Below are 64,690 nucleotides of genomic sequence, written 5' to 3' on the forward strand. Positions count from 1 at the left end.
CCACCCACGTGCACCTCAAAATCACGTGAGACCCAGACCTGGCCGGCCCCACCCCCATCAAACCCCTCTGGTAGGAGGATGCAGCCTGAGGTTCCCCCATCAAGCACCACTGGATGGTGGCACGGCCTGAGGTCCCCTGTCAAGCCCCACCAGGCAGGGGGTGCGACCTGAGGTCCCCCGTAAAGCCCCGTCGGGTGGAGGCGCGGCCTGAGGTCCCCCATTAAACCCCACCGGGCAGCGGGGGGGCGCAGCCTCAGATCCCTGCTGATCGCTTGTTACTGCTCATTACAGGAACCCCCCTCGCTGTGGGTGCAGCTATCTTGTGATAGCGTGTAGGTTAATTTGCATATTACCTCTGTATTATATAGGATGCTGGTAGCCTGTTTTTGTCAATAGGATTTTTGGAATCAGGGTAAGGAGAATAAGGTTCTCTCAACTGCAATGCCAGATTCTTCTTTTATTTCAAATGTTTATAATTGGTTCATCATAGATATTTCATTAATTTTTATATTTTCCTAAAGTTCACTAAAGTTTTAGCCTGAATACAGAGTTGTTGATGCCACCTTAAATTTTGAGAGGCAACCATCTATAAAGGAAACCTGGTGCTGGGAATGACAAAAGTTTACCTTTGGAGGTTCCTGAGGAAATAATGTGAACTTAAAACAAGCATAAAATGTATATCTATATATTTCATTTTAGTCACAACTCCAATACTAAACATCTGTGTTTTTCTCCCTCAGAAGGGTCATTTCGAGACGCATTGGTGTGACTGAAGCTGAAGTGCAGGTCAGTAAACCTGAAAAAAGCCTTTGGGGGGAGCCATCCTAAAACCTGTTTCAGGACCTGGACACCTTTGTGGCAGATAATCTCACGTGGTGTGTTTTGTTGTCTGTTTTATGTTGGCAAATAAGTTTAGCCCTCGGGAATCTTTGTGGAGGGAAATGGGATATGTAAACTCCAGCTTACGGTTATTTCCCATTACCAGAGAGAACATGATTTCTTAGAGGAAAAGAAAAATTGAACTGTTTTTGCCAAGTCTGGTTAAAAAATTAAACATATATTGTTTACAAACATATAAATATTTATGTCTATTAATATATGTATATGTATATGCATATGAGTATCATTGGGGAGAGGGGACATTTCCCCCCTTCTGTCTTAGTTCTTCTGGTTGGCCTAATAAATGCAGTGATGCAAGACAGATTAACAGTAGAAAATTAAGAACCCTATATAATAAAAGCCTAATATGCTAAATCTCCAGTCGTCCGTTCAACCAATCAAAGAGTAATATGCTAATGATATGCTAAGCTGCTCAACTGCTCGCTTTGATGTGCACTGACCACCTGGGGACAGATGCTCCAACCAGTAGGTTAGCTTGCTGCTGGGGTCCAGCCAATCAGGACTCAAAGAGACAGTCTGGACACGCCCTAGAGCTCTCCCATGAGCCCTCCCCGCTGGCCAACCTCCCGTGTCCTTCCCTGGCCCTGATCATGCACCAGTGAGGTCCCTCAGCCTGGCCTGCACCCACTCACAATCCTGGCTGAGGGACTCCCCACCCCCCAAGTATATGAATTTCGTGCACAGGGCCTCTAGTTTAGTTTATAAAACAGTGATCTCACAAAAATGGGACATAAGGAAATGTCCCAAGTAGGCAGCTTTTATACTGCTTAGAGAAAGAAACTATATATTTGTGAGGAATGGACAAGACAAAGAGACTTAGCCTTGAATGCTTAATCAGTGAAAAATCTAAGCAGTTTGGTTTAGGGAGTAAATTAGTAAAGAATTAATGAGACTTGTTTTTATAGGCCACTGGGTCCTGAATTCCCTATCACTGGCAATGAGGATGTCTTTTTAGCTCCCGGTGCAAGGATTGTACCTTTCATAGGGGAGATTTATTCCCTGCTTTTAGGGGGACAGAAAAAGGAGTCAGAGTGTTCTTCTTGCACCAGCTCTTTCTCAGTAACTTTCAGTAAAAACAACCAGTATGCCACATCTACAGATTTGGGGGCGGCCTACCTGAAGCCCCATCAGTACATTCAATAAAGTGCAACTCCTAGCACAGGTGTTCTTTAAGGTGCACTTCTGTGTGGAGTCATGTTGGGGCTCAGTCTGACTTTAGAAGAATTCAGATTAATGTATAGAGGAGCAGCTTATAGGAGGGCCGAATGGCACTAAATTATTTAAATCCAAGCTTAAGTTCTTAGCTAAATCAATGCATTTATAAGTATTAGGGTGATGCAGTAACTTATCCAGAGAACACTCAATATCGGCAATGTTCAACCTGTGTGCTGTGGCAGGCACATTGGAGTGCTGCAGGAATTTTTAAAACATGCAATACCTAACTGTTTAGTCAGGGACGGTGACCTCTTTTCACTTACATTGTCATATACAAAACTGACAACAGTCAGCACAACAATAGCCATCCAGTGTAAATGAATCAAAATTATACCTTTTTTTCAGATGGGCAAAACATACAATTATATATTTTTTGATGTGCCACAGAGTGTTAGTAATTAGTTTATGTGCCATGAGATGAAAAAAACTGGAAAATCACAGCTCTGTATGAACCACTATGTTTAATTAAGCTGAGGCTGGTAGGGGAAGATAACTTACGTGTTCCATCACCTGGTTCTCCTCCTTTTGTTTTTAAGTGTTTGGTAAGGCTCTGTAAAGAGTGGCAGCCCCAAATTTCACTTTTCAGAGACCCTTTGCTGTATCAACCTGACATTGCTAGGATAATCTCATGGTGAGAATGAGGGAATTTTACTAGCTTTGGAAGTCCTACAGAATGAAACAAATGAGCTAAAAGTAATATGAATTGAGCTAAGAAGGGTGAAAAGGTTAGATAAGAGTTACATACAGTCAAAATAGGCCTTTCAGATCCTACACAAATTTAATGTTATGAATCTATGTAATGCATAAGTGAATATTCTCATGAGGAATTTCTATCATTTAAGGATTTTTTTGTTCCATTTTGATGTTACTGTTTTTAAGACTCCAGTTTTGTGGAATATGTTTGGTGGCAGAATGTACCCCCATTTCAGATAGAGCCATAGCTGTGTTAATTTCAAATACTTTTTTCAGTCTTGCAGGCTGAGATGACTAACTGGTAGGTCCTGGGATCAAAACTTGTATCAAAGTGATGTTTGCACAAGGAAAGTGAAGACAATCAGGATGGGTTCCTGAGCTTCGCTACACATGCATGTGTGAGTGCAGTGATGGAGATGGGCTGCAGCCCAAGCAGGCAGACCACTGAGACCTGGCTCCCTGACACCACAGACGGGGCTCACAGGCCTGGCTCAGGTTGGAAAGTTCGGGAGGAGCCTGGGAGCACTTTCTCAGGCTGGCCAGGCATGTGCAGAAGGAAGGAAAGAACTTGAGGCTCTGGGACCTGTTTTACCCCTTCCCTGGGCTTCCATCCTGCTCTCTCAATGGCACTGAGAAGGGAATAGGAGCCTCAAGAAACAAATCGGGGGAAACTTAGTGTTCTCATCCATTTCCAAACCCTACAGATGAATTTCCACAAGAAGTTTACTGCAGGGGTTTCCTCCTTTCCTTTGCTAATAGAACAGTTTTGTGAAACAAGTACTGGGCATACAGACCCACTGTGACCCCATGCCACAGCTACTGTGGGCTTTGTTCATGTTGATGGAAATGTGACCACTGGTATATTTGGATAACCCCAAAGCTTGTTTAGACTACATATTCATGCAGCAGGAAGACCACAAATCCTAAGAGAAGTGGGCAAAAACAAGGTCTCAGGCAGGAGAAATATCTCTTTGCGTCACTTAACATGTGCACTTTGGAAACATAAAAGGATTTAAATACAACGTCAACCCCATTACCTAGGACACTGAGGAGATAGTCTAGTCCAGTGGTCGGCAAACTGCGGCTTACCAGCCACATGCGGCTCTTTGGCCCCTTGAGTGTGGCTCTTCCACAAAATACCACGTGTGGGCGTGCACGTACAGTGCGATTGAAACTTTGTGGCCCATGCGCAGAAGTCGGTATTTTGTGGAAGAGCTACACTCAAGGGGCCAAAGAGCCGCATGTGGCTCGTGAGCCACAGTTTGCCAACCATTGGTCTAGTCTAAACAAAAGTTTTGTTTGTTTGAGGGAAAAGTTGGCAGACATTCAGGGAGGAAACTGTTTAGGATCACTCACCCTGGTCATTGATTATCTTACTGAAATGCCTGTTCCACCTGTGCCTTATGACTAAGGGATGGGATTGGGACTCCTGGTTGAACAGCAGCACCTATGACAACCAAAAATAGTGGAGAACAGCAGCTCTAGTGCAGGGTCCTGGAACTGTAGTCAGAGCAGAGTGAGTTGACCCGGTCCTTAGCATAGGAGGGTTTGTAGATGGACCAGGGTGGAGTGAATAATTAACAATGATTATGCACTCACTGGCTGGGTTTCTCAGTTGGTGGGATCACGTTACATGCACAAAAAGGATTGAGGCTTTGATTCCGGGTCAGGACTCCATTCTGGGTTCTATTTTGTACAGGAGGCAATGGATTGATGTTTCTCTCCCTCGTTGATGCTCTCTCTCTCCCCCTTTCTGAAAATCAACAAATATAGTCTCGTGTGAGGATTTAAGAAAAAATAATTGACAACGGTTAAAATTATATGCCTCTTTCCCATAAACTTTTGGTTGGCCAAGTATGTTTTTGAGTATGTTTAGTCATTTGGCGCTTTGGTAGATTTGAGCTCAACAGTGATAAAATGTCAAGGCAGTGACCAGGTATTTCAGCAATTCTCATGCCCCAGTAGACAAGCCACAAATTCCTTGAGATCCCGTGACTGGTCTTCCTTGCTGGAGCACCTTTTGAACTCGCAAGAGGTTTCAGAGGATTAATGACCCCTTAAACATCTCTGAAGGAAACCTTGGGTATAGAAAGCCAATGTGCTCCTTCCTAATAAATTATTTACTTCAGGTGGAAGATAGGATTTTAAAATAGGGAGCCTTTAGCCTCATTATGACTTTAAATAGGGCCCAGTATTTACCATGACTAAATTCTCACACACAATGTGACACTATCCCTAGGGAGGAGGGGGCAGAAGCTAGTTGAACGACTGAGAGTCACTGTCATGATACACACCTTTCATTATCCTGTTACCAAGCAATGGTGCAACTAAGACTAGACCTGCATCCAACACCTGGCAAAATATTAAAATTGGGAGCAATAAGCCTATTGCAGTCCTTGGAACATAACCGTTGCACACCAAGGTTGAGACGAAGGCTAAGGTGGTGTCAACTTTGCTGAGATACTTTAGCAATAAGTAAATAGCTTCTGATGCAGTTGTCTCAATGGCATATAATGTTGCATGTTGTGATTTTTTTCTACGATGACACTAATTTTCCTATATGCTAAACCAATTCTTTTTCCTTTGCCATTGTAGGATTGGTTTAAGAATAAGAGGGCCAAGGATTGGAGGAATGAGACATATCGGTGTTGAGGAATGCATCACCTGCTACCCTGAACCACCTATATTTACAGTGTTGGAGAATCCTAGAATGCCATCCTGTTCAGGATCCTGAGTGGATGTCAGTTTGTCTGGTGACACTGACCCTTATGGCACCCATGCCACGTATGCCGCCCTCACCTCCTCTGCAGTTGTGTTATTTTTTTTTTTGCAGTTGTGTTATTAATAAAAAGGTAAATTCTCAGCATGTGTTTGTTTGTGTGCCATATGGGACTAGTAGGGTATGTATGGAAATTGTGAAGGAAGTGTCATTTTAACTCAATGACAAGGAGCCCTCATTTCATGAGATGACCTTTCAGCATCACTGACAATGGGCCCTGCACATCACAGAAATGTCCCAAGTGTCCAGGGTGAGTTTGCACTGACCCATACCTTCTCCTCTATTCCCACCATCTTCCCATCCTCATCACTATCCTGCCCCTTTGGGACCACAAACATGAACAAGATTGGACGGGGTGTGTCCCCAGTGAGGGAGCAGTGTGTTTCCAGATAGGGTGAGCTCCATTCAAGCTGACAAGTTCAGGCTGAACACTGGACTCAAAGGGAATCAGCCTAGAAGGCTACTCACAGGACTTATGGGAAGGTGACCATTAAACCTCCATCCAGTGTGCTCCACACCCGTTCACCCCCCTTCCCTTCTGTGGAGGAGATTGGGGAAATATTCTGTCCCACAGGTTTTGCTGCTTCAAAAGAAATATGAGAAGAGATTCCATCAAGGTCACAAAGAGCCTCCTTTCCCTTTCATCCCTTCCCCCAGGAGCCGAGGAAAGCCTTTTATCATTCCTTGTCCCCTTGCACAACCTGGAGAGAATTCCATTTCTGCTGCAGAACACTAACGGGGATCTTTGGGTTTGATGCTGCTCGAGTCCAGTGTAAGGAGAGGGTCTCCTGAGCCATGTTGCAGAAGACTCACTCATTGGAAGGAAGCAGTTGTACCTTTGCTTTGCTCCCGCTGGCCTCCTTGAGTGAAACTGCCAAGGTAGGGGCAAATGAGGTTAGGAGAGTGAAGAGGCAAGGCCCACTTTTTAAAAAGCATAAACCTCATTGAACCTTTGTTTTGCAGGAATCTTTAGCAATGTGAGGCTCATTTAGTGGGGTTTTATGTTAAAAAGTGACTAATTGTGGACACCACAGTTGTCCTAGCAGGTGACTGCAATCATTGAAGAGAAGGTACCATGGTGTCATCAGACTTTCCTCTCTGCTGAGAGTTAACCAAAGTCAGTGTCTCGGTGCTTCCGCGTTCCCAGTGTGAAGGGCGGCTCCACTTTCTTGGGAAGGCATCACTCTTTGCCATGGTGCTCACTAATTTTTACTCTTTCTTCTGACCTTTTTTTTTCCTTTTTTCACTTGTGGGTGTCCAATGTCCCCAAAGTGGTTGTGTTCATGTGTGATTACAGGCTTCGCAGACAGAAAGATGATATTACTAGCCAGAGACCCCAGGCCTTGGTTGCAAGTGGGGGAAATCTGAGAAGGTCCCACGTATGCTCATTTCCATGTCCATTCGATGATTTTGAAGTCAAAATTTCTAACTTCCTAGTGCTGACCAACTTTCCTTCTCTTCTAAACATGAGGTTTCTCGATGCTTTAAGTACCCACCGAACTGCAGGGCCTGTACAAATATAAGCTCTAGGACACCGTCAGACCCAGTCCTGATTTCTCCTCTCTCTGACCACAGCTGAAAGGACCCCAGCCTGAGACCAAAAGAGGGGGATAGTCAGCACAAATCCCTCCGTGAGCCCTCACACCCACTCTGACGCACACTCACAAAGAACATTCTTCGGTCATGCTCAGGCTGCCCGAAAGAAAAGAAAACGTGAATCTATTTCCTGTACGTGGATGGTGTCTTTGTCACATACACTACTTTTTTTATTTGACTCTACTTCTTTCCTGTGCCAGACGTATTAAGGCGATATGGTACCATGAGGTGTAAACAATATGCAAAGCATTGCTACATATAATAATTAACCCTTACCGAGGTTTGCAAAGAGAAATGTTTTCTCAAATTAATCCCCCAAATTAACGAATGCCCCAAGGATACAGTAATTTATCTCAAAGTAAACTTCAAATATGGCAAAAGCGTAGATTAGAAATTCACTATGCTAATATGAGGAAATAACTTTGACTTGTAAAACATCTTTAGAATCTGGCTTCCTAAAAGTACGTTGACCCCAGCCAGGTTGTCCTTGTACATGTTGATTGTGGCTGAGGAGTTATAAGCACGATCTTGTAAGGAGTTCAGTAGATTCAGCATGGAATAGTTGTGTGATAGCTCTGGATGTAGTGTTTCACAATAAAGAACACCTGTCAGTGAACTTTCCAAATATTAAGGTGGGAGGTCGAATTAAGTAGGAAGAAGGTGTGAGCTAACTTGTTTTAAAAACTACATTTACAGCCTAACCGGTTTGGCTCAGTGGATAGAGCATCGGCCTGCGGACTCAAGGGTCCCAGGTTCGATTCCGGTCAAGGGCATGTACCTTGGTTGCGGGCACATCCCCAGTGGGGGGTTTGCAGGAGGCAGCTGATCGATCTCTCTCATCGATGTTTCTGGCTCTCTATCCCTCTCCCTTCTTCTCTGTAGAAAATCAATAAAATATTTTTTAAAAATAAAAAATAAAAACTACATTTACATAAGCTGGATCTAAATTCAGACAAATGTAATGTAATCAGAACCTTGGAGCTCTGCCTTGGAAGCGGCCTGAAAAGCAAAATTCCAAGCCACCATTTTATCTACAAGTACATAGAACAAAGGGCTGGGGAAAGAAAGGGCCCAGATACAATTCTTTATGGGGCGGTACAGGAGTGTGGTCCCTCCAAATAGATGTGAAAAGGGACTTTCTAAATGAAGAGGAGGGTTACTATGAATGTATACACAACAGGAGAGTGAAGTCCTGAGTTGTTTCAAACAGGAACAGATATACATTTGCCTGAATTCTCATCACGGGCTGTTGCAATGACCACGGGGCTTGCTCTGAGCACACATGGAACTACCGTGTTACCATGCAGTCATTCGGTGCTCATGGGACACCTCTAGGAAATGCTGTGGTTCTGGGAGTGAAATAATGGAGATAACATAGAGCCTTTCCCTGGATTTGCTTATTGAGAAGTTCATCTGGGTCTCATTTGACTTCCCGTAGCCCAGGGCCTGGACTGGGGTTCTCCAAACCTTGAGTGGACACCTCTGGGGTCAGTTGCTGTGATAACATAACCTTCATCCTAAGAATGCTGAATGCCGCCGAAACCGGTTTGGCTCAGTGGATAGAGCGTCGGCCTGCGGACTGAAAGATCCCAGGTTCGATTCCGGTCAAGGGCATGTACCTTGGTTGTGGGCACATCCCCAGTAGGAGATGTGCAGGAGGCAGCTGATCGATGTTTCTCTCTCATCGATGTTTCTAACTCTCTATATCTCTCCCTTCCTCTCTGTAAAAAATCAATAAAATATATTAAAAAAAAAAAAGAATGCTGAATGCCATAAGTTTTCTTTTTCACTGAAGGCTTGCCTTATGCCCCCTCCTCCCATTAAGCCAAGGTAGCAGGGTGTTCCCATGAGAAGGAATCCTTGCCTCAGCCACCTCCTCTTAGCAGACACATATTTGTTTTCTTTTGTGGAACTCTCACACAAGATCACCTTCATTTGGCACATGAGATAAATGGTGAGGGACCTGGCAGTAAAATGGTGGAAATGGTGGAGCAGTAGTGCAATCATCTTATGGGGCTCTTCCAAGCAAAGTACCTCTTTTTCTTCTGGGTGATGCCCAGGTTAAACGAAGAAACCACAATAGTCTGTCTGCACTGTGGTGACTTTTGCCAGTATCCTTTCCACCCACTTCACACTACAGGTGAGGAACACAAGGCCAAGGCAGTGCGTTGGCCTGTAAGAGAGAGCATGCAAGTTTCTTTCCAGAGAAGGCCAACCTCTAGGTCAGGGGTGGGGAACCGTTTTTCTGCCAAGGGCCAGTTGGATATTTATAACATCATTAGCAGGTCATACAAAATTATCAACTTAATGGGGATAAGGACACATAAGTAATAACTTAATAAAGAAATTTAAAAATAAATAAATGAAAGCAAAATTATCAACTTAAAGATTAGCCAGCTATAACCCAGCCAGCTGCCGGCATGGCTCAGTGGTTGAATGTCGACCTATGAACCAGGAGGTCACGGTTTGATTCCCTGTAAGGGCACATGTCTGGGTTGCAGGCTTGATCCCCAGTGTGGGACATGTAGGAGGCAGCTGATCAATGATTCTCTCTCATCGATGTTTCTATCTCTCTCTCCCTCTCCCTTCCTCTCTGAAATCAATAAAAATATATTAAAAATATAGCCTGCTATATTTGGTCAAGCATTTAATTAACTCATCCCTAGTGCCTTGGCAGGGCCAGACCAAATGATTTCATGGGCCTTATATAGCCCTTGGGCTGGACTTTCCCCACCCCTGAATTTTAAAGTCTCACTTGTATTATCTAAATTTCTTTCAGTATAAAAACTTGAGCCCAAACATAGACTATAATTATAAACCCTGGTTGGTGTGCTTCATATCTTGAAATCTTGCCCTAACCAGTTTGGCTTAGTGGATAGAGCATCTGCCTGCGGACTGAAGGGTCCCAGGTTCGATTCCGGTCAAGGGCATGTGCCTTGGTTGCGGGCACATCCTCAGGAGGGGGTGTGCAAAAGGCAGCGATTGATGTTTCTCTCTCATCGATGTTTCTAACCCTCTATCCCTCTCCCTTCCTCTCTGTAAAAATTCAATAAAATATATTTTTAAAAAAAGATCTTGAAATCTGGATATTAGATGCAAAAATATGTTTTCCACAGGGGCAAAATGTCACACATCACACAAGCCAAAACCATTTTTTCCAGAATGAAAAAAATACAAAAGAATTATTTACCTCATTCTAATTTTAATTCTTTTATTCCTGGAAGTTTTTATTCCCAGCATTCATCCAATTGTTAGATCTGACTGGGCAAAATATAAGTCCCAAAACTAGTTTTCACTGGAATTAGAGAAATGGAAGTGTGGGGGGTTGTTCCCTCCTCCCAGAAAATGTTCAGAAAGTTGCTCTTAATGCAAGTTCCAAAATAAACATCAAAGTGGAGAACAAAATGATGCACACTATGTTCCTGTATAGAATGCTGTGAAGTCAGTGATATCTTCCCTTTTTGCCCCAAGTCAAAGATGTGCAGTTTACTTATCTCAAGGTAAACAGTTTGCTAACTTGTCAGGTATTCACCCTCAGGGGGAGTTTTCACTCCCTCCTGTCTCTCTGCCTTTTGTTCTTTCTTTTTTCCTTTCCTCCACCTCTCTTCCTTACCCAGTCATAATATAAATATCAATAGTATTTGTCCATTGATTGAACATTGTGTTTGATTGTTTTTAACAGGTGAGTTTAAATGGCCCTGCCTATTTGACAACTGCAGGAGTGTTGGGAGCCCTGGGCTCTGTGCAATGGATGCATCCTCTCAGCTTCTGGAAAGAAGGCCTGGGTTGTTGTTAGTCCTGCTCTTAATAGGCATCTTCCTTCCCCTCCCAGGGGGCCTTAGGGGCTCCATTACCAAAAGTACACATTAAAGCCCTGGCATTAATAGGGCCTTAAACTGTGTGCTGGATCCCCAACTGTAGGGTGTTTGAGATGTTGACAAAGGTATCTTTGCTTTATCTCTTTGAGAATAAATAAATAGGCTTTAAAATAGCTAACACTTCTATGTTCAGAGCAGCACAATTTACAATAGCTAAAATTTGGAAACAGCCTAAGTGCCCATCAGCAGATGAGTGGATTAAAAAACAGTGGTTGCCGAAACCGGTTGCTGAAAGGACTCAGGTTCGAATCCGGTCAAGGGCATGTGCCTGGGTTGTGGGCACATTCCCAGTAGGAGATGTGCAGGAGGCAGCTGATCGATGTTTCTCTCTCATCGTTGTTTCTAACTCTCTATTCCTCTCCCTTCCTCTCTGTAAAAAATCAATAAAATATATTTTTAAAAAAACAGTGGTACATCTACACAATGGAATACTACACTGCTGTAAAAAATAAGGAATTCTTAGCATTTGCAACAGCATGGATGGACCTGGAGAACATTATGTTAAGAGAAAAAAGTCAGTCAGAGAAAGATAAATATCACATGATCTCACTCATTTGTGGAATATAATGAACATCATAAACTGATGAACAAAAACAGATCCAGAGACAGAGAAGCATCGATCAGACCGTCAAACCTCAGAGGGAAGGTAGGGGAGGGTGGGGGTAAGGGGGAGAGATCAACCAAAGGACTTGTATGCATGCATATAAGCATAACCAATGGACACAGACACTAGGGGGGTGAGGGCATGTGCAGGGATGGGGTGGGGGGCAATGGGGGGGAAGAATACATGTAATACCTTAGTAAAGAAAAATAAATAATCAATCAATAAATAAAACATATTTGGGGGGAAAAATAGCTAACACTTAAATAGCACTTGCCAAGTGCCAGGGCCTGTATTAGCCACTTTACAGATATTAACACATTTGATCCTCATAAATAAAGTAGGTACTATTATTTGTATTTTACAGTGAAGGAAACAGTACAGAAAGTTTTAGCCACTTGCTCAGGGCCAGGGGTCTGGAACATGGGCAGTCTGACTCCGGGGCTTATAGTTCTCAACCAGTTTACACTGTATCTTCCAGGACTGTACCCATCTCCTCAGGTTGTCTTGACTCTTCAACACAATAGTACACACAAAGAACCTAGCACCGTGCTTGGCATGAAGTGTTCTATAGTCATTCATGTCCTGTTTCTTTCCCCCTCTTTCCTGCACTAAGAAAAAGCAGTACTCAAATCACAAAAGTTCCTGGAATTCAAAAGTTGCTTCAGTAATCTAAGATCCATTCCTGTAAAAAGAGAGAGAAACGGTGCTTGCAAGTCCTTTTTCAAAGAGAAGATCAATGTCAAGGTCAGGGATGGGTAACATCAGGATCTGAACTGTACTCCCAGGTCAAATATATCACAATACCAATAAAGTAATTTTCTGTGAGACATGGCCACCATAACTGAGGTATACTACAGCTTTGGCTATGAATAAAATGTCACATCTGCCAACGTTACTGAATTGATATATACTTTTTTCATAATTTATTATTTTTTAATTAAACTCATTGAGGCAACATTGGTTACTAACATTATAAAATTTCAGGTGTACACCATAATTCAATATCTGTATACTCTATTGTGTGTTCACAGAAGTCTAGTTTCCTTCATTAACATATATTTGACATACTTTTTCTGTTTGTCTTTATTACTTCTTATAGTTCTGTGTTATGTTTGGTATAATTTCCCTTTAACCTTAGAGTTTGCTAAAAATGAATTATCTCACCTCTCCTATGTGAGAGTGTGTCAGAGGTAGAGAGAGAATTAATACATGTCTTTAGGCTACCATTTTTGTGATGAATTCTTTCAGTAAATATAAGATACTGAGTTGATCATTGTTTTCTTTAAGTATTTTAAAGATGCTGGTGCATTGTCTTCTGGATTCACTTGCTTTTCATGAGAAGTCATTCATTCTGAATATTGTTTCTCTATTTGTAATGCATCCTTTCCCCTCTGACTTCTTTTAAAATTTTGTTTTAATCAGTTTAACTATGACATGCCCAAATGCATTTGGTTTATTTTATTTCACTTTTATGTTCATCCTGCTTTGGGTTCTCTGAACTTCTTGGATCTTTGGTTTTATGCCTTCTCAGCTTCCAAAAACCTCAGCCATTATCTTTTTTCATATTTTTAAATTAGTAGACTTAATTTTTAGAAGTTTAGAATTACAGAAAACTGAGCAGATAGTACACAGAATTCCATATACCCTCCTCCAACACACACAGTTTGTCCTGTTATTAATAGTTTGCATTTGTGATGCATTTGTTACAATTAATGAACCTATATCAATACATTATTAACTGAAGCCCACAATTTGCATGAAATCTCACTCTGCATTGTACAGTTCTGTGAGTTTTGGCGAATGCAAAATATCATGCATTAGAGTATATATAAAATAGTTTCATTGTCCTAAAAAAAATCCCCTGTCCTTTACCTATTTATCCTTACTTTCCCCACCCCTGATATTTCAACTTTTTGGTTATTGTGAATAATATTGCTATAAACATTCACATACAAGTTTTTATGTAGACATAAGTTTTTAACTCATTTGGATAAATATTTAGGAGTGCTGTTGCTGGAATGTATGGTAAGAGTATGTTTAACTTTGTAAGAAACTTCCAAATAGTCTTCCAAAGTATCTCTACCATTTTGCATCCTATCAGCAATGAATGAGGGTTACTGCTGCTCCACATCCTCATCAGCTTTCTTAATTTTAATTATTTGAATGTATCTGTAGTGGTATCTCATGGTTGTTTAAATTTTCAATTCCATCATGGAAAATGATGTCAAGTATCTTTTCATATGCTACTTGCCATCTGTGTATCTTCTCTGATGAAGGCTTTTTTTCACCTGTTCCTGAATTGGGTTGTTTATTTTTTGTTGTTGTTGAGTTTTAAAAGATCTTTGTATATTTTAGATATAAGTCCTTTATCAGCTATGTGTTTTGCAACTATCTTAGTATCTGGCCATTATCTTTTTATTGTTTTTATTTATTATTTTATTTTTATTTTTTAAAACCTCACCCTATAGTATTTTCCCATTGATTTTTTATTTTAAAAACCTATAATTTTATTTATTATATCCAAGCACATGCCAAAAATAGTTTGAAATACAAAATAGAAATAGATTAAATTATCTGTAAGATTATGAAGGGTTACTAATTTATTAAAAGGTCAATCATATACTGTACACTTTATCTCCATGAGACAAAAACAGATAAAAAGTTAAGATTGCATTAAAATCTATTCTAATTATGGTATTTCAATAACTAAAAACAGGGATTACAAAGATGGTGTCAGGTTAAATATATGTCATAACAAATAATAAAAAAAAGTCAGGGGGAAAAAAGGAGACATATGTAATACCCTTTGTAATACTTTAAGCAATAAAATAAATAAATAAATAAATAAAAGTCAAAAGATGCCCTAGCTGGGTTGGCTCAGTGGATAGAGTGTCAGCCTGGGAACCGAAAAGTCCTGGGTTCAATTCCAGTCAAGGGCACATGCCAGTATTGTGGGCTCCATCCAAAGTAGACGGTGTGCAGGAGGCAGCCAATCAATAAATCTCTCTTGTCACCAATCTTTCTCTCTCTCTCTCTCCCCTCTCTCCCTTCCTCTCTGAAATAAATGAAAATATAATTTTTAAAAAGTCAGGACCTAGCTGGTTTGGCTCAGTGGATACAGCGCCAGCCTGCGGACCGAAGGGTCCCAGATTCTACTCCAGTCAAGGGCACATGCCCAAGCTGTGGGTCCCATCCCAGTAGGGGGTGTGCAAGAGGCAGCCAATCAATGGTGCTCTCCCATCATTGATGTTTCTATCTCTCTTCCTCTCCCCTCCTCTCTGAAATCAATAAAAATATATATTTTTTAAAGTCAGAATAGATTAATAAGTCTAAGATTAGAAATAAACTTTTTGGGGAAATCCTATATAATAAAAACCCTGGGTGTAACGTCACGACCGAGGCTCAACCAACCAGAAGGAAGTCAGTCCTGCAGGGGTTGTCTTGGAAATGACTGCGCCCTCCTCCAGCTGTTTCCCACGAGGGTGGCGAGGTTTCAGGCAGGAACCCACCCTCGGAGCGTGGCCACGCTAAGTCCTGGGTCCTCTTAGCTACAGCTGCGCCCTCCCTGAGCTGTTTCCAGTAAGGGTGAGGTTTGAGGCAGGAATCAGCTTTCGGAGTGTGGACGTACTGAGTCCTGGATCACGTTGCCAAGGGCTGCGCCCTTCCCGAGCTGTTTCTCATGAGGCCGAGGTTTGAGGCAGGAACCGGCCCCTGGACCATGGAGGCATATCTTTATAAAGTTTTAATACATTATATTAGAGGTTGTGGTAATACTGTTTTACCCATAGCATCTATAGGAATTGCTGCAAATTTACTTCTCAGTGGAAGCACCTTTCATCCCCAATATAAATTACCCATTCCACTAAATGAAACTTCAATTTCTAGACTTGATATAAACAGTGAAGTTGCTAAAACTATTAAAAAGGCCCAACTTCTCATTATTGATGAATGCACCATGGCATCCAGTCATGCTATAAAAGCCATAGACAGATTACTAAGAGAAATTTGAACGTTGTATTTGGTGGGAAAGTTCTCCTTCTTGGAGGGAATTTTCAACAATGTCTCAGCATTGTACTGCATGCTATGCGATCGGCCATAGTACAAACGAGTTTAAAGTACTGCAATGTTTGGGGATGTTTCAGAAAGTTGTCTCTTACAACAAATATGAGATCAGAGGATTCTGCTTATAGTTAATGGTTAGTAAAACTTGGAGATGGCAAACTTGATAGCAGTTTTCATTTAGGAATGGATATTACTGAAATCACCTGTGAAATGATTTGTAATGGATCTATTATTGAAGCTACCTTTGGAAATACTATATCTCTAGATAACATTAAAAATATATCTAAACATGCAATTCTTTGTCCAAAAAATGAGCATGTTCAAAAATTAAATGAAGAAATTTTGGATATCCTCGATGGGGATTTTCACACATATTTGAGTGATGATTCCATTGATTCCACAGATGATGCTGAAAAGGAAAATTTTCCCATCGAATTTCTTAATAGTATTACTCCTTTGGGAATGCCATGTCATAAATTAAAATTGAAAGCAGGTGCAATCATCATGCTATTGAGAAATCTTAATAGTAAATGGGGTCTTTGTAATGGTACCAGATTTATTATCAAAAGATTACAACCTAACATTATCGAAGCTGAAGTATTAACAGGATCTGCAGAGGGAGTGGTTGTTCTGATTCTAAGAATTGATTTGTCCCCATCTGACACTGGCCTCCCATTTAAATTGATTCAACGACAGTTTCCCATGATGCCAGCATTTGTGATAACTATTAATAAGTCACAAGGACAAACTCTAGACAGAGTAGCCATATTCCTACCTGAACCCGTTTTCGCACATGGTCAGTTATATGTTGCTTTCTCTTGAGTTCGAAGAGCATGTGACATTAAAGTTAAAGTTCTAAATATTTCAGCACAAGGGAAATTAGTCAAGCACTCTGAAAGTGTTTTCACTCTTAATGTGGTGTACAGGGAGATATTAGAATAAGTTTAATCACTTTATCAGTCATTGTTTGCATCACTGTTGTTTATATATCATGTTTTTGTTGTTTTCATATCATGTTTTTGTCATTTTTTATATCATGCCTCTGTTGTTATATCCTTTTGTTACTGTTTATTTATTAATAAATTTATATATTATTTTCATTTACATTTTACTATTTTCCTTTCATCTCTCACACTTTTATTATAGAGTAAGGGCAAATAGCAATATTAAAATATTTCCACTAATTAATTCCCTTTTAATGTGCACGAATTTTGTGCACTGGGCTACTAGTAAGATAATAATAAAATAGATTTGAAATTAGAAGAAAGTGATAAATCTGTGGAATTCTATAAAAACAGAATACACAATAATAAAATGAAAATGAGACATATAATAATCAGCATGAAATATATTTTATAATAAATATATATATTGCTAATAAATAGAGATATATTGATCAGTATGTCAAATTTATAAGAAACCTTATGTGAAATGTAAAATATTTTAAATGGCCTATAATGTAGAGGCAAACAGACCAAAAACAGAGAAAGAAATGGAAAAGTTACATAAAAAAGACTACTGAGCCTAACCATTTTTTAGGTAATTTTAGATTGCAAAGGACCAGGCCATTCATATGCAAAAGCCCCTGTGCACAGCTTGGGTGGGGCGGGGTCTCAGGGAATCAACAGGGTGGAGCAAACAGCTACGGTTGATTCTCAGCCCTGCCCTAAGAGGCCCCGGGTCTCAGTGTCCCAGTAATCGCTGCAAGCACCTCTGAGAGAAAGCTGCCCTCGAGTTCCGCCTGCTGCCAGACAGTCCAGTTTCTCCCCGTATGAGTCTGGGTCCCCAGAGACTCACCGGAACTGGAGTTCAGAGCAGTCGGGGGCTTGTGTCTCCTTCCAGATTGAAAAAGACAACCGCGTCCTCAGTTGCCAGCCCTTTCCGCGTGCAGCTCTGTACCTCTGCACTTTACTTCCATACCTCCTCTGAGTCTCAGTGTGCTTTTCTCTTTCCTTCTAGTTGTAGAATTTCCACTCGGCCAGACTTCCTGTGGTTCTGGGTGATGTTCGTTTTGTCTTTTAGTTGTAGTTTTGAAGTGGTTGTGTGAGGCAGCAATTTCAGATATTTACCTATGCTGCCATTTTGGTTTTTCCGGAGCCTGAACATTTTTTAAAACCTCATTGGATATATAGCATCTGTACAACATGCAGAAAGTGATCATGTGGCCTTTAAGCCATTTAATGAGGCAGGTATTGTTTTCACACCTCAAATCTGAAAAGTACAACACATACACAAAGTTTAGGACCAATTTATTTATAAAAAATAATAAATATGATCCTGGACAACATTTTGGTACCATGAGAGAATAATTCACTATAACTGAGAGTGGATTAGTCTAGGAAATCAAGGCTGATATTACACAAGAATACTTGTCAAAATAAAATTTCATTAAAATACTAAAAATTATTTCACTAATTAATTAAACAAATTAAAAAGTAAATACACAGTCCAGTAATTATAACAGTGAGCACTTAAGTAGTGAAATACTCTAATAACTATTGAGAAGCCATCCAATAAATTCCAAAATTTGTTTCAGATTAAAAAGCTGAAAATACCCGAAACCGGTTTGGCTCAGTGGATAGAGCATCGGCCTGCGGACTGAAGGGTCCCAGGTTCAATTCCGGTCAAGGGTGTGTGCCTGGGTTTCGGGCACATCCCCAGTAGGAGATGTGCAGGAGGCAGCTGATCGATGTTTCTCTCTCATCGATGTTTCTAACTCTCTATCTCTCTCCCTTCCTCTCTGTAAAAAATCAATAAAATACATATTTAAAAAAAATAAAAAAAAATAAAAAGCTGAAAATATTAGTTTTAGGAGGTAATTTTATATATTGCCTAACATATTTTTCCCAAAGATATTTTTCCATTGATTTATTGATTTTTAGGGAGAGTGGAAGAGAGAGGAAAAGACAAAGGGAAACATCGATGTGAGCGAAACAGGAGCCTGCAACCAAGTTATGTGCCCCTGACTGGAATCAAACCCGGGACCCTTCAGTCCGCAGGCCAACGCTCTATCCACTGAGCCAAACCAACCAGGGCAGGAGGCAATTTTTTATTGTTTTATTGTTTAAAGTATTACATATGTCTCCTTTTTCCCCAGGACAAGCCCCCACCGCCCCAGTGTCTGTGTCCATTGGTCATGCTAATATGCATGCATACAAGTCCTTTGGTTGATCTCTTACCCTCCTCCCCACCCCCCTCCCACCCCCCGCCTTCTCTCTGAGGTTGGATGGTCTGTTCAGTGTTTCTTTGTCTCTGGATCTATTTTTGTTCATCGGTATATGTTGTTCATTATATCCCACATATGATATCCCATATGTGATATTTATCTTTCTCTGACTGGCTTATTTCTCTTAGCATAATGCTCTCCAGTTCCATCCATGCTGTTGCAAATGGTAAGAGTTCTTTTTTTACAGCAGCATAGTTTTCCATTGTATAGATGTACCACAGTTTTTTAATCCACTCATCTGCTGATGGTCACTTAGGCTATTTTCAAATCTTAGCTATTGTAAATTGTGAAGCTGTAGTACTACCTCATTATTCCAATAGTAGATAAGAATGCAACACTAAATGGTTATTCAACTTCCAACATTCAAGCACTTTTCTTCAATGTCCTGCTTTCAACTCATTACTCTGGATATGACTATTAATTTATTGGCTATTAATGACCTATGTACCACTGGATACCTATGGCACTAATTCTTTAGTCCAACAATTAGAGTTAAAAAGAAACAGATTTCCAGCTTCCTTCCTTCAACTAGGTGGTCTTGTTTTCTCTACTCAAGTAGTTACAAAAGTACAATTGAAAATCTATAGCAGTAACTCATTATTCCAACAAGAAAAAGAAATTTACAATTAGCAAGGATTGTTTTTTTTCTAGTTTCAAACTTTACTTATTCTACTTATCTCTAGTTATCCATATTTACCTTTATATTTAGTTAACATCTATTATTTATTGTAATATTTTATATTTTTGCAATAAATATTTGCATCATTCTTCCATGAAAATAAATGATTCTAGTGATGAGAAGTATGTGTTTTCCTCTTTAGGGATTAAGTACTTTCCTGATTATGTCTAGTTAAATATTTACCATGGGTTATCTCATTTCAAGAAGAAATACAGGGATACCTCATTTTATTGTGCTTTGCTTTATTGACCTTCACAGATGTGTTTTTTATATATTGAAGGCATGGCCCTCCACCAGCAAAAATTATCATGATTCACTTTATTGTTGTGGTCTGGAACCAAATACTCAATATCTCCAAGGTAAGCCTGTAATAAGTTGCACTTATTGAGAAGAATGTGTTTTCAACATCCTGACTTCAGTTAGTTTCTAGGTTCCCCCCACCCCATTTTTCTCTGTTATCCTCCTGTTGCTTAGGTACCACAAATTATATTACTAGCACGTTATTATGATAAATAAGATGTTGGATTGAGAAAAAATGTATTTTTCAGCTTCCTACCTTCTCCTACTCATTCAGATATCTAGTTATCTCTATATAATCCAGTTATTTACAACATAGGATTATTAAGAGGACTGTGTTAATATAAACAAACCACTTAGACCAGGGGTGGGCAACCTTTTTGTGAGTGCGTGCCAAAACCAGCAAAATCTCTGACTCAAAATTCTTCTGCGTGCCAACCCTAATCTTTTGAGAACATGTTACGCCTATTAACATCTCTTAAGGTGTACGTATGTGAAGAACCTTGAAGAAATAATAAAATTCATTCGCGCGACAAAAACACAGTATATGATGATGAAAAATACATTTATTTTTTAATGTATACATGTACACTGATAGCCCGACAGAAAACTTTATGACTCCGTTTGATATTATCAGTGGGATTTTTGCTGCTGCATCACTGATGACAGAGATTTTACATCAGGTTTATATTTCATGACCTTCAGAGATATGCACGAGCTACTACTTTCGTCCGCCAGGCTACTCCTATTACAAGACTTAACAAAATTCATCACTGAGAACAAAGATTCACAAGCGTAGGTGGATGAAACCAAAACACTGGTCGGATCTAGGAAGGCAGGGAGAATTAAGGCAGAGGCATAGAAATTGCTCTTCCCCTCTCTCGTCAATCCATGTCTATGGTCTTTAAGATAACTTGTTATGTAAAATTATTTATTTATCTAAGATGAACCTACACTGAATTTATCTGAAAAATAAAAAGTCGATATTAAGAAAAAAATTATAAATGGAAGATTATAAGAGAGGGTTTCGCGTGCCAGCAAAAGTTACTGGCGTGCCAAGTTTGGCACGCGTGCCAGGGGTTGCCCACCCCTGACTTAGACTATTGCCTGGAACACAGTGAGAACTAGCAACGTGTGGGTTACTGTTATTATCTCAATTCATTTTCATAACCCCATGAGGTAAATACTATTATGACGGCAAGTTCACAGATGAGGAAACTGAGACACAGGAAGGTAAAGCAACTCACCAGATTAGCCAGCTAGCAAAAGCAAAGCAAAGCTGAGTTGCAGGCGCCCGCAGTGGGACTCCAAGTAGTCTCCTAATTTATCATTTCATCTGAATTACTAGCCCGATTCATGAATTTTGGGGGAGTGTGGGGAGCTGATATAGGGTTAAGCCTCGGACTGAGCTGTGGGCAAAGTCATAAACAATTCCCAGCTTAGAGGGCACAGTCCTCCTAGCATAATTAGGCTTGACCTTACCAGGCTCTCTAGATCTTACTTGGGAAGCTAATGGGCTGAGGGAAGTGCAACAAGAACAAAAACAAGTGAAACTTACAACAGTGTAAACAAGTGAAATTTACAAGAACAAAAACAAGTGAAACTTACAACAGTGTAAACAAGTGAAACTTACAAGAACTGTGTAACTATGGAAACCACTACCTTGTTTACCGCTCACTATAAAATAAAGGCTCAGCTTGCCTTGGGATCTTTTTCTGTGGCCTCAGCCAGGCACAGGAAGATCCACGGAGACTAAGGAAAGCTAGAGAGTTCTGAACGCTGTCTCTGTGTAAAACCTTCTTCGCCGACTCCGTCCACACCTTTGGGAACCCCTGGACCCGCTGGGGCTGGACCCCAGCATTTGGCGCCGCTGGGGCTGGACCCCAGCAGGGGAGAACAGACCAGAACCAGAGAGTCCCATCCATTAGTTAACCGACTCCCGGGAGGGGAGAGTGGTGCTTAGAGCCCACGGGACAAGGTTGAGTGCCATAGCTCCAGGGGCTCAGCGCTTTCTTCAGCCCTGACTCTGACCCAAGGGCAACAAGCCCAGCGCCCACTGGCGGGCATCGAGGGCCAGATGGAGAGGCTTCTCGGGTGCCTGTGTGGTTCGGTGTGCTCAGCCTCTCGCCCCGCCCCAGGTCGGTTTGCACTATTCACCAAAGTTCCTTTCTCAGGACAGTGCCCAAACCCAAATCTAAGTAGTCAGCTAAACTGCAAGTTAGAGCCCTCAAATGCACACTCCTACTCACACCCTTCTGGCAAGCACCCATCCCTGTTACAGCCACGCCCTGGTTGCGTTCGCATCCCAGCAGGTCCCACCAGCGGCAGCACTGCTTGGACCAGGAGCCAGAAAGAGGACCCGAGCCAGGGATCGCCGCAGGCTGGCGTACAGTCGGCGCTCAAGACGTGGAGCCTTCCCGGGTGAGCAGCCTTGAAGACCCCGGTTACGGAAGTCTGGGAGTCGATGAGCTCCGGGAAGAGCTGCATGGACAGTGCCTGGACCGGGACAGTTGCTTTGGTGAACTCCAAAAAACGAACTTTTCCTAGGAAACAAGTAGACCGGCCGCTCTCTTACTCACTTCATTTCTTGGTCCTCACCCATGGCCAATTGTTTTTAGATAGAAAATATCCAACATAGTTATGCAACAGAAATTAATCCATAAATATTGAAAGTAAAACTAAACAAATGAATCTGTGTATTAAATTAGTGGCATAATCACACAGAAACACTTTTATGTCAGTTTGAGATACAGTAATTTCATCATGCATCCCTAGTGGGGGTATGCCCTAAGGATAAAAAAATCGTCAACTCTTTTTAGTAATTGCTGTATTTCATTAGTGGTAATGTTGGTATTTTTACACTGACGCTGCTATATGTGCATTGTGGGATAAAACAAATGAGTAATTGTACTGGGGACATTGAGAGCTGGAATATTTGTGAGGAAAACAAGGAAATACAAATATAAGATTATTGAGGTTAAATAAAATCTCTGTAGTCCTGAGTGGAAGTACAAATGTGAATAATTTATGGTGTATTTTATCTCCAAATAAGATTCTACCTCTCTTCACCAATGGGGGAGGGGGAAGATATCCAATAGTGTGGTCCACTTTTTCCATTTAACATTATGTCCTACATCTTATCTTTAAATTCCAAAAAAGGAGGTTTCCAATAATTAATGGCATTAGCTTTCACAGTCTGATAAGTTATGTCTTAGGAGCAAAGGCCCAGAGGCCATCTAGCTACTAGTAGAATGGATCCAGAATTTCCACAACAAACTCACAGTGTCTTCAAAAATTAAAGTCTGTAGGATTAGTGTTCCAATTTAAAAACAGTGTAAAATGAATAGAAATAATGATAATTGACCATGTATTGCCTACCTAGTATATGATGGGACTAGTTTAAGGGGCCGGACAAGGAGGGGGGGGTACAAATTCCTTTTGCTGGAGTAAATTGGTGGAGATGGATGTCTGGGGGGGAAATATGCAATTTTTCTCTAGGCTGCAAATTTAACTGGAGTGTATCAGGATCGAGTCATTAACATAGTCTATGTTATATAGACTGTGTGCCCTCTAAGCTAATTAGGCGATATGGGGCTTAGGAATCATAGCTAACCACCAATTAAGATAAACCTTACCTATTTTGCTTGTGATTGGAAACAGAAAAGTGCGTGTGTGTGTGTGTGTGTGTGTGTGTGTGTTCGCGCGCGTGCGAGCGCAAGCGCGAGCACGCAGGCGCAAGCGCAGGCGCCTACATACATACATATATACACAAACATGTAAAATTACATGGGTTTGTTGTTCATACGGCCGCTGAGTGAAAAGTGTGCTGTGGCCTGTCGTCTCGTCCTTCTCTTCAGGTATTTCAATTTGAGGATGAAGAAAAGACAAGGTCTCCAGTCCAGTTTAGAATCGAGCAACCTCGCTCGGAACCGGAAGGATGCACGGACCCGGTTTCCCCACCGGCTTCTTTATACCGATACACACACCTCCTCCCGTAGGCAGCGCTAGCTAAGTCCGGGGAAGGTATTTGCTGACGTACCCGGAACTGTTTCCAAGGTTTTCTCAGGTTCTGGTTGTGGCGCGGTGATAGGTTCTGGGACCCAAGACAGCCGTTATCTTCCCAGGTTAGCGAGATAACCCCCTCCCCCCCGGCCTCGGGGACCCAGCGGCAGTGATGTCTCCGGTGTCTGGTTCGCGCAGCCCGGAGAGGGAAGCCTCGGGCTCCAGGGTGAAACGCCGCAGTTCGTCGAGGAGCCCTAAACCCAGCAAATCTGCCCGCTCCCCGCGGGGCCGCCGCTCTCGCTCGCACTCTTGCTCTCGGTCTGGGGATCGGAATGGCCTCAGCCATCAGACAAGTGGCCTCAGCCAAGGCTCCCGAAACCAGCCCTACCGCTCCCGCTCGCGGTCACGCTCTCGAGAGCGGCCTTCTGTGACGCGGGGCACCCCCTTCGCTTCTGCCACCTCGTCTGCCTATTATGGGCGGCTACTCACGCCCCTACGGGGAGCGACAAGCCTTGCCCTAGCCTTCTCGACAAGGAGAGGGAGGAAAGCCTGCCGGCAGAAGTGAGTGAGACGGACACACCCTCTCTTGCCCCCACCTCCCTTCCTAGTCGATTTATAGTTCATCTCTACTGACTATTTGCATTTCGCTCTTTCTGCCTCCTTGCGCCCATTTTCATCCCTTCAGTCCACCCACGACAACACCTTATTCGCTCTTTTCTTCCCTTAGGTTTTCACTCATCCTCAGGTCCCTTTATACAGTGCCCTGGTCTCCCGCCACTCCCTCTGCCTCCTGACATGTAGCGGACATGGCCAGGAGCCTCAGAACTACTGGAATTATATAGCATTTACTTGGTTGCGTGGTTATCATTCATGAGCATGTTTTTATTTCCCAGTAGACTGACCTCTTGGAAAGGAGAAGCCCTATTTTATTGATTACAAAATTTGCAGTACTTTGTAGAAACGCAACCATTGCTTGTTGAATGATCAGACAGGTTTAAGATGATAACGGGATATGTAAGTGGAAATGTTTTATAGCGAGTTGGGAAGGATTGAGATTAAGGGTTTAAATTGAAGAGGAGAAAAACTTCTGAGACAAGACAATTAAATGAATGTAGAAAAAGTAACCTGCTAAACTGTAGATTAGGCTACGTTGAGAAAGGTCTTGTTAAGTGTTCTCAATCTTGACCATGAAAAGTAAGGTCAGGGTGAGATCAGGTCTCTAATGAGAGTGAGTATTAGAGTGGGGAAAAATGGTAGTTTAAAAAGTAGAAAGAAAAGGGGTTATAATTATTACTAAGCCTTAATATCAAATGCTTACTGAGTGTTAAAAACTACGTGTCAGGCACTTTTAAAGTATTAAAGTCATTGAGGTTAAGGTTATAAAAGCTGGGAGATGTCCCCATGAATTGTTTTCTTCCAGGAGTGGGAAGTCCGTAAAGCACAGGCTCCAGGATCAGACTGCCTGAATTTGAAGCACTTCTTTGCTACTTAATAGTTGTGTGACCTTGGGCAAGTTACTTAACTTCTATGAGCTTCATTTCTTCACTGTTTAAAAGGCATAAAATTAGCACAGTTGCTTTTAGAGTTGTAATGATTTAGTGCTCAGAACATAATAATAGTTCTTAAGTGTTAGATATTAGGTTTTCCTGCATGGGAACAGAAAGAGTAAAAATGGTCCTGAGTTAGGTTGGAGACCTCCTCTCCAAATTAAGTTTTTCAAAAAGTGATCCTAAGGTTGCATCAATCAAAAAGCAACCAGCTTCTTACTAGACAATCCTCCCAAAAATATTTTGGAACTCCTTGTATGAAATTTGCCTTTGTACATTTAGAAGACAAATAATTTATCTTAAGAGAACAGATGGCAGCAGGGGTGAGAATTTAACTGCTTGCTCTTTACAGCCTATCAGGCATTCTTCCCCCCCTCCCCCTCCCCCATTGCATTATATCCCAAGTTCAGTTATAAGTATGTTCCTTTTTAGACTGTCTGTTTCTTCAAGTAGGAAACCTGACTCTGACTGCATGATTATAATGTCTCTTTCCTTGAATAAAGAAGTAAAAAATAGTTTATTTAAACAATCAAATGAATTATATTTATATTGTAAGGTGGGTTTTTTTTTAATGGAGTCACAAGCAGCTAAACTTTGAGGAACTGAGCCTTATTTTTTAATTTTATTTTTAAATATATTTTTATTGATTTCAGAAAGGAAGGGAGAGGAAGAGAGAGAGAGAGAGAGCAAGGAACATCAGTGATGAGATAGAATCATTGATTGGCTGCCTCCTGCACACTCCCTACTGGGATCAGGCCTGCAACCCAGGCATGTACCCTGACCAGAAACGGAATCATGACCTCCTGGTTCATAGGTCGACGCTCAACCACTGAACCACGCCAATTGGGAGAGCCTTAGTTTTTTTGTATTTTGTTTGCTTGTTTATGAGTAATAACAAAAATTAAGAGAAGAAATCACAAACATAAAACAAAAAAATGTGTGGCCTCCAAGAGTAGATAGATTTGTACTTCTTTTCAAAAAAAAAAACTAAAAGGAAACCAGAAAGAAAACAAACCCTGTATCTCATTGAGTACAGTTTTTCTCCACTAAAACTTTTGTTTTCAGAGCTTCCTTTATTTTCTACTTCTAATGCTTCATTTTTATTTTCTTCATTAATTCTTGACTTTCAGCAAATGGAAGGTTTGACCAAACAAAAACAAAAACTCTTTATTTTCATAAATGTGTGTAAACAAATGAAGTATTTCCAAATGTAAAACTGTTTCTGTCATATACTAGTACGTATTGCAGAAGATAAAATGAGCAATTGGAAGCTATGCCATGTTTGCAGCAGAAAGGATGCACTTGATAGGCTCCCAGGCTGTATTTCTGGCCCAGCCTCTCATTTGAAAGTACTATCAAAACATCAGATCGTAATTGTTGAGTTTATATTTAAACCAAGTTTTTGTTAATTTAAAGTTTAAAATGAAAAGGGAAAATAGGACTCAACTGGACTCCTTGGAATTTGATTATATATTTAGGAAATATTATTTATTTATGGAGTTGTAATTTACATGCCTGTATCTTCTAGGAGATTAAGTGAAAGAGAGAGGATTGGAGAATTGGGAGCTCCTGAAGTATGGGGACTTTCTCCAAAGAATCCAGAACCAGAGTAAGTGATTTAAAAATCTTTTTTTTTTAATTTATCATTTGTTTAAATCCAGTCTGTTGTCAAATTTTTTGTTAAGTGAAGAACTTGAAGTACAGCTCACATTTTTCTCCTTTCATGTGATTTATGCTCTTCTACCCCTTAAGTTTTAAAACATTGAACATACCTAAAGATTAAAATATGTTGAGAGTGCATTGGCATGCCGATAAGTTTTTTTAAATTGTTATTCACGGGTTGCTAATTTCCTAATCATAGAAGGGTTCAGTGTTAAAACAAATACATTTATATTATTTCTTTTTTAATTTAAAATTGTTATTGTTGAAAGTATTACATACAAGAGCTTTGGTTGATCTCTTACCTACCACCCCTCCCACCCTCCCCTGCCTTTCCTCCGAGGCTCGACAGTCTGTCCGATGCTTCTATATCTCTGGATCTATTTTAGTTCATCAGTTTATGTTGTTCATTATATTCCACAAATGAGTGAGACTATGTGATATTTATCTTTCTCCAACTGGGTTATTTCGCTTAGCATAAATGCTCTCCCGATCCATCCATGCTGTTGCAAATGGTAAGAGTTCTTTTTTTTTTTCAACAGCATAGTATTCCATTGCATAGATGTACCACAGTTTTATTTTTTTTCTTTATTGATTAAGGTATTACATATATGTCCTTATCCCCCAGTTGCCTCCCCAACCCCACCCCCCCACTCATGCCCTCACCCCCCTGGTGTCTGTGCCCATTGGTTAGGCTTATATGCATGCATACAAGTCCTTTGGTTGATCTCTTCCTCTTACTCCCACCCTAGTTTCATTTTTTCACATGTATCTGTTCAATTTTCCCAACATCATTTATTGAAGAGACTGTCTTGACTCTATTGTATGTTCTTGCCTCCTTTGTCAAATATTAATTGAGCACAATGACTTGGGTCAATTTCTGAGTTCTCTGTTCTGTTCCATTGGTCTATATGTCTGTGCCAGCACCAGGCAGTTTTGAGAAGAGTGGTTTTGTAATATAGCTTGATATCTGGTATTGTGATCCCTCCAACTTTGTTGTTCTTTTTCCGGATTGCTGTGACTATTTGAGGTCTTTTTTTATTCCAGGTGAATTTTTGGAGAGTTTGTTCTAGGTCTGTGAAATATGCCGTTGGTATTTTAATGGAGATTGTATTGAATCTATAAATTGCTTTGGGTAGTATGGACATTTTAATGATGTTGATTCTACCAATCCATGAACACGGTATGTTCTTTCATTGGTTATGTCTTCTTCTATCTCTTTATTCAGTATCCTATAGTTTTCTGAGTACAGGTCTTTTACATCCTTAGTTAAGTTTATTCCTAGGTCTCTTAATTTTTTGGTGGAATGGTAAATGGGATTGTTGTTTTTTTAGTTTCTCTTTCTGTGAGTTCATTATTGATGTACATAAAAATGCCATAGATTTCTGGGCATTAATTTTGTATCCTGCTACATTGCCAAATGCACTTATTAAGTCTCGTAGTTTTTTGATGGAGCCTTTCAGGTTTTCTATGTACAACATGTCATCTGCACATAATAATATTGTACCATCCTTGCATCCCCGGTATAAATCCCACTTGGTCATGGTTTATGATCCTTCTAATGTAATGCTGGATCAGATTTGCCAGAATTTTGTTGAGGATTTTAGCATGTACTAGTATGTTCATCAGGGATATTGGTCTGTAGTTCTCTTTCTTTGTGGTGTCTTTATCTGGTTTTGGAATTACGATAATGCTGGCTTCATAGAAAGAGCTTGGAAGTGTGCCTTCCTCCTGAATTTTTTGGAATAGTCTGAGGAGAGTAGGTTTTAGTTCTTCTTTGAATGTTTGGTAGAACTCCCCTGAAAAGCCATCTGGACCAGGGATTTTGTTTGCTGGAAGTTTTTCAATTACTGCTTCAATTTCATCGGTAGTTATTGGCCTATTCAGGTTTTTTTATTCTTCCTGATTGAGTTTTGGGAGCTTGTATTTTTCTAAGAATATGTCCATTTCGTCTAGATTGTCCAGTGTGTTGAAGTAGTGTTTTTTTTTTGTTTTTGTTTTTTAAATATATTTTATTGATTTTTTTACAGAGAGGAAGGGAGAGGAACAGAGAGTTAGAAACATCGATGAGAGAGAAACATCGATCAGCTGCCTCCTGCACACCTCCTACTGGAGATGTGCCCGCAACCAAGGTACATGCCCCTGACCGGAATCGAACCTGGGACCCTTCAGTCCGCAGGCCGACGCTCTATCCACTGAGCCAAACCGGTTACGGCGAAGTAGTGTTTTTTTACAATCCCTTTTATTTCTGTTGGGTCTATTGTTACTTCACCTCTTTCATTTCTGATTTTGTTTATTTGGGTCCTCTCTCTTTATTTCTTGGTGAGCCTGGCTAGAGGTTCATCAATCTTGTTTATCCTTTCAAAGAACCAGCTCTTGGTTTTATTGATCTTTTGTATTGGTTGTTTTTGTTTTTTTTTTGGTCTCTATGTCATTTATTTCTGCTATGATCTTTACTATTTCCTTCCTTCTGCTTATGCTGGGCTTTTGTTGCTCTCTTTCTAACTCTTTGAATTGTAGGGTTAGGTAATTTATTACCATTTTTTCTTGTTTTTAGAGCTATGAACTTCCCTCTCAGGACTGCTTTCACTGTGTCCCATAGATTTTGGATTGTTGTGTTTTCATTGTCGTTTGTTACCAGGATGCTTTTTATGTCTTCTTTGATCTCTTTGGTAACCCGTTCATTTTTCAATAGAATGCTATTTAGCCTCCAGGTGTTTGATTTTTTTCATTGTTTTTATTGTAGTTGATTTCTAATTTTATGCCATTGTGATCTGAGAAGATGCTTGATAGGATTTCTATCTTCTTGAATTTGAAGACATTTTGCCTGTCTCCCAATATGTGGTCTATCTTTGAAAATGTCCCGTGTACACTTGAGAAGAATGTATATTCTGTAGCTTTGGGGTGAAATGTTCTGAAGATGTCAATTAATTCCATCTGATCTAGTGAGTAGTTTAGGATTTCTGCTCCTGTGCTGAGTTTTTTGTTTAGAGGATTTATCCAGTGGTGTCAATGGGGTATTAAAGTCCCCTACTATGACTGTATTGCTGTCAATCTCTCCCTTGATATCTTCCAGAAGTTTTTTTATGTATGTTAGTGCTCCTGTATCATATGCATATATGTTTACCAAAGTTATATCCTCTTGTTGAATTGCTCCCTTTAGTATTATGAAGTGGCCTTCCTTATCTCTTGTTATGACCTTCACTTTGAGGTCTATTTTGTCAGATAGGAGTATTGCGATTCCCGTGGTGTTTTTTTTTTTTTTTTTTCATTTTAATTCACCTGAAAAAATTTTTTTCCATCCCTTCACTATGAGTCTGTGTGAGTCCTTTGTTCTGAGGTGGGTCTCTTGTAGACAACAGATATATGGGTCATGTTTTCTTATCCATTCAGCTACCCTATGTCTTTTTATTGGAGCATTTAATCCATTTATGTTTAAGGTTATTAGTGATAGGTACTTGTTTGTCGCCATTTTGATTCTTTATGCTTGTGTTCCTTCTTACCTTTCTAGTTCTTCTTTTTACAGCAGTGTCTAGCATTTCTTGCATTGCTGGCTTGGTGATAATAACCTCCTTAGCCTTTTTAGGTCTGTGAAGCTCCTGATTTCACCTTCAATTTTGAATGATAGCCTTACTGGGTTTAATATTCTTGGATTCAGTCCCTTGCTTTGCATGACTTTGTATACTTCATTCCATTCCCTTCTGGCCTGATGTGTTTCTGTTGAAAAATCAGTTGATAGTCTAATTAGAGATCCCTTGTAGGTAACTTTCTGTCTCTCTCTCTGGCAGCCTTTAGGATTCTTACTTTGGCCCTAGTTGGTTTGGCTCAGTGGATAAAGCGTCTGCCTGTGGACTGAAGGGTCCCAGGTTTGATTCCAGTCAAGGGCACATGCCCAGATTGCAGGCTTGATCCCCAGTTGGGGGCATGCAGGAGGCAGTCTATCTCTCATTGTTGATGTTTCTATCTCTCCCTATCCCTTCCTCTCTAAAATCAATAAAAATATATATTTTTTTAAAAGATTCTTACTTTGTTGTTGATGTTTGCCAATTTTATTACAGTGTGTCATGGTGTCAGTCTTTTTCGGTTCATCTTGTTTGCGACTCTGTGTGCTTCTTGGACTTATGTGACTTTTTTCTTCCCAAAGTCAGGGAAATTTTCTGTCATTATTTCTTCAAACAGGTTTTCTAGTCCTTGCTCAGCTTCCTTTCCTTCTGGTACCCCTATTATGCAGAAGTTTATTTTATTTCATATTGTCCCAAAACTCCCTAAGGCTCTCCTCCTGCTTTTTAAGTGTTTTTTCCAGTTGCTTCTTTGCTTGGGTGTTTTTCTACCTTGTCTTCTAACTCGACAATGCGGTCCTCAGCTTCTTCTAGTCTCCTGTAGAAACCTTCCGTTGTGTTCTTTAATGCAGCTATGCCATTTTCATTTCTTCTTGATTGTTACATGTGTTGGTGAATTTGTCATCCAGCCTTTTCAGCATCCTTATAACCATTGCTCTTAATTCGTTCTGACAAATTGCTTGCCTCCATCTCGTTTATTCCCTTTTCTGATGGTTCCACATATGAGTGAGATCATGTGATTCCTGTCTTTCTCTGACTGACTTATTTCACTTACATGATACGCTCCAGGTCTTTCAATGCTGTCTCAAAGGGTAAGAGATCTTTCTTTTTTTACTGCTGCATAGTATTCCATGGTATAAATGTACCACAGCTTTTTTGTCTACTCATCTACTGATGGGCACTTGGGCTGTTTCCATATCTCAGCTATTGTAAATTGTGCTGCTATGAACATAGGGGTGCATACATTCTTTCTAATTGGTGTTTCAGGTTTCTTAGGGTATATTCCTAGAAGTGAGATCACTGGGTCAAATGGTTCCATATCTAATTTTTTGAGGAAACTCCATACTATTTTCCATAATGGCTGCACCAGTCTGCATTCCCACTAACAGTGTACTAGGGTTCCCTTTTCTCCACATCCTCACCAGCACTTGTCATTTGTTGATTTGTTGTTGTTGTTTTTAATATATTTCTTTATTGATTTCAGAGACGAAGGAAGAGGGAAAGATAGAAACATCAATGATGAGAGAGAATCATTGATCGGCTGCCTCCCGCATGCCCCCTACTGGGGATTGAGCCTGCAACCCAGGCATGTGCCCTTGGCCAGAATCGAACCTGGAACCTTTCAGTCCACAGGCAGACTCTCTATCCACTGAGCCAAACTGGCTAGCATGTTGATGTGTTGATGGTAGCCATTCTGACAGATGAGAGGTGATACTTCTTTTCATTTCAATTTGCATCTCTCTGATGATCAGTGACTTTGAGCATTTTTCATGTCTCTTGGCCATCTGTATGTCCTCTTTGGAGAAGTGTCTATTTAGGTCCTTTGTCCATCTTTTTTATTGGATAATTTGTCTTCCTTTTGTTAAGTTGCATGAGTTCCTTATATATATTGGATATTTAAACCCTTTATCAGATGTATCATTGCCAACTACATTCTCTCATACAGTGGGCTCCCTTTTCATTTTGTTGATGGTTTCTTTTGCTGTGAAGAAGATTTTTATTTTGATGTAGTCCCATTTATTTATTTTCTCCTTAGTTTCCTTTGCCCTAGGAAATGTATCCATAAACATATTGCTATGAAGGATGTCTGAGATTTTGCTGCCTATGATTTTTTCTAGGATTTTTATGGTTTCACGACTTACATTTAAGTCTTTTATCCATTTTGAGTTTATTCTTGTGTATATTGTAAGTTGTGTTTAGTTTCTCTGAGAATTCATTGTTGGTGTATAAAAAAGCCTTCGATTTTTGGGTGTTGATTTTGTATCCTGCTACATTGCCAAATTCACTTATTAAAATAGTTTTTTTGTGCAGTCTTTAGGGTTTTCTTTTTTTTTTTTAAACATAGATTTTTAAAAAATATTTTTATTGATTTTTTTACAGAGAGGAAGGGAGAGTGATAGAAACATCAATGAGAGAGAAACATCAATGAGCTGCCTCATGCATGCCCCCTACTGGGGATCGAGCCCACACCAAGGTACATGCCCTCCACTGGAATCGAACCCAGGACCTTTCAGTCTGCAGCCCGATGCTCTATCCACTGAACTAAACCAGTCAGGGCTTTAGGGTTTTCTATGTACAATATCATGTCATCTGAGAATAATGAGAGTTTTATTTCCTCCTTTCCAATTTGGATGCCTTTTATTTCTTCTTCTTGTCTGATCACTGAGGTTAGGACTTCCAGTACTATGTTGAATAACAGTGGTGAAAGCGGACATCTCTGTCTTGTTCCTGTTCTTAGGGGAAATACTTTTAGTTTTTGCCCATCCTATCTAATAAAGTGGTGATATGCAAATTGACCATCACTCCAACATAAGATGGCTGCCCCCATGTGATCAAAGATGACCGTCAGGGGAGGGCAGTTGTGGGCGATCAGGCCTGCAGGGGAGGGCAGTTAGGGGTGACCAGGCTGGCAGAGGAGGGTAGTTGGGGGGAACCAGGCCTGTAGGGGAGGACAGTTAGGGGGGACCAGGCCTGCAGGGGAGGGCAGTTGGGGGCAACCAGGCCTGCAGGGGGGCACAGTTGGGGGCCATCAGGCCTGCAGCGGAGGACAGTTAGGGGCAACCAGGCTGGCAGGGGAGGGCAGTTTGGGGGGACCAGGCCTGCAGGGGAGGGCAGTTGTAGGGGACCAGGCCTGCAGGGGAGGGCAGTTGGGGGCGATCAGGCCTGCAGCAGAGGACAGTTGGGGGCGATCAGGCCTGCAGCAGAGGACAGTTAGAGGCAACCAGGCTGGCAGGAGAGGCAGTTAGAGGCAATCGGGCTGGCAGGGAGGGCAGTTAGGGGTGACCAGGCTGGCAAGGGAGGGAAGTTAGGGTTGACTGGGCCAGCAGGGGAGGGTAGTTGTGGGCGACTGGGCCGACAGAGGAGGGCAGTTAGGGGTGAGCAGGCTGGCAAGGGAGGGCAGTTAGGGGTGACCAGGCCAGCAGGGGAGGGCAGTTGGGGGCAATCGTGCCAGCAGGGGAGTAGTTAGGCATCAATCAGGCTGGCAGAAGAGTGCTTAGGGGCAATCAGGCAGGCAGACGAGCGGTTGGGAGCCAGCAGTCCTGGATTATGAGAGGGATGATCTCGGTGGGATTGGGCCTAAATGGGCAGTCGGATATCCCTTGAGGGGTCCCAGACTAGAGAGGGTGCAGGATGGGCTGAGGGACACACACATACCCCATGCACGAATTTCGTGCATCGGGCATCTAGTTGAGTATGATGTTCATGGTAGGTTTGTCTGTATGGCCTTTATCATGTTGAGATATGCTCTCTCTATTCCCACTTTGCTAAGAGTTTTTATTAAAAATGGGTGTTGGATTTTGTCAAAGCTTTTTCTGTGACTATTGATGTGATCATGTGATTTTTGTCTTTCATTTTCTTTATATCATGTATCATGTTTATTGATTTGTGAATATTGCACCAGCCTTGCATTCCGGCAGAAATCCCACTTGATCATGGTGTATGATCTTTTAAATATATTGCTGGATCCAATTTGCTAATATTTTGTTGAGGATTTTAACATCTATGTTCATCAGGAATATTGGCCTGTAATTCTCTTTCTTTGTAGTGTCTTTATCTGGTTTTGGAATTAGGATAATTCTGGCCTCATAAAAAGAGCTTGGAAGTCTTCCTTCCTCTTGGACTTTTAGGAATAGTTTGAGGAGTATAGGTATTAGTTCTTCTTTGAATGTTTGGTGAAACACCCCTGTGAAGCCATCAGTACCAGGGCTTTTGTTTGCTGGAAGCTTTTTTTATTAATGCTTATATTTCATCAGTTGTTATTGGCCTATGCAAGTTTTCTGCTTCTTCCTGATTCCGTTTTAGGAGATTGTTTTTTTCTAAGAATTTGTCCATTTCATTCTCATTGTCCAGCTTCTTGGCATATTATTGTTCATAGTATTTTCTTACAATCCTTTTTATTTCTGTGGTGTCAGTGGTTACTTCTCTGCTTTTGTTACTGATTTTATTAATTTGGGGTCCTCTCTCTTTGTTTCTTGATGAGTTTGGCTGATTCATGAATCTTGTTTATTCTCTCAGAGAACCAGCACTTGGTTTCATTGATTTTTGTGTGGTTTTTTGTTTGTTTGTTTTAGTTTGTTTGTTTTAGTTTCTATGCCATTTATTTCTGCTCTAATGTTTATTATTTTCCTTCCTCCTACTTACTCTGGGCTTTTCTTGTTCTCTTTCTAGTTCTTTAAGTTGTAGGGTTAAATGGTTTATTGTTGATTTTTCTTGCTTTTTGAGTAGTGCTATGAATTTCCCTCTCAGGACTGCTTTTGCTGTGACTCAGAGATTTTGGGTTATTGTGTGTTCATTTTCACTTGTTTCCAGGAAGTTTTTTATTTCTTTCTTGATCTTCTTGGTAACCCATCCATTGTTTAGTGGCATGCTATTTAGCCTTCATGTGTTTGAATATTTTTGGCTGTTTTTACTGTAGTTGAATTCTAATTTTATTCCACTGTGATCTGAGAAGATGCTTGATATGATTTTAATCTTCTTGAACTTGTAGAGACTTATTTTGTGTCCTAACATGTGGTCTATCTTTGTGAATGATCCATGTACACTTGAAGAGAATGTATATTTTCATCTTTGGCGTGAAATGTTCTATAAATGTCAATTAAATCCATATGATCCAGTGTGTCCTTTAGAGACACTGTTTCCTTGTTAATTTTTTGCCTGGAAGATCTATCCAGCGAAGTCATCGGGGTGTTAAATTCCCCTACTATGACTGTATTGTTGTTAATCTGTCCTTTAAAGTTCTCTATAAGTTTTTGTTATCTATTTATGTGCTCTTATGTTGGGTGCATATATGTTTACCAGGGTTACATCCTCTTTTGGATCGATCCCTTTAGTATTATGTAGTGACCTTTGTTATCTCCTGTGATGGTCGTTATTTTGAAGTCTGTTTTGTTGGATATGAGTATTGCTACTCCATCTCTTTTCTTTGCCATTTGCATGGAAAATTTATTTCCATTCCTTCACTCTCATCCTGTGTGTATCTTTTGTTCTGAGGCGGGTCTCTTGTAGACAGCATATAGTTGGGTCATGTTTTTGTATTCATTCAGCTACTCTATGCCTTTTGCTAGGAGCATTTAATCCATTTACATTTAAAGTTATTATTGATAGGTACTTATTTATTGCCATTTTAATTCTGTATGCCTAGTTTTCTCTCTCTATTTCTTCTTCTCATTACAGCAGTCCCTTTAGCATTTCTTGTAATGCTGGCTTGGTGGTGATATACTCCTTTAGCCTTTTTTTGGTTTTTTTGTGTGTTTTTTCAGGAAGTTCTTTATTTGACCGTCTATTTCAGAGGTTCTCAACCTTCTGGCCCTTTAAATACAGTTCCTCATGTTGTGACCCAACCATAAAATTATTTTCGTTGCTACTTCATAACTGTAATGTTGCTACTGTTATGAATCGTAAGGTAAATATCTGTTATGCAGGATGATCTTAGGCAACCCCTGTGAAAGGGTCATTCGACCACCAAAGGGGTCGCGACCCACAGGTTGAGAACCACCTTGCTAGATCTAGTAATCTTGGTTTCACATCCTTGCTTTCCATTACCTTGAGTACTTCATGCCATTCCCTTCTGGCCTGTAGAGTTTCTGATGAGTAATTAGGTATCCGCCTTATGGGAGTTCCTTTATAGTTAACTGTTTGCTTTTCTCTTGCTGCCTTTAAGATTCTTTCTTTGTCTTTAATTTTGGGCATTTTAATTTTGATGTGTCTGGGCATGGGTCTGTTTGTGTTCTTCTTGCTTGAGCTTCTCTGTGACTCCTGAACTTGTGTGACTTTCCTTTACTAGATTAGGGAAGTTTTCTGCGATTATTTCTTCAAACATGTTCTCTATCCCCTTCTCCCTTTCTGCCTCTTCTGGCACACCTGCTATTCAAATATTGTTATGTTTCACGTTGTCCCACAGCTCTCTTAAGCTGTCCTCCTGGTTTTTTTTATTGTTTTTTTTCTTTTTGGTTCTCCAATTGAGTGATTTTTTTCAACCCTGTCTTCTAATTCACTGATTCGATCCTCAGCTTCCCCTAATCTGCTGTGTTTCTTCCAATGTGTTCTTTATTTGTGCTATGTCATTCTTTATTTCTGTTTTCATTGTTACTGTATCTTTTCTCATGCTGTTGAGCATCTTTTCCATCATTATTCTGAACTCTGTATCAGATAAATTTCTTATCTCCATTTATCTCTTCTTCTGGAGAATTCTCTTATTTCATTTGGGGGTTGTTTCTTTGTCTCCTCATTTTGGCTGCCTGTTTGGGTTTGTGACTATGTATTAGGTAGCTCTGCTACGCCCCTCAGTCTCTAGTGTAGGACAGTGTCAAATACTGTTTCTGTCTAATTAGATCAGGCAAAGACTCGAAGCCTCCAGAGACCACCTATGCTTACAGACTGATAGGATTTCATCTTGAATTGCCCTCAGGCAGTTGTCCACTGGTGTGGCGAGTTTTTTTCAACAGGGTGGGGTAGTTGCTTCTGCCTGGAAGCTAATTGTTATTCTCAATTTCCTATTGGGCCTCAGAAACTTCACACCATGGGGCAAGTTATTTTCCAATAGGGTGGGTTAACTGTCTTCCCCCCCCAGGCAAAGCCGCCTGTATAGCTAATGTCTACATGAGAAACATGTCTTCTGCAGTGTGAGGGAATAACTCAGCACAGAAAACTGGAGTGTCTGCCTCCTGAACTCTAACCCCCGAGCCCTGATCCTGGCTTCTGCTCACACTACCAGTCCACTCTGCCCTCCCTCTGCCAGAGCACAAGGTGAGTGGCTCCTCAGGGAATTTTGTGTGTTGGCCCTTTAAGAGGGTGCCTTAATTTCCAGCCATCAATTCCTGACAGGCAGCAACCTTGCTGCTTTTCACAGCCAGATGTTATGTGGATGCCCTTTTTAGTTCTGGTGCTCTCTGCTGGGGGGCCCAGTTTGGGGATTAGACCCCAGAGTTCTCAGTGGCAAGCCTCCACAGCTGAGATCTCTCTCCAGAACTTCAGTTGCTGTCTGTAAGAGCCCTGCCACGCCTTCACTCCTCCTACCAGTCTCTATGCAGTCTTCACTTTCTGTCCTCAATTATCAGGGTTCTCTCCAGTGAGTCTTCCGTTGATTATTCAGGAAGTTTTTCTGTATTTTAGTTGTAATTCCAGTTTAGTCCTGGGAGCATGTCTGTGCAGCATCCACTTACTCCGCTGCCATTTTTAATCCTAGTTTTACTCTTTAGTGAGTAAAAGTTCAAATCTTTGTGAGGTCCCCTCCCCTTAAGTGCTCTGCTCTAACTTTATTATTTCCTTCCTTCTACTTACTCTGGGCTTTTCTCTTTTTTTAAATATATTTTATTGATTTTTTACAGAGAGGAAGGGAGAGGGATAGAGAGTTAGAAACATCGATGAGAGAGAAACATCTATCAGCTGCCTCCTGCACACCCCCCACTGGGGATGCACCCGCAACCAAGGTACATGCCCTTGACTAGAATCGAACCCGGGACCCTTCAGTCCACAGGCCGACGCTCAATCCACTGAGCCAAACCAGTTAGGGCATGGGCTTTTCTTGTTATTCTCTTTCTGGTTCTTTAAGCTGTAGGGTTAAATAGTTTATTGTTGATTTTTCTTGTTTTTTTGAGGTAGGCCTATAGTGCTATGAACTTCCCTCTCAGGACTACTTTTGCTGTGACCCAGAGATTTTGTGTGGTTGTGTGTTCATTTTCATATATTTCCAGGAAGTTTTTTATTTCTTTCTTGATCTTCTTGGTAACCCATCCATTGTTTAGTAGCATGCTATTTAGCCTCCATGTGTTTGAATGTTTTTGACTGTTTTTACTGCAGTTGATTTCTAATTTCATTCCACTGTGATCTAAGAAGATGCTTGATATGATTTTAATCTTCTTGAACTTGTAGAGATTCGTTTTGTGTCCTAATATGTAGTCTGTCTTTGTAAGTGATCCATGTGCACTTGAGAAGAATGTATATTTTCAGCTTTGGAGTAAAATGTTCTATAAATGTCAATTAAATCCACCTGATCCAGTGTGTCCTTTAGAGTCACTGTTTCCTTGTTAATTTTTTGCCTGGAAGATCTATCCAGTGAAGTCATTGGGGTGTTAAAGTCCCCTACTATGACTGTATTGTTGTTGATCTACAAAGGGACTTTTTGAGATAATTGACATACAACATTATATTAGTTTCAGGTGCATAACATAATGATTTGATATTTGTATACAGAGGTGGGCAAAAGTAGGTTTACAGTTGTTTGCATGGAAAATAGTATAATAGGTGATAAATTGTAATGTAAGAATAAACTCTGTGTTTCCCATACAATTGTAAACCTACTTGTGCCCTACTCTGTATATTCTTGGCTCCTTTATTGTACACAAATTGACCATGTATGTGTAGGTTTATTTCTGGGCTCTCTATTCTGTTCCCAAATGAAGTGTGTGTGTGTGTGTTAATCCTCACCCGAGGATATTTTTCCATTGATTTTTAGAGAGAGTGGAAGAGATAGGGAAAGACAGAGAGAAACATTGATATGAGAGAAACACTTCAATTGGTTGCCTTCTGCACAAGCTGCAACCAGGGCCCAGGCCAGGGAGGTGCCTGCAACCAACGTATATGCCCTTGACCAGAATCAAACCCAAGACCCTTTGGTCCATAGGCCTATGCTCTATCCACTGAGCCAAACCAGCTAGGGTCCAAATGAATTTTTTTACAATGAATATACTGATATGGTTTTGTTTCATTTTCCTGTATCAGATACTATCTAAAGGCTTAATCCTTTTTCATTTTTCTAATTTTTTTCTCTTTGATTCTGTTCATAAGCTTCTTCTTCCCTCTCCCCTGTTTCTGTGTCTACTTTAGGTTGAGTTGAAACAATGGGCTTGACAGGTAAACTTGTAATTTGTGACAGGGTGATAAAGCATTATTATCTGAACTTGTTCTTATAAATATCTTTGTGAAATGCTTTGAAAAATCTGACCTCAAAGAATTAGAATTGGCCGAAACTGGTCTGGCTCAGTGGATAGAGCGTCAGCCTGCGGACTGAAAGGTCCCAGGTTCGATTCCAGTCAAGGGCATGTACCTGGGTTGCGGGCACATCCCCAGTAGGAGATGTGCAGGAGGCAGCTGATCAATGTTTCTCTCTCATCGATCTTTCTAACTCTCTATCTCTCTCCCTTCCTCTCTGTAAAAAATGAATAAAATATATTTAAAAAAATTAGAATTGGCCGAAACCGGTTTGGCTCAGTGGATAGAGCATTGGCCTGCGGACTGAAGGGTCCCAGGTTCGATTCCGGTCAAGGGCATGTACCTGGGTTGCGGGCACATCGCCAGTGGGGGATGTGCAGGAGGCAGCTGATCGATGTTTCTCTCTCATCGATGTTTCTAACTCTCTATCTCTCTCCCTTCCTCTCTGTAAAAAATCAATAAAATATATTAAAAAAAAATTAGAATTGGAAAGAACCCTAAAAATAATTTTCTAGGTAATATTTAAATTATTCCAGATGTGATTTTCAGAGAAAAGATTATATGATACTAGAGGCCCGATGCACAAAATTCGTCCAAGGGTAGGGTCCCTAGTCCTGGCTGGTGATCAGGGCTGATTGGGGCCTTCCAGGTTCCGGCAGAGGCCTTCCTTCATTCCACACCACCCCCTAGTGGTCAGCACACATCATAGCAAGTGGTCGAACTCCCGGTTGTCGAACTCCTGAGGGGACAATTTGCATATTAGCCTTTTATTATATAGAATAGGGATTCCTTTTCTAAGCTATTGCAGAATTTTTAAAATGCTCATTTTCAAAATTATCTACAACAGAATGAAATGTGTTTACACTGTAGTATGTCAGGTTCTTCTTGCTCTAGGAAGACAGACCAGGTGCTGTTCTGCCATATGTCCTTTACATGCGTAGAATAAAATTCTGATGTCTTCCCTAAGCCTTCTTATCTCCACTTTCTTTCATCTTTCCTTATGGTTCCCTACATTTTCTTGGAGGTTTCTTCTGAAAATATAAATCTTACATGCTACTTTCAGTTGGAATAGCACTTTGTGAACTCTAAAGCATTATGCAAGCATAAATAATTATCTATATAGATAAAAGCCTAAGTGATCATCCAACTGTTCGGCCGTACAACCGGTAGCAATGATGCGCAATGACCACCAGGGGGAAGACACTCCAACTGGTAGCTATGACACGCACTGACCACCAGGGGGCAGACGCTCAACACAGGAGCTGCTGAGCTGTGATGACTTGGCAGCTGCAGTTCTCGGGTGACACATCTAGAAACAGAGAGGAGGGAGCCCAATTTCGGGGTGCGTCACCTGAGAACCGCCCTCTTACAATCCGGGACCCCTCAGGGGATGTCAGAGAGCCAGTTTCGGCCTGATCCCCACAGGCCAGGCCAAGGGACTGCACTGGTGCACGAATTTGTGCATCGGGCCTCTCGTATTATTATGAAAGGTTGTAAATCCTTAAAATGTACTCTTAGAAAAGCAGTCCAGTGCTTGCTTTAATTTTTCTTGGAAATCATTTGTTACTGAAAATTTTAAGTCTATATTTTTATACTCAGTGGTCCATATTTCATTTCTTTTCTGATTCTTTTTTCTTTTTAAATTATAGTTGATGCCCTAACCGGTTTGGCTCAGTGGATAGAGCATCGGCCTGCGGACTGAAGGGTCCCAGGTTCGATTCCGGTCAAGGGCATGTACCTTGGTTGCGGGCACATCCCCAGTAGGGGGTGTGCAGGAGGCGGCTGATTGATGTTTCTGGCTCTCTATCCCTCTCCCTTCCTCTCTGTAAAAAATCAATAAAATAAATATTTTAAAAATAAATAAATTATAGTTGACATGCAATATTATATTAGTTTCAGGTATACAACCTCATGATTAGACATTTATATAACATATGAAGTGATCACCCTGATAAATATAGTACCCATCTGTTACCATATATAGTTACTATAATATTATTGACTATGTTTCCTGTGCTCTACTTTACATCCTTTGACTATTCTGTAACTACCAATTTGTACTTCTAAATGCCTTCACCTTTGTCACCCATCCCCACAACCCTTCTCCCATCTGGTAACCATCAAAATGTTCTCTGTATCTATGAGTCTGTTCTGTTCTGCTTATTTGTTTTTTAGATTCCACATATATAAGTGAAATCATCTGGCTTTTTTAATTCTGTCTGACTTATTTAACTTGGCATAATACCTTCTAGGTCCATCCATTTCATCTATTTTTAAAAAATATATTTTTATTGCTTTCATAGAGGGAGAGAGACAGAAACATCAATGATGAGAGAAAATAATTGATCAGCTGCCTCCTACCAGGGATTGAGCCCACAACTCAGGCATGTGCCCTGACTGGGACTTGAACCATGACCTCCTAGTTCATAGGTCAACACTCAACCACTGATCCACACTGGATGGGCCATGCCATCTATTGATGGACACTTAGGTTGCTTCCATATCTTGGCTATTATAAGTAATGCTGCAATAAACATATGGAATATATGTGTGTGTGTGTGTGTGTGTGTGTATGTTTTTAGTTTTGATTTGAGAGAAAGACATTGACTTATTGTTTCACTTATTTATGCATTCATTAGTTGCTTCTTGTATGTGCCCTAATTGAGGATTGAACCCACCAAGGGCATATTGGGATAATGCTTTAACCAACTGAGCTACCCCACCAGGGCTCTATGTCTTTTCAATTTAATGTTTTGGGTTTCTTGGGAGAAATACCCAGAAGTGGAGTTGCTGGGTTCTTCTTTGTCTCTTGTTATAGCCTTTGCTTTAAAGTCAATTTTGTCTGATATTAAGTATTGCTACCCCAGCTTTTTGTTTTGTTTCCATTTTCAGAAAATATATTTTCCATCCCTTTACTTTCAGTTTGTGTGTGTCTTTCAATCTGAAGTAAGTCTCTTGTAGACAGCATATGTAAAAGTCTTATTTTATTATCCATTTAGTCACTGTATATGTTTTTTTTTTAATCCTGTCCCGAGGATATGTTTTTATTGATTTTAGAAAGAGAGGAATGGAGAGAGAGAGAGAGAGAGAGAGAGAGAGAGAGCGAGAGAGAGAGAGAGAGAGAGAGAAAGAGAAAGAAACATCAATGTGAGAGAGAAACACTGATTAGTTGTTTCCCCTATGTACCCCAGACCAGGGATTGAACTTGCAACTTTTTCGTGTATAGCATTACACTCCAACAAACTGAGCAACCCAGCCAAGGCTCACCATATATCTTGATTGGAGCATTTAATCTATTTGTATTTAAAGTACTTGTTGATAGATAATGTATTTATTGCCATTTTATTTTATTCATATTTTTTTGTCTTTTCTTCTTCTTAAAGAAGACACCTGAATGTTTATTGTAATATTGATTTGGTGGTGATGAACACCTTTAGCTTTTTCTTGTCTGGGAACCTCTTTATCTGTCCTTTGATTCTAAATAATAGCTTTGCTGTATAGAGTAATCTTGGTTGTAGATCCTTGCTTTTCATCACTTTGAATATTTTGGGCCAATCCCTCTGGCTTGCAAAGTTTCTGTTGAGAAATCAGTTAATAGTATTGTGGGAGCTCCCTTATAGGTTACTAACTACTTTTCTCTTGCTGCTTTTAAGATTCTCTCTTTGGCATTGGCCAAGTATCTCAGTTGATTAGAACACTGTCCTAATATGCCAAGGTTGTGGGTTTGATCCCAGTCAGGGCACATACAAGAATCAACTAATGAATGCATAAATAAGTGGAACAACAAATTGATCTCTGTCTCTCTCTCTCTCTCCCTCTCTCCCTCTCTCCCTCTCTTTCCCTCTCTCCCCCTCCCTCCCTTCTTCTCTCTCTCTAAAATCAATAAGTAATTTTTTTAAAAAAAAAGATTCTTTCTTTGTCTTTAACTTTTGACATTTTAATTATGATGTATTTTGGTATAGGCCTCTTTGGGTTAATTTACTTTTGGGACTTTCTGTGCTTCCTGGACTTCTATGTCTATTTTCTTTATCAGGTTAGGGAAGTTTTCCATCATTATTTTTTCAAATAGGTTTTCAGTTCCTTGCTGTCCCTCTTCTCCTTTCTGTACCCCCATAGTACGAATGTTGGTATGTTTGAAGTTGTCCCAAAGGCTCCATACACTATCCTCATTTTTTTGGATTCTTTTTGTTGTTTTGATTGGGTGTTTTCTGCTTCCTTATATTCCAAATCACTGATTTGATTCTTTGCTTCATCTACTCTACTGTTGATTCCCTGTAATTTATTCTTCATTTCAGTTAGTGTATCCTTCATTTCTGACTGGTCCCTTTTTTATAGTTTCCATGTCCTTATTTTATTTTTTTATCCTTACCTGAGGATATTTTTTCTTGATTTTAAAAGAGTGGGAAGGTAGAGGGAGAGAGAGAGAAACATCAATGTGAAAGAAGAACAGCAATCAGCTGCCTCCCACACGCACCCTGACCAGGAATAGAACCCCTGTACGGGTCAGTGCTGCAACCAACCGAGCCATACTGGCCAAAGCTCCATGTCCTTTTTTATTAATCCTCACCTGAGGATATTCTCTCCATTGATTTTTTAGAGAGAGTGGAGGGGAGAAAGAGAGAGAGACAGACATCAATGTAAGAGAGACACATCGATTGGTTGCCTCCTGCATATGCCCTGACCGGGGCCAAGGATCGAGCTATAAATGAGGTATATGCCCTTGACTGGGAATCAAACCTGCAATCATTCAGTCTACAGGATGACACTCTAAACACTGATCAACCAGCCAGGGCTCCATGTCCTTTTTTTATGCTGTTGGAATTCTAAGTTCCTTGAACATCCTTATAACCAGTGTTTTGAACTCTGCATCTTGTAGATTGCTTGTCTCCATTTTGTTTAGTTTTTTTTCCTGGAGTTTTGTTCTGTTCTTTATTTGGGACCTGTTTCTTTGTCCCTCATTTTGATAGCCTCCCTGTGTTTGTTTCTATGTATCAGGTAGAGCTGCTATGTCTCCCAGTCTTGGTAGAGTGTGCTTATGTAGTAGGTATCTAGTAGGGCCCAATGGCACAGTGTTCCTGTTCACCTGAGCTGGGCATTCCAGGTGCACCCCTTGTGTGGGCTGTGTGCACTATTCTGTTGTAATTGAGCCTTGATTGCTGTTGGCAGGGCACTGGGAGGGATTGATCCCCCCGCCGCCCCTAGGCTACTCGGCTGCGAGAACCAGCTATAAGTACAGCAGAGGAGCTGCTGTGCAGTGGCCAACCCCACAGAACAGGACTCACTTCAATGGGGCTTTGGTGCTTGCTGAACCCACCCTTTAAGTGTGTCACTTGTGAAGGTAGTTGGGTTATAATCCAGCGTGGTATGAAGCTGTCCACCAGGTATGCTGTCTCTGGGGCCTCCTGGAAGGTGCATGGTCAGCCACAGCCTGTGCCCTACCTGGGTCCACTGACATGAGCTACTGCAGATGGCTGCTACTTGTGCTGGGCTTGGATGTACCTGAGAGAGGCCAAGCTGCAAACCAAGTCTGGCTGTCGTTAGTGTTGGGCCTGGGACCACTTAGCAAGAGATGCAGGATACAAAGAGGCTAGGTGCTGCTTGTTTGAGATATTTTAGGAAAGTCCAAAGCATGAGGCAAGAAAGCAAAGCCACTGGAAAAGGCTTTGGTGGGCCTGAAAGTTGGGAAGGGTGGGGTCTCAAGGAATCACCAGGACAGAGCAAACATTGTTAGTCAGCTTGATGGAGACTCAGATATGGCACCCACTTGCTGGCTCTGTGTGGCAAGATTTCAGCAAGGGAACAATGGCCTCTGCCACCACTTCTGTCTGGGAGAAAGCTGTGGATGTATGAAGTTCCAGCTCTTGCCCTGATGCCAGAGAATTTATTTTCTCCCCTTATGTCCCTGATGCCTTTTGAGCTGCTGCCCCAGTGCTGAAACTCTGAGTGAGTGAGTCTGAGTAAGTCCATTTGTAGGCCCTTTAAGAGGAACCCCTGGGTCTTCAGCACCCTTTCTCTCACTCAGCCACAACCCCTGCTTGCTTTTACAGCCAGGAGTTATGGTACCTTTTCTTCCTGGCACTGGAACCCTGGGTTTGGGGGCTTGGTGTGGGACTGGATCCCTCGCTCCTCAGGGGGGAACTCTGCAGCCAAGGTATCCCTCCCAATTTTTAACTGCCACACGTGGGTGTGGGACTAGCCCTGTGGTCGGCAAACTGCGGCTCTCGAGCCACACGCGGCTCTTTGGCCCCTTGAGTGTGGCTCTTCCTAAGCCTTAGGAGTACCCTAATTAAGTTAATAACAATGTACCTACCTCTATAGTTTAAGTTTAAAAAATTTGGCTCTCAAAAGAAATTTCAATCATTGTACTGTTGATACTTGGTTCTGTTGAGTTTGCCGACCACTGGACTAGCCCATTCAGTGTCTCTGCCTCTCCTACCAGTCTCGATGTGGCTTCTTCTGTGTATTTTTAGTTGTAGGACTTCTGTTCAGCTAGATTTCAGGTGGTTCTGAATGATGGTTGTTCTGTAGTTTAGTTGTAATTTTGATGTGGTTGTAGGAAGTTCCAAGTACCATGTTTAGCTATTCCATCATCTTGACTGGCCCACCAGTTTTCTGATTCTTATAACTATCTTCTTTAAATTCAGCTCTGATGAACATACACCAGTAGAGGATGAAGAGCCAAAGAAAAGCACCACTTCAGCTTCTACTTCAGAAGGTATTATTTTAAATGCAGAGCTTTTTTATTTAGAAGTTTAAAAATAAGTTTATAAATAGTTGAACATTAGGCTTTACTTTTATTCAAATTGTCTATTACATTCCTTTTCAGTATTTCAAATACAGTAAAATTGATATTCAGTAATACTTCTTTAGAAGTTAGTTTTTATTTGTATTTTATGTAGAAGAAAAGAAGAAGAAGAAGAAGTCTAGTCATTCAAAAGAAAGGTCCAAGAAAAGGAGAAAGAAAAAATCATCTAAAAGAAAACACAAGAAATATTCTGATGATAGCGACAGTGACTCTGATTCTGAAACAGACTCCAGTGGTAAGAAAGTCAACATCATTCTGCAAAGCCTCACTTCAAAACTACTTTTACTTCTTAAAGTTTATTTCAGAAGTAGGTTCTTAAAACAATAATAATAGTCAGGAGTTTTTTAACACTTAGTGACTTTGTGCCCGGCACCCTGCTAAGTGCTTGCTAATTAATCCACACAGTAACTGTAGGGTACATCTTAGAGATGGGGAAAGAGAGGCACAGAGCAGCTTAAAGTACCACCCTCAAGGTCACACATTTTGGATTCAAACCTAAGCAGTGTGACTCTAGATTGTTTGTGTGTAGTTATACAAGGCCCGTGGCACTGAACCAAGTTGGGGTTGGGCTGCAAGGCGTGTGATGCCAAACCAAGCCATACAGGGCTGCATCAGCCCAGTGGAGCAGCTCTTTTTGGTAATTCTCACACTCAGTGGGAACCTTTGTGCAATTTTCAAAAGGTTATACATAAAGGTCCCCCTTCAGGCTGGCAGCTGATTTAAGGAAGGAAGATACCTCTGTGGGATGACACATCAAAAAGCCACCTTTTGTTGTGCCCAGTGCTGGCTGATGATTGACAGAGGGTGCCTCCTCTAAGGAGACATTACACAAAGGTGCCCCTTCCTCTCATGTTACCTGGGTTTCCTGGCCTCCATTGTCACTTTTCTTCCTCATTGTTGGAAGACTGGACTTTCTTAAAGCACAAATCTGAACATCTCAGTCCCCTACTTAAAATGCTTCATTTAGTAGCTCTTCATGGCCTTCAGGGTAAAGTTCAGACCTTGATTAATCCACTCTAATCACATATACTCTCTCACTTTATCTCAGAGCATCCTCTGTAGCTTGAGAACTACTTTCTGTCTCCTCAATATCCCATGTTCTTTCTCTTGATTTTGTTACTTGATACAGATAGTCTGTCTGCCTGCAATGCCAGTCTCTCCCCGCATGCGGCTTGGCTTACTCATTTCAGCAATTGGCATGCATTACTTTTGTAATAAAACTGATTTTATTGTATTTTTTTTCGTTAAAAACTGATCTTAAAAAGAAGTAGCTTAAGAGTCACCTGTGCCTGGCCAACAATTCCTCAACCACCCTCTCCATATCAGCCTGATTTTGAGACGCCTGTAGGCCCAGAGTGCCCCAGGCCTCCCCCTATCACTCCAGATTCTGTTTATCTCTTCACCTCTTTCACTTCCATTAGACTGAGCTCCTGGAAAACATCCCCCCCCCCAAAAAACACAAGTACCATGTTTTGTGTTTTCTCTCTTTCCATCATGAAGATACCTAAACATTCAGAAAGGTAAAGAGAATAGTATAAAACCATATACATATCACCTAGATTTTAACAGTTGTTAGTATTTTGAAATATTTGCTTCAAATATGTTTTTTCTGAGATAGTCTATGTAAATTACAAATATCACACTGTTACCCCAAGGATTTCTGTATACATCTCTTTTGTGACATTTTCCTATTTAATCACAATATTGTTATTTCATGTAATAAAAATAATAATATCCCATATCACCAAATACTTAGTGTGACTTTAACTTAAATGTCCCCAGTGCCTAGCACACTTCCTGACAAGTAGCAATAAATGAATTAATTAATTCTGTGTAACAACAAATAGAACAGCAATGGGATATTTATCTACTCAAAAGTATCGGGGGTATAGAGTTAAATTTTTTAAAAATTTCTAATGTGCTTTAATTCGCAGATGAAGACACAAAAAGGAGATCAAAGAAAGCCAAGAAAAAGGAAAAGAAGAAGAAACGCAGATCGTCAGTTTTTTTTCTTTAATTTTTATTATGAAAAAGTTCAAATATATATAAAATTACATAAAACAGTAAAATGATCCCCCATGTAACTCTTGCCCAGCTTGCACAATTACCAACTCATGGGCAGTCTCCACTGCCCCCCCCCATTATTTCGATACCAATCCCAGATATCATTCCATCCATAAACCACCATGTTTTTCTAAAAGATAGGCATTCTTTTTTTTAAAAAAAAAAAAACCTCATAACTACAGTACTAAAAATATTTAACAATAATCTCAATTCTTGGTAGTTCTTTGTACAGTATATTTAAATCAGGCTCCAAGTAATGTCATAAATTGCCATTGATTTATATGTCTCTTACATCTCTATCCTCTCCTGTTTTGTTCTTGCAAATTGTTGAAGAAACCAAATTGTTCGTCCTGTAGAATTTCCTGCAGTATGGATTTTGTTGATTGTATTATCATGTCCTTTTAACATGTTCTGTCCTCTGTATTTATAAGAGAAACCTACCCTCATCAACTATTTGGTAACCCTGAAGTACAGTTTATATAGAAAGGACAGGATAATTGCTTACTTTTTAAAAATTCTTTATTGTTGAAAGTATTACCTGTCTCCTTTTTCCCCCATTGACCTCTCCTGACCTCTCCCAGTCCACTCCTGCCCCCAGCCCAGGCCCTCACACCCCTACTGTCTGTGTCCACTGGTTAAGTTTATATGCATGCATATAAGTCCTTTGGTTGATCTCTTACCCCCCAGTTGCTTACCTTTTTTGTTTTATGAGTTTTTAAAATAATGAGCTGGGTTATTTTAACATCATTATGAACCCAAGTATTGATACATGTTTAATGTTCTTTAATCTAATACACTTGAAATTATTGCTGCTGCTCAAATTGGTAGAAGCTGTTTTTTAAACTGTTTTATTTTTGTTATCTTTCTATATCATGAGAATTTTATTTCATTTTTCCCTTTAGGGATCTTTTTTTTATAGTGAAACATAATTTGGTTAAATAAGTTAGAAGATTTTTAAATTAAAATTCTCTAAAAAGTTTGAATAAGCTGAGAATTCAAATAATTTTAATCAGTCTTTTCATTGCCTTGAAAAAATAATATACCCTTTAAGATGGAAATATTAAGTCAATTTGTATCAAATTATAATAATTACAGGAAAAAATACAAGAAAAAGAAGTCTAAGAAGAGCAGAAAAGATTCCAGTGACTCAAGCTCTAAAGATTCCCAAGAAGAGTTTCTGGAGAATCCCTGGAAGGATAGATCAAGTAGGTTCTTCTGATAGACTTTGACTCAGAACAGATAAAACATTAAATTAACCAATTTGTCAAAATGTGAATTATTTTTCTGAACATCTTTCATGCAGAGCCTGAAGAACCCTCAGATTTAATTGGCCCAGAGGCTCCAAAAACACTTGCCTCTCAAGATGATAAACCTCTGAAGTAAGTTGACAGTGCATTTACAAAGTAGCTTCCCAAAAGTAGGGCCCTAACTTACCTTTCCAAGCTTACCTCCCTCTGTTCCCTCATTTATACCCCAGGTTCCAACTGAGCCGAACTAAATTTTCCTGTGTTTACTGTGCACTTTCCCACATTGTGCCTTGTTTCCCTTATTTCTTCCTCCAACATGCTTTTCCTATTTTCCTCAGCCCTGTTTTCTTCATTACCTTAAATTTCTTCCTGTTAAAATCCTTACCATCCATCAAAGCCCATTTGAATAGGAGGGGCATGTGCTGATTCCCAATACCTCTACAAGTAGGTGTGGTTCCTACCCCTCTTTCTTCCTTTAATCCTCATAGAATTTTCTATTTCTTTTGTGATATGTATTATATATTCTACATTGTATTTCAGTTATATTCTTATTAGTATGTAAATTCTACAAGATCAGAGATTATTTTTATTTAATAGGTATTTAAGAAGTGTTCAATGAATTGAATGAAGGGATGATACGTTTTAAAGTCCCCTTGAATGAAAGGTAATAGATAATTGTTACTGTGTTATTGGTTAGAAGGCTAAACAGTATATTAAATTTGAGCTATATTATTTCTTTACTTTTTTTTAAGGAAAAGAAATTTACTGAAAGAAGCAGTAAAAGCAGTACCTGTAGGGATAAATTTATCCATAATTATAAAATATGAATATATACATACTAACACCAGTTCTTTTGTTCTTCCAAAATATCTCTGCACTTCTGGGTTAGTTACATAGGTTACTAACTAAATTAATTAATATTGGGCTTCCTAGCATGCTTCCACTCAGCAATTGTTATTCCTAATGTTTGCTGAGAGTAAATGAATTTTTGTGTTCTCTTTAGATGATGAGGTTTTTATAATGAACCTTTTCTGAATTCTGAATTACTTTGTAGCTATGGCCATGCTCTGTTACCTGGTGAAGGTGCAGCTATGGCTGAATATGTAAAAGCTGGAAAACGTATCCCACGAAGAGGTGAAATTGGTTTGACAAGTGAAGAAATTGCATCATTTGAATGCTCGGGTTATGTAATGAGTGGTAGCAGGTACGTTGGCATTGGAGTCAATTTTTATGATGAAATCATTTCCTTTCTCACTACCAGGTTTATATTTGGTGATTGATTTTCATTAAGTGATCATTCCTAATGAAAAGTAAAGTATTGTTTTAATACTGGATTTATTAATATAAATATAGTTGTCTAAAATTCTAAGTATTTATGCACCTGAGCTTCAAACTCATCTGTGTCAAAGAATCAGTTTTTCCAGTATCCTTTCTTATTTCATATTTTGGTACAGATAGATTATCCTCTGGAGGATATAGTTAAATTCAGCTATTTATCACTGCCTCATGAGGAAAGCATTTTCATAAAACAATGTTTCCTGGTTTCTAAGTTTGCCTCTGTGGACTCAGAAAACATGGACTCTCTAGTTCTCTGTGGCCTCTGAGAATGAAGAGCAGAAAAGGATTATGACAGACATCAGGTTCAGCATGGGGGAATGAATATAAAATTAGGGAAGAGAAAGCAAAGTACCAGGAAGAACAAGGAGAATGAAAAGGGCATCTCTACCAAGATCAAACTGAAGTTTGGATTTTCAAAAACTTTATAAACTTCTAAAGGTAGATACGTATTTTAAAATAAAATTGAAGGCAAACATTTGCAGTACCCCTGAAGCACTTCCAGAATCTTATAATTCTGAGACCCAACATTTAAGAATATTATATCTGAGGATCAGCACAATAAGATAAAAAGAAATTGGAGGCATAAGGACTGGAAATGAAGATATAACACAGTCACTTTTTGTGAATGATACGGATTGTTTATATAGAAATCCTAAAGAACCTAGAGATAAATTATAAATAATAAGAGGGTTTAACAAATAGTTGTATATAAGATTAATACACAAAAATCAATTGCATTTCTATGCACCATCAACAAGCAACTAGAAAATGTAATTAAATAAAAAGTAAACATTTGTAATAGTATCAGAGAATATGAAGTATTTAGGAATAAATATTTTTTAAATATGTTTTTATTGATTTTAGAGGGAGAGGGATAGATAAAAACATCGATGAGAAAGAGACATCTATCGGCTGCCTGCATGCCCCTACTGGGGTTCAAGCCCGCAACATGAGCTTGTGCCCTGACTGGGAATGGAACCAAGGACCTCTTGGTTCATGGGTCGATATTCAACCATCGACCCGGCAGGAATAAATCTCAATAAAAAATGTCTAGGACCTCTACAGGGAAAACTATAAAACATTATTAAGAGACATTTAAAAATAAATGAAGAGATACCATGTTCATGGACAGAAAGGCAATATTGTAAAGTTATCAGTTCTTCCCAAATTGATCTGTAGATTCAGTAAAGTTCTCATCAAAATCACAACAGAGTTTTCCGTGAAACTTCGTAAGTTGGTTTTAAAATGTATTTGTTAGACTAGAGGGCCAAGAATAGCCTGGTCACTGCTGAAGAAGAGGGGGAAGATGAAACTTGCTCTACCAGATATGAGGACTTATTATGAAGCTTACAGCACTTTCAAAAGTGTTGGGGAACAAATGAATTGTTCACTGGAATAAAATACAGAGTCCAGGGACAGAGTCATGCATGTATGGAACTTAGGTATATGAAAGAGATAGCCTATAGGATCACTGGGGAAAGAAGGAACTATTCAGTAAATGGTTCAGGAAAAAAATGGTTATGTGTAGGGGAAAAGATGAAAGTAGAACCCTATATTACCATATTTAAAAATCAGTACAGCTAGGTTAAGAACTTAAATGTCAAAAACAACTTTAACACTCAGTATAAAATATGAGCAGATATCTAGTAGAACTTGGGGTGGAGGAAGTGTTTTTTAAAGGGCAAAAATACGGAATAACCATAAGATAAAATATTGATAAATCTGCCTAGGTTAAAAATACGAACTTTTGTTCATCAAAAGGTATCTTAAAATAAGTAAAAAGACAAGTTCCAAGCTGAGGTAAGAAAGAAGCAATAAAAATATTTTTTTTTTAAAAAAAGAAAGTGGGAAAATGATACAAAGAGGCATTTGTCAGAAGAAGAAATATATATGACCTATAAATACATAAAAAGATGATCATGCCTGACCTGTGTGGCTCAGTGGTTAAGTGAGTGTCCACCTATGAATCAGGACGTCATGGGTTCAATTCCCAGTCAGGGCACATGCCCGGGTTGATGTTTCTACTTCTCTCTCCCTCTCCCTTTCTCTCTGAAATCAATTTAAAATATATATATATTTTAAAGATGGTGGATGTGGAGAGAGCAGAGTGCCTGAATAATGGCTCCTCTGTGTATAACACATCCAACAGCAACTTGGGCTTACTCCTCACAGGTGGCAGGATACCATGACCTTCCTGTGACATTACGCCCTATATATATATCTCTATACTAATAAAAGGGTAATGTGCTAATTAGACCAGGAGACCTTCCGGACGTCCTTCTGGACAAAGCCTTGGTGGTGGGGCCAAGGCAGAGGCGGTTAGGGGCGATCAGGCCAGGAGGGGAGGGCAGTTAGGGTTGATCAGGCTGGTGGGAGGGGGCAGTTGGGGTGAGCAGGCCAGCAGGGGGAGGCAGTTGGGGGCGAGCAGGCCAGCAGGGGGGGGCAGTTGGGGCGAGCAGCCGTCAGGGGGAGCAGTTGGGGGCGAGCAGGCTGGCAGGCAGAGTGGTTAGGGGCGATCAGGCAGGCAGGCAGGTGAGCGGTTAAGAGCCAGTGGTCCTGGATTGTGAGAGGGCCTAAACCGGCAGTTGGACATCCCCCAAGGGGTCCCAGATTGGAGAGGGTGCAGGCTGGGCTGAGGAACAACCCCCCCCCATGCTCAAATTTTGTGCACCAGGCCACTAGTGTGTGTGTGTGTTTGTGTGTGTATGTATGTATGTGTGTGTGTGTATATATATATAAAAGATGTTCATTATCATTGGAAATGGAAATGAAGAACACACTGAAATACCATTTTGCTTGCATTTGATAAACAAAAGTTCATAGTTCTAACAATACCAAGCATTTGAGAAGATGTGGATCTACAGGATCTCTTAAATATTACCAGTGGTGGTGTAAATGGGTATAACCACCTTGGAAAACAGTCTGACATTATATTGGAAAGTTAAGCATTCGTATACTTTTATGACCCAGCAACTCCATACCTAGATACCCAAGAGAACACTCTTTCCCATGTACTAGGAGACATTTACATAGATGTTTATTACAGCATCATTCACATAGCACTTTCTGTTCCAGTTAAATTACTCACTGTACCCGGAGCAACCTAAATACATTGCCATCTCCTTGACTCTCCATCTTGCCACTCCCCCACTGCCAGGGTTCTTGTTCCAGCATTAAGAAGGGTTCAGCAATCTGGAGAAAGGCTGTGTCTAACTTAATAAAGAGTCCAGAGACAAAATAAAATTTTGAAAGGCATTTGGGGGTCAGAGGAGCCTAGCTTAAGAAACTAAGATCTCCTCGTCTCAGGACCCAATACTTTTTATTAACACAAATTTTCCTGAGGCGAGGTAGAAATATACACTTCAAAGGGTAGGGTTTCGTATACAGAGTCCATTGTCAGAATGGGGAGAATTAGCCTATGGCTGTTCAGGTGTTTGGCCAGTAGGAGGCAATAACATGTAGATTAAGATATCCTGAGCTGTCTGGCAGCAAGCAATCAACCCTTTTCAGGTTTGGAGAAATACCATCAGCCATTCCCAACAGGTGACAACATATGTGACTCAGCCCTTGTTGAGTCCCCAAGTTCCATCAACCTTTTGATGAAACTCTGGCAATTATGACATGCTGGAATTGGCTTCTGGCACCCTACTTTCACACTAACCTGAAATCTCACCTAGTTTTCTCTATTTTTCTAGATAGCTCAAGCTTCATCTTGAACTGACTGTATAGGATTGGGTACATATACATAAAAGAGGCAGGGTTTCATGAAGTTTTCCTTCTAAATAAACAACCTTTTGAATATGTAATAGTTTCCCTCTGCCCCTGCCTCTATACTTTCCTGATTTAGATCTTGTGCTATACCCCTTCTTTATTTTCTTTGAGCTGCTAAAGGAGTTAAATTCAATTGTAGATTTAGACTTGGTTCTTTTGGTTGTATGATAAATTTGAACCTTGAAGAAGTTCCACCTAATTGATGACAGCTTACATCTTTCATCTATCCTATTATTAATTCCGCAAAAGCAAATTCCACATATCACCTAGGAAGTTTAATATAATTTGCCTGTTTCTGGTTTGTGGGGAAGCATGAGACTTGGTTGGAAGGTCTGGAAGGAGGAAGCTCTGAAAGGTCGGAGGTCTCTGGGGGACCTTGAAGAAGGCGGCAGCCCCTGCCTTGACTTTTCCAAACAAGTCTGAGCCCCCAGGTGTTTACTTAGACATGTCCTTGCTTAAAGGACGCATGTGTTTCCTCAAGGATAGTATCTAATAGTTAATTTTAGTTCAAGCTGTTGTTACAATAAAAGCCAAAGGAGACAGGTGAACAGGGCTATTTGCTCCTAAAGCAAACTAATCCCTTGGCCTCTTTCACAGAAACGTGTGTCAAAGCAATCTGTTCATCCGTCGCTCAGGGTCTGCTGGTCAGCCCCAGCACTGGTTGTTTTACTGGAAACAGCAGAACTAGACTTATGCTCTTAGTATTTGAAATTAATGACATTCACAATGTTGACAGGACATCAGAGATCATTAATTGAATACTAGAAATAAATCAAAGGACATGGCAGATAAAATGATCTTTTGAAAATATAACCCATTACAAAAATAGTTTCTATTTGTCAGATTTTTAAGTAAATCACTCTGTATTAAGAAAGGATTAGTGCCTGGTCTGTGTGGCTCAGTGGTTGAGTGTCAACCTATGAACCAGGAGGTCACAGTTTGATTGTGGTAAGGGCACATGTGGAGTTGCAGGCTTGGCCCCTAGTAGGGGGGTGTGCAGGAGGCAACCAAAAAATGATTCTCTCAGAATTGATGTTTCTATCTCCCTCTCCTTTCCTCTCTGAAATCAATAAAAATATATTTTAAAAAAGAAAGAAAGGACTGCCGAAACCGGTTTGGCTCAGTGGATAGAGCGTCGGCCTGCGGACTGAAAGGTCCCAGGTTCGATTCCGGTCAAGAGCATGTACCTTGGTTGCGGGCATATCCCCAATAGGAGATGTGCAGGAGGCAGCTGATCAATATTTCTCTCATCGATGTTTCTGGCTCTCTATCTCTCTCCCTTTCTCTCTATAAAAAATCAATAAAATATATTTTAAAAAAAAGAAAGAAAGGATTAATGAGAAATGATGAGAATAACTATGAGAATAATTACTGAGAAATTAAACCAAAAATGAAATTATCTCCAGGCATCGCCGAATGGAGGCTGTGCGGCTACGGAAAGAGAACCAGATCTATAGTGCTGATGAGAAGAGAGCTCTTGCATCCTTTAACCAAGAAGAAAGACGAAAGAGAGAAAACAAGATTCTGGCCAGTTTTCGAGAGATGGTATATAGAAAAACTAAAGGGAAAGATGACAAATAAGGATTTTCAGATTGTTCAGCAGACATTTTCAACAAAAAGTCTGGGTTCCATATATACATACAAAAAGGTTATTATGATCTGGAAATCTTTACAGTGCTACTGTGCCTTCTATTTAATTCTTTCAGTCCTTCAATAAAAAGCTGCTTATTGATATATAACTTTGGTATATTTTGGATTGCCCATAAAACTTTCTGGTTGAAAAATCCAAATTGTGAATGAAATCCTACTATATTTGGGGGGGTGACATTGAGAGAAGATGTCAGTGAGATGAAAAATAAGTTGCACTGTCTCACACCATGGGACAGTGCTACTCTTAGCTCTACATGACACTCACCCCCCCCAAGTGAACTTGTGGGAAATTATTATTCCTCTATGTTGAATGTGTTATAAATGGATTGATAGAACCACACAGGAGGCCAGTTTTGTTAACAAAATTAAGGCATTGCTGAAAAAAAGCAAATCTGGAATTTGAAGATTGGCTTTATTGTACAATATATAATCTGCCTTGAACACAATGTATTTTGATTTTAGTCCCTACCCTCACCCTAAAACCCACAAACAAACCAAAAAGCAAATTAACCCACAGACTTATTAAATTGAAAATGTGAACATTAGTTTTAAAATTCTTAACAGGTTATTAAAAGTGTTTTTTCCAAATATAAAATATCGGAAAGTCTACTGTTGTGCCAATGTAAGTACATTATTTTCATCTAAGCTGTACTTGGATCATAATTTGAATACTAGAAATGAATAGGAGTCAACTGTGGTCAGGCATTTAATACGGAAAAAATATGAGTCATTACTTTAACTTGGTTGTTTTATAAGGATGAAGCTAAAATTTTATTCAACATTTTTTGCCTGTCCTTTATGTAATTTTTTGTCTATCCTTTACATGAACCTTTCAGTTTATTTTTTACATCAGTCATCAGTTTAATCTTTAATTTTATATAGAACCCCCTCAATTTATCACTTTTTTATGGCTACTATTGACTTTTACTAGTATGTTTTGAAGAAATGGAAAATTCTGGGACTGTGAGATTACAATCTTTTTCCTTCCCTATTTTGTTCAATTTTAGTCACTAGGTCACAAGAGTGAAGCAGGAGGGGACAGTGGAAGCTCAGGTTGTTTTTGTTAAGATTGTTTTGAGCTGCATTATTATGTGCCTAGGATAAATTTAAATTACCTGGATGGTAAGGAAATTCTGACTCTGCTGTTATAAAATGCCCTCTCCTCTCTCTTTAGAATAAAGTGAGGTTTTTTTTCAAAGTTTTCAAATAAGGCAGTCAGATTTCTTTTTTTTTTCCTTAAGGCAGTTAGATTTCAAAGCATAGCTCAGAAGCTTTACTATTTTAGCATGTTTTAGGAAAATGTCTACCTTTAACCCATAACTAATGGACTGAACAGCCACTTGGCATGTAGCAACATTTATGACCCCTGAATTTGAAGTTATTTATATTTATCATCATTGCTGCCTAGTCTAAGAAATCTATTTTTTCCAAAAGTTAAAAGGAAACTAGATCCCAAATTTGGGAGTCCTAATCTATCTACTTCCCTGTATAATAAAACCTAAACTTATAATCCCCATTTAAAATTTTTGTTCTCTGAGAACATTATTTTTTATTACTGGTTCCTAGAGACTGAATGAGTTTGTTCTCTTATTTTCAGTAGGCAAGATAGTTCAAATGCAACAATTTTGTGATATATGATACTGTGCATTTTCATTGTATTCTTCTGCCTCCTCCAACAAATGTTTGTTGAGTAAATGGAAAAAAATATGTTAATTTATTTCAAAACTTTACCATTTCTTTCATCAGGGTTTCTTCAGGAAAGATGTGCCAAGAATAGTTTCGGTAGCATATTTTCTGGGAAAGGGGAAGGAAGAATAAAAATCTAAAAGTATTTTCTTTTTAGCTCATGAGAGTTACTGCTTCAAACTATGTGTAGTCACCTGAGCCATAAGTGTAATAGGCAGGCTTTTTTTAAAAATACTTTACTTTTTGTTCTCCAAGGAAGACTTTTCTAGTTTCCCACCTCCTCCCCTGTTGCTCTAAGATTTTTCCCTCCTTTTTTATTTATTGTACAAATGTAACAGTTAAAAGAAGAAAAATTACCCACAGTCTTACCACATCAATTGTCTTTAGGGTTCTGTGTTTACTTCCAGTGCTTGTCTATGTAAATATGTATTCTGATGTACCTATAAGTAATCACTTGTAATTTGTCTTTGGTGTTTTAAAATGTTGTAGCCAGGAAAGACAGCCTCATAGGGTTGGTAGGAACAAGTGATAATCTGGTGTGAGGATGGGAAGAAGACAAAAAATAAGTGAGGGTGGAGACTGAGCCTTCCATGTTTCATTGCCCCAATTCCTGCTGCCATCATTTCAATGCTGTGTTGTGGCAGGCAGCATGCCCAGTTTTAGAATTTCAGAATGTGTTTAACAATGATGCTTCACTCACTGTAAATGAAGGGGTCTGTGAGTAGAGAAACCCTTCAGACTGGTTATAGTATGAGACGTAGAACTGTTGCCATTTTTCTGTTCCCCAGTTGTGCCCATAAAGAGATGTATCTGGCCCTGGCTAGTGTGGATGCAGAGGTTAGAGCATCGGCCTGCGCACCAAAGGGTGCAGGTTTGATTCCTAGTCAAGGGCACGTACCTGGGTTCGTTTGTTCTCTCTCTCTCTCTCTCTCTCTTTCTCTCTCTCTCTCTTCTGTCCCTTCCTCCACTCTCTCTAAAAATCAATGGGATAAATATCCTTGGGTTTGGATTAACAAAAACAAACAAAAAAGAGTTGTGTCTGGGCTGGACACTTAGCTCAAATGGGGGAATAGGCAGTCAAGTACCAATTTCAGTTGGTCTGACAGGTGAATTTTAGCAACTCTCTAAACTCAACTTTTATACTTGTAAGACTCTGAGTGATGCAGATAGTGATGGGAAAATCCTTTTAGAAAATAGAAAACAACTTACTGGTTATTCTGTTAGCATGATGGAAGTTGCCAAATGGAAAATGAGTGAATGCAAAAAAAAAAAATACAGTTGGATTGTGTGTCACCGGTTTATTATTCAATAAATATGTTGTGGTTTGATGTGCCATATGGTGTTTTTTAATACATTCTGATTAGAAATCCAGTCATAAAACATTCTGTAAGAGTCAGACACAATTGAATTAGAAGGGAAATGACTTCATTATATTATGTTTGGCCACAACCATTTCCTTCACCCAGTTTTCTCGAAAGCGAGTCATTCCTGGTCTGCAGAGGAAGAAAAACAAACATACCAAAAGCTTTTTAAAATAAAAGGAACCATTGAGCCAAAGATTGATTCCCTGTTTACTCTGTTTCATTCCTGGTGAGCAAAAAGCCTTTGGGAGGGGGGGGTCTAAGACTGTATCTATTCCTTAGGCCCAGTCAATACAAGAATTAATGAGCTTACATATATTCTTTAAAAGAGCTGCTATACAAATAAAAGAGGTTATTATATATGAGTTAATTCAATGTAATTGTGAATTTTCCTATAAAAACAATAGACATGACCCACTTTGCCACCACCCTACTCCAACTAATCCTCAAGTTTATAATCACTGAAAAACAAGATATTAAATAGCAAACAAAAACAATTTTCTAGAACAGTAGCAGTGTCTTACTTTCAGTCCATCCTAATGGGATAGGTGGTCCAAACGAGAAAGGTGACCATTACGTGAATTATCTGTTGCTGTGGGCCTCCTGGATTCCTGGGGTATAATGACCTTTATCTATCACCCATTTCAAATAAGTCTCCAAATGTTCATTACCTGTGAACCAGTGACTGGCCTTCAAACATATAAGAGATGTCAAGTGGTGCATCCTAAGAGAGAAAAAGACAGTTGTCAGCCTAGACCCGTGGTCGGCAAACTGCGGCTCACGAGCCACATGCGGCTCTTTGGCCCCTTGAGTGTGGCTCTTCCTAAGCCTTAGGAGTACCCTAATTAAGTTAATAACAATGTACCTACCTATATAGTTTAAGTTTAAAAAATTTGGCTCTCAAAAGAAATTTCAATCGTTGTACTGTTGATATTTGGCTCTGTTGACTAATGAGTTTGCCGACCACTGGCCTAGACCAGTGATGGCGAACCTTTTGAGCTCGGCATGTCAGCATTTTGAAAAACCCTAACTTAACTCTGGTACCGTGTCACATATAGAAATTTTTTGATATTTGCAACCATAGTAAAACAAAGACTTATATTTTTGATATTTATTTTATATATTTAAATGCCATTTAACAAAGAAAAATCAACCAAAAAAATGAGTTCGTGTGTCACCTCTGACACACGTGTCATAGGTTCGCCATCACTGGCCTAGATCAATCATACCAACTCATGATTCTTTCCATCTCTATACTTTTCCATATATATAATCTTAAATTTCTAGACTTCATCTCCCTTGTAAATTGGGAGTCTGTAGGTTGTAGTTATTTGTCACATCAAACCTCTGTTCTCCAAAAGATCTTTTGGTCAACAAATACTTTAAGCATCACCACAACATTGGAAACAAGTCAGGAGAGGCGTATGCTCATTAAGAGCTTGAATAAGTCATTTACTGTCTTTACATGTTCCAGTTTACTCAACTGATAGTAGCTACTTTACCTCTGAGTAATGGCATAAGAATAAAATAATATAGATTAACAAATTTTGAAAAACATGTTTAAAGCAGCATAAAAACGTAGGTTGTAATATTGTTTCAGTGGTCCCCACCAATTCTCCCCTACAAAATTATACTCAGAATTCTGAGCAAGAGCCCTTCTCCCAAGCCCCCTCTCTCTCTGTGGTCATGGTTTATGGTCTTGCTTACCTCCACCAGTCTTACTTTCTGATCTCTAAACTTGTCATTTATCAAGATAGCTGATGGTAGGATATATGACCAGGAAAAGCAAGAGCTCTGCATATTTTACCTTTTTAGATTACTTCAGGTTTCAAAATCTCTGACTAGATAAGTTTGTACTAGGATAGAGTGAATATTGGACATAATTAGCTCACTATGTGGTCACATAGAAAGCCTTAGAGTGAGACAAAACTTCAAATAACTTTGTGAAAGGATGGAAAGCAAAAGGGGATATAACATTTTTATGTCTGCTGTGTTCCAGGCATTATGCTTGAAATCAACCCTGCTCCCTGAGAACGCTATGCCTGGATTCATGTTATTTTGACTCTTTTCACACTAGCTATCAACATATTTCAGATTCACGGTCTACCTAATGGCTATAAGCAGTCATTCAAGTATTTATTGAGTGCCTACTCTTTGCCAGACCTTGTTTTACAGCAAAACAAAAATCTCTGCTTTTATGGCACTTACATTCTGGTAGGGAGAACAGATGATAAGATAAATTATATAGCATATCAGAAGGTGGTAAAGTGTTAAGGAGAAAAAGCAAAAGCATTGGTGGGTGGGGGAGTAGTGGTAGAAAGTGCAGCATAGGAGGTGAGAGAGCAGGCCATGCACATACCTAGGGGAGAGTGTTTCAGTCAGAAGGAACAGCAAGTGCAAAGGTCCTGAGGCAGGAGTATATTATTAAAGAGTAGCAAGATCAGAGTGGCTGGAGAGAGTAAGTGAGGGAGAAGGAATAGTGGGAAAGCAGAAATAACAGAGACCAGATTACTCAAGGCCTTGTAGGCCCTTACTACTCAAAGCATAGTTTATGGACCTGTAGCATCAGCCTTGCCTGGGAACTTCTTAGTAATGCAGAATCTCAAGCCCCACCTCAGACCTCCTGAATCAGAATCTTCCAAATAATGTGCATGCACTTTGAAGTTTGAGAAACACATTGCAATATGTTTAAACAGGAGTGACATCAATTCATTTAATAAGGGTCACTCTGGCTGGCTGCTATATTGAACAGAGACATGATGAGGGCAAGGGTGGAAGCAGAAGGACCAATTAGAAGGCTATTGAAATAATCTTGATGAGAGATGATGGTATCTTGGACCAGGATGGTAGAAGTGGAGTGGTAAGAAATTATTGGATTCAAGACCTGTTTTTCACTCACTAGGGAGGTGGGACACCAGTGGTGGGGCCCTAGCCCACCGCCCTCAGCAGTGTGTGGCCCTGAGAATGGGTGTCATGGCTGCGGCTTCCTGCCTGGGCAGTCAGCACTCACAGAATAGAACCATGGTTTTTAAAAGCCGGTTATCTTCCGAGGCCTCGTCATCAGGAAGCTACCTGAGGCCCTGATTGGAGAGCGGCAGTGGAGAGCGTATTAGTAGTAGTGCCTCTTCCCTGTTGGTTGCCCGCCTGGGCCCAGTGAGGCACACAGTCTGGGCACCTAGGTGCATGAGCAGCCTGGGAACATGGTAATATACTCCTGCCTCAGGGCCTTTGCACTTGCTGTTCCTTCTGACTGAAACACTGTAGAGGCTGTAGAGCAAGCTTCTTGCCCACTGTGAGTGAACACTGGCCTAGGCCAGATGCAGGAGATAGCGGGGAGAAGGCCCGGCTGCTCTGTTAAAATAGGGAGCTGGTTGTTTAAAGGTGGAATGGAGCAGCGAGCAGATAAAAAGCCGTGGACACAGGCTGTGTCCCAGCCACTGAACATCCATTCTGCTCCATATATAATGGAACATCACTCGGCCACAAAAAAGAATGAAATGTCACCGTTTGCCACCACATGGATGGACTTAGAGCAGTGGTTCTCAACCTTCCTAATGCCGCGACCCTTTAATATGCCGGGTACTCATATGTGGGCGTATCTGCATGTGGGCGGACCCACCTGGAGACGGATAGAGGAGCTGTGTCTCAGTTCCTAAGACCATCGAAAATATGTGTTTTCTGATGGTCTTAGGCGACCCCTATGAAAGGGTTGTTCGACCCCCAAAGGGTCGCGACCCACAGGTTGAGAACCGCTGATCTAGAGGGTATTATGCTCAGTAACATGTCACTCAGAGAAAGACAAATACCATATGGCCTCACCTATATTTGGAATCTGAAGAACAAAGTTGAAGCAACAGAAAAGGTGGCATGGGGATCTGAAATGAGTGGTCCCCAGTGGGGGGGACACCCTGAGGTCTGCACAAACCTACTGCACCCCAGTGAGGTTCACACTCAGTAAGGGGCAGCGGGGCTGTGACAGGACCGCCCTGCTGGGCTTCTAGTCAGAGAAGAATGGTGCTGAGCCCGAGGAGCCTGCCCGAGCCCAGGGGTGACCTATTCTCAAGGAGCCAAGACAGTTAGCCACAGACTTTATCTGCAGATGTGGCTCAGAACTCACTAAAAATGTAATCATGAAAGGACGAGAGCTATGACCACGGTGACCCGGAGGACCTGGTCAGTCCCCGGAACATGTGGTGACTCACGGTGACTCGGGGCGCTGCCAGTCTACCTCGGCGTGGGCAGCCGCTCTCAGGTGCCTCTGCAGGTTACTGACCCTGCCCAGGGCTGCCCGCACTGGCTGCCCTCCCAGCTCAGCGGCTCAGCCCCCACTCCCCACAGTGCCCTGCTCGGAAACAGCGCTCCCTCAGGCACAGTGCCCCCACCCCCAGGGGACAATGCAGGGCGGGACCCAGGGACCCGAGTCCCAGCGCAGCCCCTGGCCCGGAAGGGCCCCGAAGCCCTGGCTCACTCTTTGCGCGCCGCCCCTGAGAGTGCTCAGTGCCCTGCCCACCCGACCCCACTGTCGGCGCCCACTCACCGGTTTGCTGGGCCGCGCAGTCGCTGTGGGGCAGCTCAGGACTTCGAGGAAGCGGCGGGGCTCTAGACTCCCACGCTGAGCTGGGCCTGTGTACTCAGGTTACCA

General features: G+C 40.4%; 1 protein-coding gene and 1 non-coding gene across 2 annotated transcripts; both read left to right on the forward strand.

Annotated features, from left to right (window-relative positions):
* The first annotated feature begins 23,984 nt into the window (after window positions 1-23,984).
* On the forward strand, window positions 23,985-60,244 carry NKAP (NFKB activating protein). Its single transcript, XM_006082160.3, is given in 11 exon segments — window positions 23,985-24,409; window positions 24,412-24,483; window positions 24,485-24,492; window positions 27,007-27,087; window positions 46,771-46,841; window positions 47,026-47,166; window positions 48,866-48,929; window positions 50,091-50,200; window positions 50,299-50,374; window positions 51,297-51,446; window positions 56,758-60,244. Coding segments are annotated over 11 exon segments (1,254 nt in total). The 5' UTR covers window positions 23,985-24,103; the 3' UTR covers window positions 56,933-60,244.
* Window positions 53,669-53,797, forward strand: LOC111827278. Its single transcript, XR_002830780.1, has one exon. It is a non-coding gene; the product is annotated as a small nucleolar RNA SNORA11 (small nucleolar RNA).
* Window positions 60,245-64,690: the final 4,446 nt, after the last annotated feature.

The sequence above is a fragment of the Myotis lucifugus genome, unplaced genomic scaffold, assembly GCF_000147115.1.
Source record: "Myotis lucifugus unplaced genomic scaffold, Myoluc2.0 scaffold_2, whole genome shotgun sequence".
Classification (NCBI taxonomy): Eukaryota; Metazoa; Chordata; class Mammalia; order Chiroptera; family Vespertilionidae; genus Myotis; species Myotis lucifugus.